The sequence below is a fragment of the Mobula birostris genome, chromosome 30, assembly GCF_030028105.1.
Source record: "Mobula birostris isolate sMobBir1 chromosome 30, sMobBir1.hap1, whole genome shotgun sequence".
Lineage (NCBI taxonomy): Eukaryota > Metazoa > Chordata > Chondrichthyes > Myliobatiformes > Myliobatidae > Mobula > Mobula birostris.
Window position 1 is genome coordinate 16,826,675 of NC_092399.1, and position 72,089 is coordinate 16,898,763.

A 72,089-nucleotide genomic window follows, 5' to 3' on the forward strand; every position below is an offset into this window, starting at 1 on the left:
AGCGCTGCGTTTTGTTTAACGCTATTACAGTGCCAACGGTCAGCATGCGGGTTTTAGTTTCTGCCTCTCTCCGTAAGGATCCTGCAAGTTCTCCCCACGACTGCGTTGGGTTCCTCTGGATGCTTTCGTTTCCTCCCACACTCCGAAGACGTGTGCATAGGTTTAGTGAGTTGTGGGCATTCTATGTTGGTGCCGGAAGCGTGGTGAGACTTGCGGGCTGCCCAGCACAATCCTCGCAGATTGGATTTGATGCAAGCGATGCGTTTCACTGTGCGTTTCAATGTACATGTGACAAAGCCAACCTGTAAATTTCACAAATTACACCATAACCTTGCGGCATCCAGACTATTCAGTAAATTTTGCTCTCCTCAAAGAGAGGTGGTAGAGGAGCTATTCCATTTGGCTCTTATTTGGTTTATTTGATTTTCCATTTTCTCTATTCTTCAACTTAGAGTCCCTGCTGAAAGCTCCCTCTTTCAAAGCCTCAGCCGATATCCAATGTTTAAGTACATCGTGCAATTTCTCCATCCAAAAGCCCAGCGTTGCTTGTGGGTGCATGATGCAAGCTAAGGTGCTCGGCTCCTTGCTGTTACTGTGACATCCCGTCTTACTGGTGTGAGCAACGCTACGAGGGGAATCAGCAACTTAAAAAACTTTCTCAAAAAGGCAGTGAAAGCATTGATGACCATACGATGAAACACATAAGCGGCTGAGAAAAACAAACCAAGCGGCTTTCCCAAGTGCAAGGAGCTTTGTATTTTCTTTCTGCATTGCCCTGCCGGTTTTTTAAAAAATTTGGGAACGAGGGAGGTGAACAATGGTGGCATTGTCAAGAGGTATTCTCCTTCCTGATTGGTCCAGATCAGAGGGGCAATAAACAGTCAACCACATTGATAGAATTGGAGACACACATAAGGAAGGCCTGCTTCCTTCCCTGAAGATCAATAATGAACTATAATCAATATCAGTTTTCTTAAAATTCCAACCTGTAGATTGTGGAGTTATATAGCATGGAAACAGCTTTTCAGCCCAACTTGCCCAGGGTGACCAAGATGCCAATTGACACGAATCCCTTATAAACAGTAGAAGATCTGCAGATGCACATATCAAGTGCCGGAGGAACTCAACAGGCCTGGCAGCATCCATGGACGTGAATGGTCGCCATTTTGTGCCGAGACCCTTCTTCAGGACTGAGAAAGAAGAAGAAAGGTGCCAGGATAAAAAGGTGGAGGGAGGGGAAAGAGGCTAGATGGCAGGTGATAGGTGAAGCCAGGTGGGCAGGAATGTTCGAGGACTGGAGAAGGAATCTGATAGGAGAGGAGAGTGGACAATAGGAGAATGGGAAAGAGGATGGAACCCAGGGGAAATCATAGACAGGTGAGAAGAGATAAAAGATCAGAATGGAGAATAGTGGAAGGGGGAGGGAAATTTGTAGACCGGAAGGAGAACTTTATATTCATACCATCAGATTAGAGGCTAATATTTTTATAACCCTTTCCTGTCCATATATCTGTCCTAATATCTTTTAAACCTTGTAATTTTAATCTAGCTGAATTTAAATTCTCTAACTTGCCATAGTGGGATTTGAACTCATGTCTTTGAATCAATTGATGTGTGCTGGTCCAGTAATTTCATTGCTTTGTTGCTGCCTGTCTTTACTTCAGCAGTCGTGCTACTACAGGTCATTGCTAAGTTTGCACTACATGAGGGGGTGAACGTGATTAAAAGGGACCTGCATGACGGGGACAAGAAAACAGCTGTGCAAAATGAACCAAGTAGCCCCATGCACCTTCCATTCATTAACGGAGTCTAAGAGCAATAATTTATTCCATTACCTTCTGCTTCCATTCCTATAAATTCCATTAAACTCATGCATCACAACGGATTTACGCGTGTTGAACATCTGCATGAACCATTGCTGGGACTTCACCCCACCATTCAAGGAAATGCAAAAAAAACCCAAATGAGAGCCATTGATTATCCTTAAACATGCGAATGGTTTTCAAAGGTAAGATAGTGTTTCTGTGTACCAAAGAGAAGCAAATATTAAATACCAAAAATTAATAAGTCAGAATGAAAGCTGAAGAGCCCTTGCTATCATAAAGAGTGCCTGTCCATTTTTGAATTATACTTTAACAGCCCAACCCATATGGCCGGTTGGTGGTGTAGTGGCATTTGCGATGGACTTTGAGGCAAGTGGTCCTGGGTTCGAATCCAGCTGGCTCCTTGTACAATTCCCATCTGTGCTAGGTTGAGCGCTTGGCCTAGTTAGAAAACAGACAAGTGCTAAGGAAGTGGAAAGGTTGCCGATAGAGAGGAACCATAACAACACTCCCGACCTATAAGGACTAACCTACCTACAGCTCCAACCCTCAGGTTCAAATAAACATGGAAATGTACCTCAATAATTCTACATTCAAACAAATCTGAAAAGATGCACACTGAATTGATTTTGGTTATTGAGTGTGGAACATGTCCCTGGAAAATAAGATGTGTTTTTTTTTTCTGAATACTGTTCTGTTTGTGCTTTTGAATATGCTTCTGTATGCATGCATGAAAATAATACTGAGCTATGAATATATGTGAATACAATATTCCACTGCTAGCAAACACAACACTGCCGTGTGAATGAGAGATTAGAATGCCATTCCATTTACGTTATCAGTGACTAATTTCTTATGCTTCTTTGAATTTGTTCTTAACTCATATCATTTAAAAATGATTTAGAAACTTTGGGTTGATGACAATTATTGGATGCAACATCTACCATCATTTCAATTGCCTTAGCTTGCAGTACCCAAAATGAGTTGCATTTTTTTTCTCCGCACGCCTTCATCTGAAGCATTTCTCACTGCACTGTATTATCAGGACTGCTATTTTTTTCAATCACTTGGTGATAAGCACACTGTGAAAGCTGAGTAGATCTTTGACTGACACTGTAAATGGTGCATTGCTAGTCGCCCTGCCAATCAATCTGCTTGCAAATCAGCTTTATTAATTCTGAAATTGAGTACTCTTTGTACATTTCTTTAGCTGCCAGCCTTCAGGAAATGTCAACGATTCTCCCTGATGTGCTGCTACCTGCCTTCACCCTACATGTCTGTACATTTATCATGCCGGCACAGAAGGAGAGAGAGTGATGGATATAGCAGAAGAACTGGAGAAGAATCAGAGATCAGGTTTAGGCGGCGCAGGCTTCCTGTTCAGCAGGTAGCTTTAAGCATTGGAATAAGGTCAGATTCTGGAGCTGCTGGTCAGGACGGAAGAAGGGATGAAGATTTGTTAAGCCAGATTCTGGCTTACATGTATTCTTTTCTTATTTTCTACTGTGGCACGTGCAGGAAGTGTCTGCTCAGCAAAGCGGGGTAATGCACGAGTGATTACACAAATTACAGTGCTATTACATCTACTCCAGTCCTTCCTGTTACATTAGTCTCTCTCACCCTCAATCCATGGAACCTCGCCGTGGCTGCCAACTCTGGAAGATGTTAAGGAAAACCTGGATGTGCTGTACTGTGCAAACGTTTTAGGCAAACATATCTAGCTAGGGTGCTTAAGATTTTTGCATGGCACTGAATTTGTCAACGGGGAGTGGAGAGCGAGTTTGTAAATCTGGCAGGAGCAAAGGATGTTGGGGATGGTGAGGGTGGAGCACCATGGGATGTCTTGACACAAGTGGCAGAGAAGAAGTGCCAAGGGCGGTGAGGGGCGGGGACTGGCAAGGGTACAGACACATCCAGCCCTGAGACACCAGGCAAGGTCAATTGATTCCAAACAATTGGTTTATTGATCATTATAGAATGTCTCTCTGTGCTTCCTGCACCCTTCCCTTTTTCTCAACCATAATTCCCCTCTCCTTGGCCCCTTCCCACTCTCAGTCCACAATAGATAGATAGATACTTTATTGATCACAAAGAAAATTACAGCGTTACAGTTATAAGTGCAGAGATATAAAAATTAGAAAAGAAGTAAGAAAGAGTAAAACATAAGTTACTTTAAACAGCCTAATGGGATGGGGTCATCACTTCCCCAGCTGTAGGGTAATGCATTATAGACCCTAATGGTGAAGGGTTAGAATTACTTCATATAGCACTCTTTGGACTAGCTCAGTTGTCTTAGTCTATTATGTGAAGGAGAGGCCCACATACTCGAAAAGACCTCAGTCTCCTCGGAAGTAGAGGCAACTCTGGCCCTTCTTGTGCACAGCCTCTGTGTTGGCGCTCCACTCAAGTCTGTCATCCAGGTGCGCCCCCAGGAACTTGTAGGTCCTCACCATATCCACCGTCTCACCATCTACGTCCATAGAGACCCATGTCAGAATTAGGTTTATAATCATGCACATACAGTATGTAGGGAAATGTGTTTTTTCTGTGGCAGCAGTACAGTGCAATGTATAAAATTACTGCAGTTCTGTGCAAAAGTCATAGTCACTCCAAATATACACATACATATATATATAGTCTAAAACTTTTGCTCAGTACTGTACGTTTAAAGAACCCTGACGCAATATTGTAATATCATTATATTTAATTTTGTAGGTTTGCTTTTATTGTAAAAGGAAGATTTGCATTTATTTAGCCACGCTCACGTGCCTTTCAGGGCTATTTGTAGCCATTGGCATATTGCCACTGTTGTGTTGGAAATGAGCAGCTAACTTGAACAAGAAGTTGGGATAGTAACCAATTAATCTGCCTTTTTGATTTGAATTGATGGATAAAACTCACCAGGTCACCGAGAGAAGCCTGAGAGAATAGACAGCATGTTGGTGTGTAAGATTTCATCTGACGCGCATGTCTTGTCTGCTGTGCATTGAAACAGAACCACGTTTTTTTTTTTGCGCTCGAGTTCCGGGAACAGAGCAAGCGATCAAAAAGTTCGAAGTGCCAACAGCAGGGGCATGGCTTAAAGCTGAAAATATCTTCACCACTGACCCTCGTGTGTGTCGCGACGAAGGGGCTGGTTTCATTCGGAATCCCCTGCAACCTTACTTCTTTTTCAGGGGAAGGAGAAGCAGTGAAGAGGGGCCAGAATGGGTGACGAGCTCGAACACAGAACATAGAACAGGACAGGAACAGGCCATTTTGCCCACAATGTTGTGCCGACCCAGCAAAAAGTAAATCAACCCCCCCCCGCAAAAAAAACTAATCCCTCCTGGACGGGTCATATTCTGCATGGAGGTCGGTGAGCAGTGGCGTGCCTTGGATCTGTTTTGGGACTCTTACTCTTTGTGATTTTTATAAGTGACCTGGATGAGGAAGTGGAGGGATGGGTTAGTAAGTTTGCTGATGACACAAAGGTTGGGGGTGTTGTGGATACTGTGGAGGGCTGTCAGAGGTTACAGCGGGACATTGATAGGATGCAAAACTGGGCTGAGAAGTGGCAGATGGAGTTGAACCCAGGTAGGTGTGAAGTGGTTCATTTTGGTAGGTCAAATATGATGGCAGAATATAGTATTAATGGTAAGACTCTCGGCAGTGTGGAGGATCAGAGGGATCTTAGGATCTGAGTCCACAGGACGCTGAAAGCAGCTGCGCAGGTTGACTCTGTGGTTAAGAAGGCATACGGTGTATTGGCCTTTATCAATCGTGGAATTGAATTTCGGAGCTGAGCGGTAATGTTGCATCTATGTAGGATCCTGGTCAGACCCTACTTGGAGTACTGTGTTCATTTCTGGTCGCCTCACTACAGGAAGGATGTGGAAACCATAGTAAGGATGCAGAGGAGATTTACAAGGAAGTTGCCTGGATTGGGGAGCATGCCTTATGAGAATAGGTTGAGTGAACTCAGCCCTTTCTCCTTAGAGGTGACCTGATAGAGGTGTATAAGATGATGAGAGGCATTGATCATGTGGATAATCAGAGGCTTTTTCCTAGGGCTGTAATGGTTGCCACAAGAGGACACACGTTTAAGGTAAACAACAGGAATTCTGCAGATGTTGGAAATTCAAGCAACCCACATAAAAGTTGCTGGTGAACGCAGCAGGCCAGGCAGCATCTCTAGGAAGAGGTGCAGTCGACGTTTCAGGCCGAGACCGTTCGTCAGGACTAACTGAAGGAAGAATGAGTAAGGGATTTGAAAGTTGGAGGGGGAGGGGGAGATCCAAACTGATAGGAGAAGACAGGAGGGGGAGGGATAGATCCAAGAGCTGGACAGGTGATAGGTAAAAGGGATACGAGAGGATCATGGGACAGGAGGTCCGGGAAGAAAGACAAGTGGAGGGGGGAACCCAGAGGATGGGCAAGGGGTATATTCAGAGGGACAGAGGGAGAAAAAGGAGAGTGAGAGAAAGAACGTGTGTATAAAAATAAGTAACAGATGGGGTACGAGGGGGAGGTGGGGCCTTAGCGGAAGTTTGAGAAGTCGATGTTCATGCCATCAGGTTGGAGGCTACCCAGACGGAATATAAGGTGTTGTTCCTCCAACCTGAGTGTGGCTTCATCTTTACAGTAGAGGAGGCCGTGGATAGACATGTCAGAATGGGAATGGGATGTGGAATTAAAATGTGTGGCCACTGGGAGATCCTGCTTTCTCTGGCGGACAGAGCGTAGATGTTCAGCAAAGCGGTCTCCCAGTCTGTGTCGGGTCTCGCCAATATATAAAAGGCCACATCGGGAGCACTGGACGCAGTATATCACCCCAGTCGACTCACAGGTGAAGTGTTGCCTCACCTGGAAGGACTGTTTGGGGCCCTGAATGGTGGTAAGGGAGGAAGTGTAAGGGCATGTGTAGCACTTGTTCCGCTTACACGGATAAGTGCCAGGATGGAGATCAGTGGGGAGGGATGGGGAGGGATGGGGGGGACAAATGGACAAGGGAGTTGCGTAGGGAGCGATCCCTGCGGAATGCAGAGGGGGGGGAGGGAAAGATGTGCTTAGTGGTGGGATCCCGTTGGAGGTGGCGGAAGTTACGGAGAATAATATGTTGGACCCGGAGGCGGTGGGGTGGTAGGTGAGGACCAGGGGAACCCTATTCCCAGTGGGGTGGCGGGAGGATGGAGTGAGAGCAGATGTATGTGAAATGGGGGAGATGCGTTTAAGTGCAGAGTTGATAGTGGAGGAAGGGAAGCCCCTTTCTTTAAAAAAGGAAGACATCTCTCTCGTCCTAGAATGAAAAGCCTCATCCTGAGAGCAGATGCAGCGGAGACGGAGGAATTGCGAGAAGGGGATGGCGTTTTTGCAAGAGACAGGGTGAGAAGAGGAATAGTCCAGATAGCTGTGAGAGTCAGTAGGCTTATAGTAGACATCAGTGGATAAGCTGTCTCCAGAGACAGAGACAGAAAGATCTAGAAAGGGGAGGGAGGTTTAAGGTGCTGGGGAGTAGGTACAGAGGAGATGTCTGGGGTAAGTTTTTTACTCAGAGAGTGGTGAGTGCATGGGATGGGCTGCCAGCAACGGTGGTGGAGGCGGATACGATAGGGTCTTTTAAGAGACTTGATAGGTACATGGAGCTCAGAAAAATAGAGGGCTATGGGTAAGCCTAATAATTTTTAAGGTAGGGACATGTTCGGCACAACCTTGTGGGCCGAAGGGCCTGTATTGTGCAGTAGGTTTTCTATGTTTCTATGTTTCTACTTGCACTATGTCCATATCCCTCCATCTTCCTCATATTCATGTGTATTTCTAAACATCTCTTAAAAGCCTCTACTGTATTTGCCTCTACCACCATACCAGGCAGCACATCCAGACATCCAATACTCCCTGAGTTAAAAACCTTACCCTTCACATCCCCTATGCACCTACTCCCTCTCACCTTCAGTGCATGCTCTGGGAAAAAATACTCCCTGTTTACTCTGTCTACGCCTCTCATAATCTTGTAAACCTCTATCAGATCTCCCCTCCGGCCCTGCCGCTCGGGAGGAGACAACACAAGTTTGTCCAGCCTCTCATGAAGCACATGCTCTCTAAACCAGGCGTTTGGTTTTGCAATGCTGGAGGCATTTCTTACTCATTGTGTATCAAACTATCCAAATTCAAGGTTCCTACCTTGAATGGATATTTGAATGCAGACTTCATCATACAAAAGCAAGTATGATAATATAACCTCACCTCAGCTCCATCATAGTCTCCTGTTCGACCATAACACGAGCAGTCACAATATCACCAGCTTTCAGATTTTCAGGTCATTCTAAGCCAGGGGCTCCCTACTTGGGAGTCCTCATGCAGGATACCCCTAAGGTTAACCTCCAGGTTGAGTCGGTGGTGAAGAAGGCGAATGCAATGTTGGCATTCATTTCTAGAGGAATAGAGTATAGGTGCAGGGATGTGATGTTGAGGGTCTATAAGGCACTGGTAAGACCTTACTTGGAGTACTGTGTGCAGTTTTGGGCTCCCTATTTAAGAAAGAATGTGTTGATGTTGGAGAGGGTTCAGAGAAGATTCACTAGAATGATTCTGGGAATGAGAGGGTTAACATATGAGGAATGTTTGTCTGCTCTTGGACTGTATTCCTTGGAGTTTATAAGAATGAGGGGGGACCTCATAGAAACATTTAGAATATTGAAAGGCATGGACAGAGTGGTTGTGGCAAAATTGTTTCCCATGGTGGGGGAGTCTAGTACAAGAGGGCATGAATTAAGGATTGAAGGGCGCTCTTTCAGATCAGAGATGCGAAGAAATTTTTTTAGCCAGAGGGTGGTGAATCTATGGAATTTGTTGCCACGGGCAGCAGTGGAGGCCAAGTCATTGGGAGTATTTAAGGTAGAGATTGATAGGTATCTGAGTAGCCAGGGCATCAAAGGTTATGGTGAGAAGGCGGGGGAGTGGGACTAAATGAGAGAATGGATCAGCTCATGATAAAATGGCGGAGCAGACTCGATGGGCCGAATTGCCGACTTCTGCTCCTTTGTCTTATGGTCTTATGGTCTTTTTAATACCATGGACCTCTCCCATTAATCGAGGGGTTGGTGGACCCCAGATTAGGAACCCCTGTTCTAGTCGCAAGGGTCACTAGTAACATGAGACAATTGCCCGTACATAGATGTATAGTCATTTTATTTAAACCACATACCAAACAGTGGTAGCACAATGAAGTGATGAAACTTCAATGGCCAAGTGTAAGTACCATATCTGTATTGATTAGCTATAAGGAATTTGAGAGCCACATCAGGAAACACCAGACGAAATAGTCCAAAGGTAAGCATCAGAGACAAGTGTCATCTCACCTCAGTTAACATCCATTGATCACATTCTCTCAGGGGTGGATAACTGGCGGGGTGGGGGGTGACAATGTAACAAATGTTTTACATTCTTAATTTAGGGCAATCATGGTGAGACCTCAGCAAAGACCAGAAGTGGAAGAAAATCAAAAAACTTCAGATACTGAAAATCTAACATAAAAACAGAAGATCTGCTGGGAACATTCAGCAGGTCAGAAATCATCCTGCGTTCAAAGAAATGGGGATGATACTGCAGGTTTAAGTGCCTATTATCAGAAATGGAGCCTGGGGTCAATGTATTTTTCACTTCAGCTGGGAAACCCTCAGTTGATATGCAGAAATATGAGATCACCCAGCGTGCCTCCAAATTGGCAGCTGAATTGCACTGTGCATTACATGGAGATGGGTCAGAGCACCCTATTGGTTAGACTATGATTTTTGGGCCACACACACAGCAAAAGCTGCCTGTGCAAGGACCACGGTCTCCTCACACACCATTTATAACAATCTCAGGTAATGCTTGTTCAGTTCATACACCCTGCATCTCCCTTTCTGTGCGTGGAATTTGCGACAAGAGGCTTCCCACAGCTGTGAAATTCATCCATTTACAATTGGGCTGAACTTGGCACAATAAAACGTTGATGTTGAATGACTGGATCTTGCACAGGTCAATTCTTGGTAAAAAGGAGTATAGATTAAGGGTCTTCATCAAAGGTAGAAGCAAGAATTAGGATATTTTCTCACATCAGCGATGATAGTACACAAGATGTCTATAGGAATAGTGATGGACACAAAATCTGTTCCATCTTTTAAAATGCATAAATATTACTGGACTAGTATCCAGAGACCTGGACTATTGATCCACAGATATGATTTAAAAATCTTCCACTGCAGCCAGGGAATTTTAATACACACTATATATAAAACAATGATATCACTCATAGATCTGCCATGTTGCTCAGTAGACCAATTGTGTTCATCAATTGTGGAAAGAATTCTGCCATCTTACTCAATCTGGCCCACATATGACTCCTGCCCCACCAAGGTGTTTGATTGTTGACTGTTCTCCAAAATGGCCAAGCCACCCGCCAAAGGTTAGTCTAATCTGAAGCCTTTATGTGAATATTTTTAGTTTGGGGTCTTCCCTTACTGGATTCTCAGAGACCGGATCATATGTATTAACCTCTCAAACATATGCCTGATTAAACGGTGGGGAATTAGAAATATGATGTCTGGTTGATTTTGAGTAGAATATTGTAAGTGAATCTCATGATGTTCCAGATGCAGTGAATTACAACAAGGGAATTTTCCAATTATTATAATTGTACATTTTCTGAATAAATTGTACCTTTTGAAAAGAAATAACTGTCAGCTTTGCCATTGATGTTCTGAACTGGTGGAGAAATTAAAAGAACTTAAAGGGATCTGGAACCGTGGGTTGATATTAAGTGGATGACACTCCAATATGCACAATATTGTTCAATGGCTTGCACTTATGTTGTTAAATTTTATGATTCAGAGGCATTTTAATTACTGAAAAGAAATATTAATGAGTTCTAAATGCAGGGTGAACGTCCAGCCTTTGTGGAGACAAGGTTAACAATGGTGAGGTGGTGATTAAGAATCTACCCTATTGCTGGAGTCTGTGATTGCTCCGCTCAAAGTACTAACACAGTCAGCAGGAATCCAGCAAGGAAACCCTTTCTTAAATTAATTCAGAAAATGCTGGGAACTCTTAGCAGGTCAGTCGTCATCAATGGAAATCTTTTATTTAGGATGCGTAACACACACAAAATGCTGGAGGAACCCAGCAGGTCAGATGGCTTCTGTGGTGTGGAATAAAGAGCCGATGTTTTGGGCTGAGACCCTTTGTCAGGACTGAATCTTTCAAGGAAAGGGAAGGGGAAGAAGCTGGAATGAGGAGTTGGGGGAGGGAAAGGAGTTCAAGCTGGAAAGTGAGAGGGAAGGAGAGATGAACTGAGAAGCAGGGAGATGATAGGTGGAAATTGCAAAGAGCTGAAGAAGGAATCTAATTGTAGAGGAGAAGCTTAGGACAACTTGTTAGTGACTTATTTCTGTGATAGAAAACGATGATAGGTCAAATCCCCAGTTCCCCTGTCTCTGGTGAATTGAACTTCCCTCTTATCCTTGCTCTTCTAGTTCTCATTGTTAGTTACTTGTCCTGGTAGTTGCTTATCAGTTAACTTTGAGCACAGGATTCAGTGAAAGGAAAAGTAAAACGTGGGGGTCAAATTAAGCAAGCAGTGAAGAGAGTTTAAAGAGTTACAAAATGGTCTGATCAGTGGATAATCGGTGATTCATCTTGTCGCAGGATCCTCACGACAGAACGGATGCAAGCCGTTTGAAGTCCTTCACCCACACAGCACCAAGAATAACACACATTCACAGGTGAATTGATTTGCTTTATGCATGAATTTAGTTTGCCGGATGATAAATTCTTCAGCCAGAGAGTGATGAATCTGTGGAATTCTTTGCCACAAGCAGCTGTGGATGCAAAGTCTTTATGTATATTTAAGATAGAGGTTGATAGATTCTTAATTGGCCAGGGATATGGGGAGAAGGAAGGAGATCGGGGCTGAGAGGAAAATTGGATCAGCCATGATGAAATGGTGGAGCAGACTCAATGGGCCAAATGGCCTAATTCTGCTCCTATATCTTTGGCCTTATAACTAGGGAAACACTTCAATAAAAGTTATTTTCATGTAAAATATATCGTTGGGTGACAAATATTCTTCAGCAGTGTATGCTGGGGGATGTGAACTTCAGCTGTAAGTAGCGACATTGTGTCAGTTACATCACGTATGAATTAAAATAAAAAAAAAGAACTCCTATCATCTGGAACCATGGTCAAAGTAAGCGAAGGGGAAAGAGATGGCTGAGTAGGATAATGGTGCATTAAATATGATTATTCTGATAGACCTTCATCTTGTACATCTTACCATATCTAGTAATTTGCCTGTCTCAGGTCAATTTTTGGAGGGGAAGAAATCATTGAATCTTTCAAGTCCCTACAATGTTGGTCTTGGCACATGCTTATTAAGTGCATAGCCGTCTGAAATCACACAGTAATTTCGAGCTTAAATAACACTCCATAAAAGTTGAAAAATGCAAGGTGCCACTGCATGTCTCTGAGGGACGGACTATCAACATGGATATTAGGGATGAGTGACCAGACTCGCTGATTGCACATCACATTATCAAAAAGAAAATTGCTGTGAGGTGGTAATCAATTATAGATTTACTATTAGTCTCATTCCTGATGATGTATGGATTAGAAACTGTTTTCATGTGTCAGAAGCCAATACTGAGGCATACCTAGCTCACTGCCAAGATTACAACTGCCTGGTAAATCAAATCTGCTGAGATTTAAGTTGAACAATTTTTAGAACCCAGAGTGGAAACTTGAAATGGAATTAATATTGCTACACAAGGTTTAATCATTAAATTAGATTTGTTATGAAATCTCTTGTATTGCCCTAAGGCAAATCGTTCTCTATACTCACTTAACCCCTTTGAAAGAAAGTGGAACTAATTATGTAATATGGATTTTTAGGTTACTCAGCCAACACTTTATTACCAATTTAAACCCTTTGACATTACTAATTCACAATAACAGTAGTGAACAATAACTTTGTAGATCTTGGAAGTTCCAAGTTTGTCTAATTAGCACATTCAAATCAGTTATAAACACATTTGGGCAGTAATCGATGAAGTTGCTTTAGCAGCTCAGAAATAATCTCGAGAGCCAAGATCACAAACATAATAAATTTCAGTGATGATATAATATACCATCTACCCAACAGCAATATTAAACACATTGAAAATGTGTTTTGCATATGTGTGGTGTACAAATATACATTCCACCTACTGCAGTACAGTTCCAAATTTTTCATCCTTCTGAAATGTAGTGCATTATTAAAGCAATATTTATAACTGTACTTAAAAGATAACATGGGATCTGCATGGCAGTTGGTGGATCTGAAATACTAAAGCTCCTGTTTGGAGTGGAGATACAAGAGACCACATGGGCTGAGATCTGGAACAATATTCTGCTGGAGGTACTTAGTAGAGTTTCAACCTGAAACATCAATGGTTTCTTCCCAACACCAACTGATGTTTAACCCACTGAATTTCTCCAGCAGACTGTTTGTAGCTCCTGCATAGAAAGGTGATTTAGCTTTGACTGTACACAGGAAACGCTCAGCCTCAAAATGAGTGTGGAAAGCTCTTGAAGTTCTGTGGGGAGCATTCTAACTGATTGCATCACCATCTGGTGTGGAAGAGCCACTACACAGGATTGGAAAAGTACTGCAGAGAGTTGCAAACACAGCCAGCTCCATCATAGGCACTAGCCTCCACAGCAATGAGGACATCTTCAAAGGTGATGCCTCAAAAAGACAGCATCCATCATTAAGGATCCCCACCACCCAGGACATGCTCCCTGACGTGAAAGAAATTTCACGACATACGCTGGTGATATTAATTCTGGTTCTGATTCTTCGTATTACTAGCATCAAGGATGAGGTACCGGAGTCTTATGATGTTTTTAAGAACAGCTTTTTCCCCTGCAGCATCAGATTTCTGAATGAAGAATGAACAAACCCACGGACACTACCTCACTATTTTCACTCTCTTTTTGCACTATTTATTTCAAAGATTCAAAGTAAATTTTATTATCAAAGTACATACGTCACCATATACCAATCCTGAGATTCATTTTTCTGTGGGCGTACTCAGTAAATCTATAGAATAGTTAATTTATACACTTATTTAATGTATATATTTTATGTATTGCACTGTACAACTGCCACAAGACAACAAATTTCACAACATATGTCAGTGATATTAAACTTAATTCTGATTCTGACCCTGAAATGGCTTGGTTGACACCTGTAGGTATCTGGTTAGTTCTCACACTTCTAGGCTCTTCACTTTGGAAAACCTGTTCAACCCTCTCTGAGTTTAGTGGGAATTTATCAGGATACCGGTGACCCCTGTTTCCATCCAGGGGGTCAGTGTGGACATGGTGGAGGATTACAAATACCTGGGGATACGAATTGACAATAAACTGGACTAGTCAAAGAACACTGAGGCTGTCTACAAGAAGGGTCAGAGCCGTCTCTATTTCCTGAGGAGACTGAGGTCCTTTAACATCTGCCAGACGATGCTGAGGATGTTCTATGAGTCTGTGGTAGCCAGTGCTATCATGTTTGCTGTTGTGTGCTGGGGCAGCAGGCTGAGGGTAGCAGGCACCAACAGAATCAACAAACTCATTCGTAAGGCCAGTGATGTTGTGGGGATAGAACTGGACTCTCTGACGGTGGTGTCTGAAAATAGGATGCTGTCCAAGTTGCATGCCATCTTGGACAACGTCTCCCATCCACTACATAATGTACTGGGTGGGCACAGGAGTACATTCAGCCAGAGACTCATTCCACTGAGATGCAACACAGAGCGTCATAGGAAGTCATTCCTGCCTGTGGCCATCAAACTTTACAACTCCTCCCTTGGAGGGTCAGACACCCTGAGCCAATAAGCTGGTCCTGGACTTATTTCCTGGCATAATTTACATATTACTATTTAACTATTTATGGTTTTATTACTATTTAATTATTTATTGTGCGACTGTAACAAAAACCAATTTTCCCCGGGATCAATAAAGTATGACTATGACTATGACTATATATTACTGAGGTGAATAGGTTTGGTCTTAGAGAGAAATTGGAGAAAATTCTGGTGGAGGAAGCTAAAGGGAAGTGTAGAAAAGATATTAAATACTACAAAGGATTTTGAGGAATCAGTTGCCGCAAGTCTAAGGTCCAAGAACTATAAGGGAATAAGGAGAGATTATAAAGAGGGGTAATAAAGAAGTAAGTTCATGACAAACACCAATTTGTAATGGAAAGTTCTTTGAAAGAGTGTCTATTGGCAATGTGATGAGTTGAAAAGCCTCCTTCTTTACCATAAGTAGCTATCATTCCATGAAAATAAATGTGGCACTGAACGTTACCGCTGTGTGATGTTGCTAATGCATTGACCATCCCTACTTGGCAGATTATTAATTTTAATTGAGCCTGAAACTTCGTTAACCATAAAAGACAATGTTTTCTCCTTGAAGACTGGGCCAGTGCATCCTTTAGATAAATATCATCTCTACCGATCTCAGAGTGTGCAACCATGTGTTGAAATATACAATTCTACAAAATTCAGGCAACTGTATCAGACTGAACAAATCTGCATGGGAGATATGCAGACGGATGTACATTATGGAGCATTCTTTGAGCACAGTATATCATTATCTGACAATCATAGCTCTCAGCTCAAAATTGAGAGTATTACTTTGGTTCTAATATGTATATCCACAAACAGTAAAAGGGATTTTACCCTACAGCATCACTGATGGAATTCTTTCCTGGACTTTGATTATTTTTTTTGGTAATGATAACTGATGAGGAAGTTATTCGGGATACCTTCTCGCTCTATCAAGCAGTCTTTTGGAATACCTCTGAACAACTGATTATTCAGTGGAGTGATCAAGGCTTCCACAGGTGCTGTAGAGTAACCTTGATCACAAACCCAGAATGCACGACAAAAAGCATCAATTCCAGAAAACAAGAAACCGTAACGGATTCATTAATGATAGCAAAAGGAAGTGTTTTATGGAATTTTGTAAAATCTCTACTGTGATTATCACTCAATAGTACTAAATCCAGGTAACATTTCTATACAGGAAAAGAAAATTCATACTGTATGTTGTATGATAATCATGCACAGGACTGTTCATTTAAAGAAAAAGTATATGTATCTTTTGTGCTAAAAATTAACATAAAACCCTTTAAAATATAGGAAAATAAACTGAGGCAAGTAAAACAAAACTTAAGATGCATTATAATAGCATTTTTAATGGCTGCACACAATTCGGTATTTTATCATTGGTAAGAACAGACCTTGTTTTTTTCATAGCCATCAACTTTGATTGAATCTAATGAATAAGCTGTCCTACGTCAGTTTAGTCCTTGTATCCATTAAGAATAATTACAACTGAACAATTTTTGATGCCTGTAACCTTCGTGAGTGTTGCTAATGGCGTTATAAATTGCTCCATGTCCAATGACTGCATGGTTGAAGCTTAATTCAAAAGCACTCTGTCAGTAGGCTGATTTGTATGGTTAATGACTGCATTTTAAACAGCCTCTGCTCATACATCCTAATGTCAATAAGCAAATTGGGTTCAATAAATAGGTTAGTCCCTAATAATTAGCAGCAATCAGTGCTAAGGTTTAAATTTATTAGAGAACATATAGCTCAAGTTATCAGCAACAGCAATAATAAACCATGTTATGGAACAAGCTGAGAGTCCACAGGTTAATTCTTAAATATAAAATTACAAAACAGTTAATAATAGCTCATAGTATAAAAATCAAACAAAAATATAACATGGTCTTTTAAGAACTCATTTCACATAAATTACTTCCGAAGCACTGCTGGTGATGTCACGAAAATATATTTGTTCCTGAGGTTTATTGGAATTATATTCACACATGCCTTTATCTTAAGCTTCCTGAGACAGATTAGTTCTAAATCATGAAAAAGATTTAAGTAGATTGCACTACCTTTCAAAGCAGGCAAGATTCAGGCTGGCCTCTTTAAGCAGGTTCCTGCCTGGGATCTGTGCAAAGTAATAGAGTATTTTCCTGGATAGAGGAGAACCCATGTAGTTTGCTACTAAATTCAAATTCTAAATAGTAGTGATTGTTCTGGTCCAGTTGTTCTTAAACACTACTTCAGATGACTACAACATCATCTTAAAGCATATGAAATTGTCTCAGACAATTTATTTCTCGGGTATCATAATCAAACAAAAACCTTAATTGGTAACTAATTTCACTTGTTTCTTTTTTGTAATTCTGCTGCATAGAAATTTATTGCCACAATTATACAAAGGATCGAAATTTGAGGACCCAAAGTCATTTATTGGTTGCGATTTGATTTACAAAATATTATGAAAGACACCTGCTTATGAATTTCACCATTTCGGAGAGACTGCCACATTGTTATTTGGCAGGGGAGTGGAATATTCAGGGGATTGAACTCTACCTATGTGTCAGAAAGCCACACATCACAATGATGTATATCATAAGCATGTCCTGAAGTTGTGTTGATAATGCAAGCTGGCACTTCAATACATTAGTTTGCAATATTGCCTGGGTGGAGTTATTGCTTTACATGTGATTTTCAGACAATGTCCTATTTGCTACTCTATTAGCTTTACACAATACTCAAAACTGAATATATGCTAGACCAGGGGTTTCCATCCTTTTTTATACCATACACCAATACCTTTAAGCAAGGGGTCTATGGAACACCTACCTTAGACTATTCCTTTCTCAGCTACCATTAGCACTGTACTTTAATTGGTAGCCCACTTTTCAATTACTCTTCTATAATCCAACTGTTTGGAAATTTGTTACTACATTTTCTATTAAAAACAACACTGTAGATCAAAAGCAAGTTACTAGTTGGGGAGAAGGTGTGCATGATCTTATTTAAGAGAGCTTCTGGCTTACTTCCCTTGTCATCCTTTGATATTTCATTGGAGATGGTTTGGTAATTTTGCCTGTTCATTTGAAATGCCCCCCAGTTGGTAAATGTCAGATTTAGCTTAGATTATCTTTGTATACACGATTATACATTAGCTTGCTTAAATGCCAATATACATCCTGATAACGTGATTCATTATTTGGGGGCTGATGTTCTTGCTCTGTTCCATGGGGAGGATGTGGCGGGGTTTGATGATTCTGTTTCCGTTCTTCTTTTTTCTCAGTTTCATGGCCATCTGGAGAATAAGAATCTCAGGGTTATATACCTTGATAATAAATAAACCTTTGAAACTTTGAACCCATCAATGGTTCAATAGTTTAATTTAATATCCGAAAATTCTTCAGTATACAACCTGAAATTCTTACTCTTTGCAGACATCCATGAAACAAAAAAAACCCCAAAGAATGAATGACAGAAATGTCAGAACCCCACTCCCCCTCCCACGAACAATCAGCAGCAAAGGCATTAACCCTGACCCCCATTTGCATCAGCAAAAGCGCCAACACCCCCACCTCCACCCCTCATTGCAGGCAACAGCAAAGCCCCCAAAAATGACTATGATCTAGGCCTCATGTATTAGCTACATGGTTCTTCCACGATAATAAATGATATTAAGAATTTTAGATTGAGCAGTAGTATTTCTCTTCAGCATCCAGTAAATGGTATATTCCTTCCACATGAAATCAGCTTCTTGGAATTTGAGCTTTTCAAGCCATATTTTGCTTTTATTTTCTTTTTCTAGATAGTATTTATTGATATCGAGCCCTAGAATCATTATGATGCAGAAAGGAGGCCATTTGGTCTTTCAGTTTCAAGCTAGCCTTCAACAGGCAATATTTTCAATCCTATTCTCTCCTCTTTCCCCATAGTCTTCTAATAATTTTCCATGAAGTTTGTTTCCAATTGTATCGCCCTTGGAGGCAGTCAACTTCATGACCAACCTCATGAGAAAAGATATACCTTGCATTCTCTCGTACTAACTGACTCACTTCACTTCAAGGCAACGTTGTGTGGTTCTTGAGCCATTATTGGGAATACTTATCGCTGATAATTATATTATTATCAAAACCTGGCATGACTATGTACATGGGAAACAAATATTCTCCCAATCTTTTTTGTTGCAAGGAAAGCAATCCTTGCTTCTCCAGTCTAACCTTGCCATTCTCGTTGTTGGAATCATTGCAGCAAATTCTCCTCCACCCTATCTAATATACTGATCCAATAGACATCTAATCTTCACTTTGTCGTCCTTCTGCAACTGGATCCTCAACTTCCTAACCATATGACCATAACTTGTGTGGATCGAAAATAGTATCTCCACCTCGCTGACAATCAACACTGGTGCACCACAGGGATGTGTGCTTTGCCCACAGCTTTCTTTTCTCTACACCCATGACTGTATGGCCAGGCACAGTTCAAGTGCCATCTATAAATTTTCTGATGATACAACCACTGTTGGCAGAATCTCAGACGGTGGTGAAAGGGTGTACAAGAGTGAGATATACCAGTTATTTGAGTGGTGTCACAGCAACACCCTTTCCCTCAGCATCATCAAGACTAAAGAGCTGATTGTGGACCTCAGAAAGGGTAAGACGAGGGACACACAAACCAACCTTCATGGAGGGATCTGAGCAATTTCAAGTTTCTCGGTGTCGAGATCACTGAGGACCTAACCTAGTCCAAACAATGTTTCTCACCCTCTGCATGTCACCTTGGGTCATGCTATAGCCAGGGGAGGTGATGACACCCTCCTGCTAGACTGTTGAAGGTAACTTATTTTTTATGCTTTCTTACCTCTCTTCTAATGTTTGCACATTTGTATATCCGTGCGCTTATAATGCTACTGTGACACTGTAGTTTCCTCTGGGATCGATAAAGTATCTATCTATCTACCTACCTTTCTATATTGATGCAGCTTTACGGAAGGCAAGACAATGGTTATATTTCATTAAGAGTTTGAGGATATTTGGCTTGTCAACTAAAGCACTTGATTCTACAAATATACCATGGAGGGTATTCTGACTGGCTGCATCACTGTTTGGTATGGGGGACTACCGCTCAGGATCAAAGTAAGTTGTAGAACCTTGTAAAATGAGTCAGCTCCATCATGAGTACCAGCCTGTGTAGTATCCAAGACATCTTCAAGGAGTGGTACCTAAGAAAGGTGGTGCCATCATTAAAGCCCCCCCCCCATCACCCAGGACATGCCCTCCTCTCATTGTTACCATCAGGAAGGAGGTACAGAAACATAGAGAAATAGGTGCAGGAGTAGGCCATTTGGCCCTTCGAGCCTGCACTGCCATTCAGTACGATCATGGCTGATCATCCAACTCAGAACCCTGTACCTGCCTTCTCTCCATACCCCCGATCCCTTTAGCCACAAGGGCCATATCTAACTTCCTCTTAAGTATAGCCAATGAACTGGCCTCAACTGTTTCCTGTGGCAGAGAACTCCACAGATTCACCACTCTCTGTGTGAAGAAGTTTTTCCTCATCTCGGTCCTAAAAGGCTTCCCCTTTATCCTCAAACTGTGACCCCTCGTTCTGGACTTCCCCAACATCGGGAACAATCTTCCTGCATCTAGCCTGTCCAATCTCTTTAGAATTTTATACCTTTCAATAAGATCCCCCCCTCAATCTTCTAAATTCCAGTGAGTCACATAATGGTCACATTAGAATGAACTCCTTGGCCTCTGCATTGTCTTGGACAACATCTAATGAGTTGTGCCACATGTCCAAAACTGCTGCTCAACACTGCGCTCAGAACATCACCACAGGTGCCTCCAGGCCATTTCCATCATCCACCGCATATCCTGTTTTATTTTATTTCAGAATTCCGGCTTCTGCAGTATTTTTTAAAATTTTCATTTACTTCTCCCCCACCGCCATCTCAGTTAGCTGGTGGAAGGCTGCTCTGTTGAAGCAGGCGAGTTTGCAAGTGGCTGGGAAGAAGGACCTGTGGAAATGCAGCCCAGATTCAAGTAACACTGGCTCATCTTGAATGGTTGCAGTATGGACTTACTGTTGTAAGGGGATTTTATCTCTTATGTTACTGCCTAGGCTAATTAAAATGACTTCGTTGTTATGTTATACTTGGGAATTCTTCTTTGTTATGTTAAATGCTGAGAAAGCCCTCCCGCTAGCAGTTTGTTGAATCACGTTACTGATAAGAAGGTGTTATGAGCCAATTGGGATAGTTGTTATGTTTTTGGTGTATCTGTAAGATATTGTATGCGCGGGGTTTGGAAGCAGAAGGCAGGAGAGCGAGACAGAGGATGAACGAGGTGCTGTAAGTCCGCTGACGGGGTCGGACCCCGAGCGGGGCATTCGGCGAGGAGGGGAGACGGAGACGGACTCGTGTGGAGCGTCTGGTCGACCACCATTGTTGGTCCTAGTCGATCCGGTCTTTCATCATATGAAAGTCCTGCCATCCCTGGAATCAATCTGGTGAGCCTTCTCTGTACTCCCTCTATGGCAAGAATGTCTGAAGGCACACACTCAGCGATTCAGAAGCAGCTTCTTCCCCTCTGCCATGTGACTTCTAAATGGACATCGAACCCATGAACACTACCTCACTGCTTTTTTTATCTCTGATTTTATTTGCACTATTTATTTTAACTAAACTATTTAATGGACATCTATATACTTAATGTAATTCAGTTTTTTCTCTATATTTAATTATCATGTATTTTATTGTACTGCTACATACAGTTAACAAATTTCATGACATATGCTGGTGATGTTAAACTTGATTCTGATCCTGATTCATTAGTGATCAGAGGTGGAGACGGTCAACGACTTTAAGTTCCTTGGTATTATCATTTCAGAGTATCTCTTTCTGGAACCAACATTACAAAGAAGGCTTGGCAGCCTCTGCTGACCTTTACTTTCTCAGAAGCTTGTGTAGATTTGGCATGTCATCTAAAACTTTGACAAACATCGATAGATGCACTGTGGATAGTATTTTGACTGGTCACATCATGGCCAAGTAAGGAAACTTCAACGCCAAGAAAGGAAACACTGACAAAAAGTAGTGGATACAGCCCAGCCCATCACAGGAAAAGCCCTCCCCACCATTGAGCATATTTACAAGGAGCATGCCGCAAATAAGTATCTTCCATCATCAGAATCAGGTTTAATATCATTGGCATATATCATGAAGGTTGTTGTCTTTGCAGCAGCAGTACAATGCAATAAATAAATGGATGGTTTTCATTGGAGATGCTTGCATGAATCGCCTTCTTGATAGTGCTCAGGAAGTAGGTAAAGAGGCCTGCGGGCAACTTCTCCCAGCTCCATCAGCGAAGCAGTTAAATCCTTCTTATTCTAATGTCTCTATGCTCCTTTTCGGGGTCCTTTCAGGATCTTTGGTTTAGAGTGACACTCAAAAGCTGCTGTTCTGCACGATGTCACGTCCCCGTTCTTGGAGCTCGCTGATCGGCCGCATTTCGGCACGTCCAGGTTCGACGTGAAGTTGGGCAACTTCGGGGCCTGCGCGACCTTGTGGACATGAATTCTTGCTGGCATCGCGTATTGAAGCACGGCAGGAGCCGGATCATCGAAGACAGCACGAGTGACTGTTAGAGGGTGTACACTCGGTAATCAATTTGCCAGTTCTCGAGCTGGAGAACTCGAAATAAAAAGAAATGTTTCAGAGTGATGGTTGTCTCCCCTGTCGCTGTAGAAGAAGGGATATCTGTCTCTCCCTTGTTAGTGAGAGAGAGAGAGCCTGAGGCGCATCGAAGTGTTGGAGTGAACAGTTAGTTTTTGATGGTCAGTAGACCATGGTCTCTCTTTGGCGGCTTTGCTGTTGCTGGCATGGTGGGTGGTGGGAATGCTGATGCTTTATGCTAGAATAAGTGGGGGGAGGTTTTACGTTGCTTGCTGCTTCTTGTGCATGGGAGGGGGCAGGGGTCTTTAGGGTTCTTGCATCTTTTTTCTGTCATTCGTTCTTTGGGTTCTTTTTCTTCTGTTTCGAGGATGTCTGTGGAGAGTAGGAATTTCAGATCGTATATTGTATACATTCTCTGAAATTAAATGGAACTATTGAACTATAGCACCAAGTTCAGGAACAGTTATTACCCTACAACGATTGGGTTCCTGAACCGGCATGTATAACTTCACTTACCGCAGCACTGAAATGATTCCTCAACCTATGGAGTCACCTTCAAGGCAGTTCTGTCACATTGGCCTTCATAAATCAGAGTACAGGGCTTGGGATGTTATGCTGAAGTTGTACAAGACAGTGGTGAGGCGTAACTTGGAATATTGTGCACAGTTTTCATCACCTACCTACAGGGAAGATGTCAATAAGACCGAAAGAGTGCACGGAAAACTTACAAGGATGTTGCCAGGACTTGAGGACCTGAGTTATAGGGAAAGGTTGATTAGGTTGGGACTGCATTTCCTAGACCATAGAAGAATGAGAAGAGATCTGATAGTGGTATACAAAATTATGAGGGGTATACATAGGGCAAATGCAAACAGGTTTTTTTTTCCACTGAGGTTGGATGAGACTAGAACTAGAGGTCATAGGTTAAGGGTGAGAGGTGAAATATTTAAGGGGAACATGAGGGGAACTTCTTCACTCAGGGGATGATGAGAGTGTGGAACAGGCCATCAGTGGAAGTGAAATTTGGTTTGAAGAGAAATTTGGATAGGTGAATGGATGGGAGGTGTATGGAGGGCTAAGGTCCTGATATAGGTCGATGGGCTAGGCAGATTAATAGGTTGGGATGGATTAGATGGGCTGAATGGTCTGTTTCTGTGCTGTAGTGTTCTATTACTCCATGAATCATGTCCTCAGTATTATTTCTTCATGATTATTTTTGTTTATTTTGTAATTGCACAGTTTCATCATCTTTTGCACATTGGTTGCTTGTTAGTCTTGTTTGTGTATAGTTTCTCATTGGTTCTATTGTATTCCTTTGTTCTACTGTGAATGCCTGCTATCAATGAATCTCAGGATAGTATATGGTGACATATGCGTACTTCCATTCTATAACTTATCTCGAACTTTGAAATTAGGATTTTGAACTTGGCTGTGTGTTAACTTTGAAGCAGGTGTAAAGAGAGCATTTGGTTCCCCCAAAGAACTAATGATGACCTAGAATTGCAATTCATTGTTATTGGTCAAATATATCTGGGTGGAATGGGTAAGGAAAAGCTTCAGCCAACTAATTTGCTGAATTAAGCTTGGAAGGAAATAAAACAAACCAGTAGAAAGGAAACAATAGATATTTGTCAGTATTGGATACTCATTTGACCTTCTTAGAAAGACATACACTTCCCGCTTAATGTCTTCTAGAAGGCTCGTCTGTATGTTGGATAAATACAAAGCACCACATTGTGCACCAGTTCCCATGCAGAAACATTCAGTGTTGGAATATTTGTTACTGAGCATTAGAATGCAACAGGAAACGCAAAGGATCACTTTTCTGGTTAAGCGGACAAATCCATTCTGGGATGGAAAGAGTAATTGGAATCTTTCATCCTCATTTATCATAGAAGTCATTCATCTTAACCTTAACAGAATTCTCCAACAGTCCTCTCACATCTACGGGACTTAACAATGCACAGACTGGGGAGAAGGATAAAACAATGAGAATAATAGTGAATTTTTGAGTAGACAAAAATTATAAATCTGTAGTCCTCTGGCAACTTTGCATTGACAACTATGTAAGAGTGCAATACTAATGGGAACAATCACCTTGCAGCCTTTTGTGATCCTGTAGCACAGCTTGTCGAAGGGAACTGGGAGTTTGCTGTATTTTATTAGAATTTTATTAAGAACTTTATTAGAATGAGATACCCATTTTGTTTCATCTCCTTATCTTCTGAAGAATGAAAGAAAATTACAGGTATAACTTAAATCCCATTGTTCAAATCTACAAAAAATAAATCTCCCTGCCTTTTTAATTCTCAAATGAAATTTGCATGTAGAGAGCTCAAGGTGTTTACTACCAACCTTAGGAGACTACCCTTTATGCCAAATGTTTCTGATCAATAAACAAACAAAAATTTGACAGCTAATAAATCACAAGCTACAATCTTTAATGCTACATTCATAACGAAATAAGATTAAAAGAGCAAAGTAAAAGAAAACTTTGCGGCACAGACTTTCCTTTTTATTACCTGCATTCCTCATCTTTGAAATATTGTTTTTTTTTAATCTGGAGGACTGATTTTATTTTAATTTCTGATAAAACAAAATTTTTGAGTTTAGAAGAATGAGGGGAGACCTCATAGAAACATTTCGAATGTTGAAAGGCATGGACAGAGTGGATGTGGCAAAGTTGTTTCCCATGATGGGGGGAGTCTAGTACGAGAGGGCATGACTTAAGGATTGAAGGGCGCCCATTCAGAACAGAGATGTAAAGAAATCTTTTTTAGCCAGAGGGTGGTAAATCTATGGGATTTGTTGCCACGGGCAGTAGTGGAGGCCAAGCCATTGGGTATATTTAAGGCAGAGATTGATAGGTATCTGAGTAGCCAGGGCATTAAAGGTTATGGTGAGAAGGCGGGGCAGTGGGACTAAATGGGAGAATGGATCAGCTCATGATAAAATGGCGGAGCAGACTCGATGGGCCGAATGGCCGACTTCTGCTCCTTTGACTTATGTTCTTATGGTCTAAATCAAATTTCCACAGTAGTTAATAGTTTGGTAGCATAATAGTCATTCTACTACACTACTCATCCCAGCTTCTTCTCTAGTTTTTCTCTTCTGGGAGAAAAATGTCACTGGGACATTTTTCAGCACAGACTAGAAGGGCTGAATGGCTTGTTTTCTGTGCTGTATTGTTCTATGGTTCTATGGTTCTATGGGAGTGAACAATTACACAATTCTTTCTACAAATGGAAGTATCACCATGATTTTAAATTTAGTAATTTCTCCATCTCTTACAAACAAAACCACAAACACACGTACGCGCATGCTGACGTTCACACACATAGGGGTGGCACAGTAGTGTAGTGGTTAGCACAACGCTTTACAGTACCAATGACAAAGGTTCAATGCCCGCTGCTGCCTGTAAGAAGCTTACATGTTCTCCCCATTACTGCGTGGGTTTCCTCCGGGTAGTCTGGTTTACACCCACCGTTCAAAGATGTACCGGTTCGTAGGTTAATTGGTCATTGTAATTTGTCCTGTGATTCGTCTAGGGTTAAATTTGGGGGTTTGCTAGGTGGCATGACTCGAAGGGCTGGAAGGGCTTATTTTGCGTTGTACCTCAATAGATTTTTTAAAAATTCATAAAATCTGATTAAATTAATTAAGTAATAGTAAGGTACTTCAGGTTGAAAATGGTACAGCCAAACTAAATATTACACATGACATACAATTATGTTTATACTTTTATTGATCAAATTATCCACATCCTGCTTATTCATTCAGTTCTCATTTTCAGCCATTAACGTAGTTTCAAGAATTATGAATTTTAATTTAAAACATTAAACATCAGTCAAAACAGTGCTGGCTGTGCATTGAAACCCTCCTGTTTGACAATATCTTTTATTACCCAATGTGCTAATTGACAATAAAAATAATCATGACTTTAAATGGAAACTGAAAGCACATTAAGTCTAGAATCAGTTGCATGAAATTATTACAATTTTATGCGTTTCAAAGAAACTAAAATGTGTTTGTCCTGAGTTTGACTCATTTGAAATAACTTAAAGAGAAACATTATAATTGTAGATGAGACGGGCCTACATAACTACCAGGCCTTCTACTCCCACAGTTGTATTTTGTTTTTAAGCTGACCTCTTTCTCTCCGGAATGGTGCAAAAGCAACTTAACAAAAGTGCTTCGTTAATTATTTTTAATTTCATGAGCCTTCAAAGTTTAGTTCTTTGAATTATTCATTTTTCAGCTTTCTGCTAAAAATGACAAGAGCCCAAAAACTAATCGATCTTTCTCGCAGCAAACTCCCAGTTCCCTTCAACAAGCTATGCCACTGATGACTGAGGGTTGGTTCAATGTGTCAGATCAATCCATCGACCTGACCAACAGGACTGAAGGAGCTTTGAGTGATTTCAGAATTTATGCCACATATTTTGTTCCAGTTTTCTGGTGAGAGTTTTTCTTTAACAATAATTGTAGTTGAACTAAAACTAATGATTCAGATTATTTTCTAATTTTGCTATAATACGAACTTTTTAATGATTTTCCTTATTTCCATGATTACTCACTATAAAGGGAACTGTGGATATAAATGTAACCCTCAGGTATGGCTGGTGGTGTTAGTCTAGGGAAGACAGTCTCTGGCCCCGCCAAACGTGTGAAATCTGAGGTGCAAAACCTCTTGTTTGTGTGATGCCTTGTGATGTGTTCCCCTGTTACAAATCAGTACCACAAAACAACAGACAGTACATCATATGCAATTAAACAATTTAGCTTTATAACTCTTAACTTGACTAGAGCGTTAGTAAAGAAAACAAAAAGAAAAGGGCCCATTTTAATGAAACAGTCTAATGCACATGTTGGGGCTCACGGTTTCCCGTCCATTAGTCCTCCATCGATTTCTCCTGGGCGGCGTCGACTCCTGACCCCTTCCCAAGTCCACTCCTTCCTGCAGTCTGCGACCTCTCCGTTCTGGCACAGTCTCTCTCCATCTTCCACCGAACAAAAGACGGCAAATACCTCGCCCTTAGGCACACAAAAGAGAAAAAAAAACACTCCCCTCACTGGACGGCGCACATTCCAAAGCCCCCGTTATCTCTAATCATAACCCAAACACTGCTGCTACAGAGAAGCCATTACTTTAGCAGTGAAACCTTTCCCAGGGCATTATGTAAACTTAGATAATAAAGAATACTGTGGTTGTAACAGATCAGTTTACTGAAGCCAATTACGCTTTTGAACAGGTTTCAGATCGGCTCGTCAGGGAGCAAAACATTGAAGCTTTAAAAGGACCCAGGGAAACAGAGCTGGTTTATGATTGGATGGGAGACCACCTCGATGGCTGGATTCAGTAAGAAAACCAATAAACTTCAATCAATAAGTAGCCCTGAGTCCTGCATATGGGGTGTGTAGCTCACCCAAGTTGTGGCCATATAGTCCAAGCAGAAATTCTGTGAAGGCCACATGAGATGCTGCACTGTCCAAGATGCTCTCTCTTGGTGTACTGCTGATTTGCTGACTGCCTGTTTTGCTAGTCCAGGTGCATGTTAAACATTTCATAGCGTTACTCCAATAAAGAAAGTATTCCAGCCTACAATCTTCCAGCAAACAGCAATGCTATAATCAGATTCAGTGGCCATCAACACCTTAGCAGTTAGTAGGCTCTTGCTACGTATGTCTAAACATTTGTACTCTAACAAATAGCGAGTTTAATATTCGACGGTTGAGTATCAAAGGAGCTAATTTTCCAGAAGGCACTTTTCTGAAAATGGTTGTAAAGCATTGTAAAGTGTAAGTGTATGAATTCCTTTGTTCTCCAGTTTACGTTATCGTATAGTAATTTCAGGTGCCCATCTACAGGAGCTGGCAGGTTGGTGATTTCAATACTGAGTGCACAGAACCATCAATTCAGCATAAGTCTTCATGCTGAGTGTAAAAAGAGTTATAAATCCATGATCATTTCAGCAGGGAGATTTGCTGAAGGATTCTTGCAATATACGTACAGGTTAACCCTCTCTAATTTCGGAGAATGTAAAAGCAAAGCTTTAAAAACAGACTTTCTGATAATGTAATTGCATATATGTGCATCCACATACAAACTATTCCCTTTGCTCTATGTGCTGAAGGTCAAACCTGTTGGCGGCATTTAAAACCACAGTTTGATAGAGATAGCAGAGTTGTGATTTGAGCTCTTTTCTCAAGCCAAGTTGAGTTTGTCATACGTACAAGTACGTAGTACAGTATAATGAATGCCTAGCTTGCAGCAGCATCACGGGCACGTATATTCAGAAAAACAAAGAACATAAATTATACAAGATGCAGGAAGAAAGCACTGATCCAGACTGACCAAGCTTGTCCCATTTTTCACCATTTGGCCCATAACCGCCTAAACCTTTATAATCCATGTACCTGACCAAATTTATTTAAAAGTTTTTATTGTATCTGCCTCAGCCACTTCCTGTGGGAGTTCAAAATCAACACTGAAAAAGAAAAATGCCCTTCAAGTTCTTACTAGGTCCTTCCTCCCTCACCTAAATGTGATATTCAAATGCTTCAAGGCATTTCGCAGGAGCATGATGAAGTGAAATATGACTGAAAGCTGTAAAAAGAAGTATTAGGACAACAGACCAAAACTTGGCCAAAGAAGAAGACCAAAAAGAGGAGATGTGGGACAGAGAGATGTGGACTTTAAGGACATCTTGTGCAGCTGAACACTATGTAGGAGCAGAAACAACCTGGGATGTGCAGAAGGAGCATCAGTGGAACCCGCAGAAATCTCAGAGGCCTGTGGTACCGCAATGAGTAGCAGGGACAGGACTTGGAGACCCATAAAACAAAGTCATTTTGTCCGCTCTCATCCCAGAGAACTAATGGAGTACTACTTTATACTTTTATACTTTATACTTTATTGTCGCCAAACAATTGATTCTAGAACGTACAATCATCACAGCGATATTTGATTCTGTGCTTCCCGATCCCTGGATTACATATCGATAGTAAGTATTAAAAATTTAAATTGTAAATCATAAATTGAAAATAGAAAAATGGAAAGTAAGGTAGTGCAAAAAAACTGAGAGGCAGGTCCGGATATTTGGAGGGTACGGCCCAGATCCGGGTCAGGATCCGTTCAGCAGTCTTATCACAGTTGGAAAGAAGCTGTTCCCAAATCTGGCCGTACGAGTCTTCAAGCTCCCGAGCCTTCTCCCGGAGGGAAGAGGCATGAAAAGTGTGTTGGCTGGGTGGGTCATGTCCTTGATTATCCTGGCAGCACTGCTCCGACAGCGTGCGGTGTAAAGTGAGTCCAAGGACAGAAGATTGGTTTGTGTGATGTGCTGCGCCGTGTTCACGACCTTCTGCAGCTTCTTCCGGTCTTGGACAGGACAACTTCCATACCAGGTTGTGATGCACCCTAGAAGAATGCTTTCTACGGTGCATCTATAAAAATGAACCTACGATTCATTGGTCAAGAAGGGCAGCTGATTAAAAAAAAAATCACCTAGCAGCTCCATTTTTGATCACTATCCAGCAATCCCTCTGGCGAATATACGTGACATAGCTAGAAATCATCTTCCTACCACTGATTTCTACCCTTTACTCCCTGTGACCACATGGGATTCCTCCAGGTGCTCCAGCCCCCTCAAACATTCCAAAGACATACGGATTAGGGTTAATAAGCTATGCTGGCACCAGAAGTATGATAACACTTACACGACCCTCAATACAATCCTTGCCGATTTGATTTGACACAAAGTGATGAATTTCATTGTACTTTTCAATATACATGTGACACAAAGCTAATCATATTCACTGGTAGAGGTCTAATGTGTCTAACAGCTCTTTAAATGGAATTAAGAATACAAAGTGTCCATGAAATTATTATCTAACATGAACTCAGTACCTCAAGCAAACAGAGAAAGGACAGAAAAATCAGGAATATTCAAAGATTCAAAGGTCCAATTTAATATCAGAGAAATGTATACAATATACATCCTGAAATGCTTTTTCTTCACAAACAGCCACGAAGACAGATAAGTCCCCCAAAGAACGAACGACAGTTAAATGTAAGAACCCCAAAGACCCCCCCAGCTCCCCCCACTCCTGCACGGAAGAGGCAGTGAGCAACAATACCCCCTCCCCTCACTGGCAAAATAAAAGCATTGGTACCATCACCAAGCACTCAGGCGTGAGCAGTTACCCCAAAGACTTCGCGTTACACCCGGCATTTAACATACCCCAGACTCTCTCTCTCCCTAATAAGGGAGAAAAAGGTGTCTCCATTTTCCCAGCGAGCGGGGGAACATAACATACAACTTGCTGGTTTATAATGTTAAAAAGTCCGTTACGCCACTTTTTTTCAAGCTCTGTGCCCAAAGAATGCAAAGATCCCGGGTCTTCAGGCCCACAGCAGATATCCTGACTCCCCCAATATTTCATACAGTGTATGTGTGCATTTCTAAAATATTTCATTCACAGAGGTCGATTTCATTATTTCATTGATCAGTATCAGTATTTACCATTGCACCATCAAATTGTGGCTTTGACCACAGTGATCTGCATGGTAAAGATCCAATAATGATAAGTTTATTGTTTACAGAAAATAGGTAAATGGTTGGTTACAATTACATGAAGACTTGGAAACTTTTACACACTGACCAACATTGTGTAGCTTGCTGAGGAATGGAAGAATCCCCAGGAATGATATCTTCTGTTTGGCGTGTTGGTAGAAAAACTGCCTGAACATCTAATAGGAAGAGGTGCAGTCGATGTTTCAGTCCTGACGAAGGGTCTTGGCCTGAAACGTCGACTGCACCTCTTCCTAGAGATGCTGCCTGGCCTGCTGCGTTCACCAGCAACTTTTATGTGTGTTGCTTGAATTTCCAGCATCTGCAGAATTCCTGTTGTTTGAACATCTAATATTGTACTAATCTGAAATTTAAATTAGAATACAGATAGCTGGATAGAAAGGACTAACTTGCATATTTATTCAAAGTCTTCCTTCCAGGAAAATGAATTCATTGAGTTAAGGAGAGATTCAGTATGGAAAGAGTCTCTTTGGCCCATCAGAATTGTACTGACCAACATCCTTCCATTTACCTGAACATCCTACTTTAATCCTATCATTCCTGCACTCTTTATAATCCCCCCATTCATCTGCACACTGGGAGAAATTTGCACTGACCAAATAACCTACCACACAGATATGGGAGTTTGGGATGAACCGGAATGCCTGAAGGAAAGGCACACAGTCACAGGGAGAGAGGACAGACTCCACCCAGACAGCATCTGAGACCAGGACTCTGTCACCCGGTGCGGACATGACCCAAGTGCGGAGTGAGAGACACTGAAGCAGGTCGATAGTTCACAGATTTTAATGCGAACAATGTTAAAAGGAAAAGAAGACTATAAACGCTAGGCCAAACAGGGCCGTTAACTAAAACTCTCAAATGGAAAACAAGGCCTACACTGCGGCTGAGAAGGACAACTAAGAATAAAATGAATACTGCTCGTCTTCAGAGTCAGTTGACTCGACAGTCCAATTTCTCAGGCAGGGCAGAATGCAGGCAACGAAGTGATGCTGCGTCCAAGTACTACGATGGAAGTAATGGAGTTAGAAACCATCACAATGAAACATTAATTAGCTGACACGTGCATATTCACGAGCACAATTGCTGTACTTACTGCGCTGCCGAATCCGTGGTTGCGCCAGACTCAGGCTGAGTCCCTGGTGCTGTGAAGCAATGTCTCCACTAGTTGTGCCACTGTTCCATATTTGTGATTAACCTTCAGTATAGAACCCTTGGTATGATATTACCTGTTCACCTGCTCATTTACATGCATTGCCTGCAGGAAGTGGAATAACGCCAATCAAATAGGACGATGCACAGCATTAGAAACTTGTGATTCTCACTGAACAGCAGCACAACACAGTTAATATAACATTCAACATTTCAACAAAAAGCTACAACTGAAGTGTTCACACTTACCATCATAACTAGCAGGAGGGACAATTGGTTTCTTCAAAGACCCCTTAGCACAAGGGATATAATTGAGGCGGTGACTACTGGAGCTTCCTGACCTCCAAGATAAAGCGAATCTGTATTTTCCGAACAACAGGAATTCTGCAGATGCTGGAAATTCAAGCAACACACATCAAAGTTGCTGGTGAACGCAGCAGGCCAGGCAGCATCTCTAGGAAGAGGTACAGTCGACGTTTCAGGCCGAGACCCTTCGTCAGGACTAACTGAAAGAAGAGATAGTAAGGGATTTGAAAGTTGGAGGGGGAGGGGGAGATCCAAAATGATAGGAGAAGACAGGAGGGGGAGGGATAGAGCCAAGAGCTGGACAGGTGATAGGCAAAAGGGATACGAGAGGATCATGGGACAGGAGGTCCGGGAAGAAAGACAAGGAGGGGGGGGGACCCAGAGGATGGGCAAGAGGTATATTCAGAGGGACAGAGGGAGAAAAAGGAGAGTGAGAGAAAGAATGTGTGCATAAAAATAAGTAACAGATGGGGTACGAGGGGGAGGTGGGGCCTAGCGGAAGTTAGAGAAGTCGATGTTCATGCCATCAGGTTGGAGGCTACCCAGATGGAATATAAGGTGTTGTTCCTCCAACCTGAGTGTGGCTTCATCTTTACAGTAGAGGAGGCCGTGGATAGACATGTCAGAATGGGAATGGGATGTGGAATTAAAATGTGTGGCCACTGGGAGATCCTGCTTTCTCTGGCGGACAGAGCGTAGATGTTCAGCAAAGCGGTCTCCCAGTCTGCGTCGGGTCTCACCAATATATAAGAAGCACCGGACGCAGTATATCACCCCAGTCGACTCACAGGTGAAGTGTTGCCTCACCTGGAAGGACTGTTTGGGGCCCTGAATGGTGGTAAGGGAGGAAGTGTAAGGGCATGTGTAGCACTTGTTCCGCTTACACGGATAAGTGCCAGGAGGGAGATCAGTGGAGAGGGATGGGGGGGACGAATGGACAAGGGAGGTGCGTAGGGAGCGATCCCTGCGGAATGCAGGGGGGGGGGAGGGAAAGATGTGCTTAGTGGAGGGATCCCGTTGGAGGTGGTGGAAGTTACGGAGAATAATATGTTGGACCCGGAGGCTGGTGGGGTGGTAGGTGAGGACCAGGGGAACCCTATTCCTAGTGGGGTGGCGGGAGGATGGAGTGAGAGCAGATGTACGTGAAATGGGGGAGATGCGTTTAAGAGCAGAGTTGATAGTGGAGGAAGGGAAGCCCCTTTCTTTAAAAAAGGAAGACATCTCCCTCGTCCTAGAATGAAAAGCTTCATCCTGAGAGCAGATGCGGCGGAGACGGAGGAATTGCGAGAAGGGGATGGCGTTTTTGCAAGAGACAGGGTGAGAAGAGGAATAGTCCAGATAGCTGTGAGAGTCAGTAGGCTTATAGTAGACATCAGTGGATAAGCTGTCTCCAGAGACAGAGACAGAAAGATCTAGGAAGGGGAGGGAGGTGTCGGAAATGGACCAGGTAAACTTGAGGGCAGGGTGAAAGTTGGAGGCAAAGTTAATAAAGTCAACGAGTTCTGCATGCGTGCAGGAAGCAGCGCCAATGCAGTCGTCGATGTAGCGAAGGAAAAGTGGGGGACAGATACCAGAATAGGCATGGAACATAGATTGTTCCACAAAGCCAACAAAAAGGCAGGCATAGCTAGGACCCATATGGGTGCCCATAGCTACACCTTTAGTTTGGAGGAAGTGGGAGGAGCCAAAGGAGAAATTATTAAGAGTAAGGACTAATTCCGCTAGACGGAGCAGAGTGGTGGTAGAGGGGAACTGATTAAGTCTGGAATCCAAAAAGAAGCGTAGAGCTTTGAGACCTTCCTGATGGGGGATGGAAGTACATAGGGACTGGACATCCATGGTGAAAATAAAGCGGTGGGGGCCAGGGAACTTAAAATCATCGAAAAGTTTAAGAGCGTGAGAAGTGTCACGAACATAGGTCGGAAGGGATTGAACAAGGGGTGATAAAACCGTGTCGAGGTATGCCGAAACGAGTTCGGTGGGGCAGGAGCAAGCTGAGACAATAGGTCGGCCAGGACAGGCAGGTTTGTGGATCTTGGGTAGGAGGTAGAAACGGGAAGTGCGGGGTGTGGAAATAATAAAGTTGGTAGCAGTGGATGGGAGATCCCCTGAGCGGATAAAGTCGGTGATGGTGTGGGAGACAATGGCCTGGTGCTCCTTAGTGGGGTCACGATCGAGGGGTAAATAAGAGGAGGTATCCGCGAGTTGTCGCTGTGCCTCGGCAGGGTAGAGGTCAGTACGCCAGACTACAACAGTACCCTCCTTATCGGCGCCAGACTACAACAGCACCCCCCTTACAGCACCCCCCTTACAGCACCTTCTCGACTTCACCGCACCTTGTCCCCATTCCAACCTCACTCCTTCGGAACGCTCTGCTCTCCACTCCCTCTGCACTAATCCTAACCTTATTATTAAACCCGCCGATAAGTCATCCAGGGCCTAACTGCCAATTCTCATGGAGTTTACTTCAGTTAAATAGTTTTAACTGATATATCATTGTAGCCTGTGGAAAAATACACACGCAGGACAACAAATACTTTTTCAGGTCTTAAATTTCTTTATCTGTTTCAGATGTTTTATTGCATAGAGAGGATATCAGAACGAAAACGACAAAATAAATTTTAAGAAACAGTTCCCGCTGTACAATCGCAGTTTAACTTTGGACCACACTCTTGTAATGTATGCAGTATGAAAATATCTAAAACAAAATTTCCAATATCAATACGGTAGTGGCTATTCTAAACAAAAACAATACAAACAATATTAGAATCCCACCAACCCTGTACCTATACACAACATCGAAAATGTGAATTATTACGTCTCATCTTAACTAAGAGATATACTCACAATTGGCACAAGTGCTTAACTTCCAAACATGTATAGATCTTGAAATGAGTTCCCCTGGCTCACATTAGTAGGATGATTAAAGAACTTCGCAATCACGCTATTCTAGCATCAATGAATTTTACTCGCGAAAATCTTTCCTCACCAGATCTGGGAAAAGCATTGTAATGTCGTCCTTTCTAGAACATGGCAACTTTTCGTTCTACTCCACCCATGCAAAATGACATCACCATTTTCTCTTAAAGGCACAGGCAGCTGTTTTAGCATTACCAAGATGAACACATAAGTGCACTTTAACAATATAAAATTATATTCAGTGGTCACCTGGTTACATAATGTTCTCATATCACTGCTCTAATAATAAACATCAGGTTTATTAATTCCTCTCGCCATGAACATACCATTAATGATCTTTGATTTCTTTTAGCCCATAGACAAGTAATGCAAAGTTTCTATTGTCCAGTCTAAAACTGTTGTTTCACTCAAAAAGCTTCTGGTACATATCTGTTTTAAAATATAATTAAATATTCTTAATTTATTGGCGATTGGAAGCTCTACCTTGTGAAAGGGCCAAGGAGTATGTATCGGCTGATTTAGGGATACTAAGCAATTTATGGTCCTGTGTAAGGTCTATTAATCAAGTTTTCACTTGCATATAAGACATATTAAATGAACGGTGCTATATATTTGAGTAGGCATTACATTTCCTCAGGTATGGTGCAACATTGGTTGCAATCACATCATACCAGAGGTACTTCACATGACTATATAGATGTACTTCGCATGAAATGATTGCTGACCATAAAGTTAATGGGTCACCATATGTAGGTTATTAAGATGCTCACTACTGATATCAGAAAATAGCCACAATGTGCTCATCCCTCACAGTCAACATGGAAAAGGAAAGAGCGGTTGGTGGATGAAAAGAAATAATCCTTTGTACTACCCTGTTCCTGACTCCAGTTTGCGGCCCATGCATTGGAGGACCCTATGAGGAACACTATGCCTTCTTTGTAATCTGGTAGATAAGATATGAAGCCTGCTTGAAGTTCCTTGTGCAAATCTTTGTACTCATGTGGGCTCAACCCTTTCCATCAGTAAAATCTTGGATGGCACTGGTGCAAGAGGAAGGGGGAAGCTCTGGGCTTACGTTTTCTGCACCTTAGAAGAATGAGGGGAGGGTCTCACGGAAACTTAATGAATACTGAGAGGCCTAGATAGAGTGGAGGTAAAGAGGATGTTTCTAATAATGGGGGAATTTATGATCAGAAGGCATAGCCCCAGAATAGATGTTTATCCCTTTGGAATGGAGATGAGGAAGAATTTCTTTAGTCAGATGGTAGTGGATCTGTGGAATTCATTGCCACAGATGGCTGTGGAGGCCAGGTCATTGGGTATGTTTAAAGTGGAGGTTGACAGGCTCTTGATTAGTAAAGGTGTTGAAGGATATGTGGAGAAGGCAGGAGAATGGGATTGAGAGGGATAATAAATCAGCTACAATGAGATGGTGGAGTAGACTCGATGGGCTGAAGGGCCTATGACTTATGTTCTTATGGAGTGGCAATAGGAAGAAGGAAGGAAGGTGGCAATCTTCTTCGCTGTGCATCTCACTTTCCCCAACTTTAAAAGGGTCTGTCTTGACCCATTATGACTGACCAAGAGAATCCACTTGATCACAGTGCAAAAATAAAACTAAGCACAAAATTAACTTATCAATTCAAACCTGCACATCAAGTGAAACCAAACCTCATAACCATCAACTAATCACACTGCTGCTGCCTGTGCTCGTGTCTGTCTTCCACTTACCTTCGCCTGCCCCGTGGTTCTATCAATATTAGCCCAAAGGCTGTAGCATGGGTCGTTGTCAGCATGTGGAGGGCAACCTTCATCTGTTCCTTGCTCCATATTCAAGGCTTTCAACTGTACCCACTCTCCATGAGCGGTTTTGAAATGAAGCTGGTGATCACTTGCATACCAGAAAGGATGGTAATTGGTAATTGATTTATTATTGTCAAGTACACTGGGATAGAGTGAAAACCTTTCTTTGCATGTCACCCAGATAGATCATGCCTTATATTGTGGTAGTGCCAACGGAAAAGCAGTAGCACAATGCATAATCTATGGAGATGAATAACAGTCCACGTTTTGGGCCAGGACCCTTTACCAGGACTGGAAAGAAAGGGGACAGAAGCCAGCTCCTCTTTCTTATTTTGACTTCCAGCCCACTCTTTTTCAGTCTGCTGAAGGACTGTTTATTCTCTTCCAGCTCTGCTGCCTGACTTTTGTGCTTTGCTCAAGACTTCAGGCAACTGCAGAATCCCTTGTGAGCTTAATGCATAATATAGTGTGCAATCATAGAGAAACTTCAGTGCAGGTGGACAAATAAGGTGCGAGGCCCACAATGAGGTACCTGGAGAGATGAAGAGTTCATCTTTATTGTACAAAAGGTGCAATCAAGGGTCATACAAAAGTGGGATACATGTTGTCCCTGAGTCTGGTGGTGCTTGTTTTCAAGCTTTTGTATCTTCTGCAAAAGGTAGCGCATCCTGCCCAGTATGTCACGGGAAAAGCCCTCCCAACCATTGAGCACGTCTATCGTACATGGAACGCTGTCATGGGAAAGCAGCCTCCGTCATCAGAGATCCCCACTGCCCAGGCCATGCTCCCTTCTTTCTGCTGCCATCAGGTAGAAGGTAGAAGAGCCTCAGGACTCCCAACCACCAGGTTCAGGAATAGTTACTATCACTCAACCATCAGGCTCTTGAATGAAAGGGGATAACTACACTCCTTTGCTCCATCATTGAAATGTTCCCACAACCAATGATCTCACTTTAAGAACTCTTTATCTCATGTTCTTGATACTTCTTGCTATTTATTTATATTTGCATTTGCACAGTTTGTTGTATTCTGCACTCTATGATCTTTCATTGATCCTTTTATAGTTACTATTCCATAGATTTGCTGAATATGCCCACAGGAAAATGAATTTCAGGTTTGTATATGGTGACATATATGCACTTTGATAACAAAATTTACTTCGAACTTTTCTGCCTGATGAAAGGGGGGAAGGACAGAACATGACTGGGTGGGTGGAGACTTTCAGTATGTTGACTGCTTTCCTGAGGTTGTGGGAGATGTACGCAGAGTCAATAGAGGGGAGGCTGATTTCATGGTAGACTCTCTGCATCTGCGTTTCTTGCGACCTTCGGCAGAGCAGATGCCGTTATGAAGATATAATCCATCAGGACAGGATGTTTGGATTGCATGCCTGGTGTTTAATCCGACTCTTCTTTCTTCAATGAAAGACCCCTTGACCCTGTCAATAGAGGGTAAGTTTATCCTTTTCCAATTTGCCTACTGAGGCCTTTAGCACTCAGTCATAAAATCAGGGTCTCCTCTATTGTCCTATCAATAGACAATAGACAATAGGTGCAGGAGTAGGCCATTCAGCCCTTCGAGCCAGCACCAACATTCACTGTGACCAAGGCTGATCATCCACAATCAGTACCCTTTTCCTGCCTTCTCCCTATATCCCTTCACTCCACTATCTTTAAGAGCTCTATCTAACTCTTTCTTGAAAGAATCCAGAGAATTGGCCTCCACTGCCTTCTGAGGCAGAGCATTCCACAGAGCCACAACCCTCTGTGTGAAAAAGGTTTTCCTCAACTCCGTTCTAAATGGCCTACCCCTTATTCTTAAACTGTGGCCTCTGCTCCTAGACTCCCCCAACATCGGGAACATGTTTCCTGCCTCTAGCGTGTCCAATCCCTTAATCACTTGTCACTTCCAGAATGAATACCCTGCTTTTGGTTGTTAAAGTAACACCAATTGGGTGAAAGAAGCCTGAGGTTCGGAGCAGGAGTGTGGAGGAAGCCTTTTTTAATTTTTTCGTTTTTTTTTTCATCGGAGTCGATAAAGTCAGGACTGTGCAGGCATGTGATGTCTTGGAGGGAAACAAGGAAGATTTAAAAGGAACACAGCCTTATACAGTTTCAGTATGCTGGATGAACTCAGCAGGTCGGGCAGCATCAGTTAGAAACGATGAGTCGACGTTTCGGGCCGGAACCCTTCGTCAGGACTGAAGAATGAAAGATAGGGAAGGATTTGAAGAATGCTTGTAGCTTCAGTTGAAAGACCAGTAATTTGAAAGACAAAGGGGTGGGGGAGGAGAAGCATTAATGTCATAGCCCTGAAAACAATGGGTGGTAGAAGAAGGAGGTGGAATCATGAGGGAGCTGGGGAGGGGTTGAGTGACATACGGATAGAGGAAGGGAGGTGGAGGGAATTACCGGAAGTTGGAGAATTCTATGCTCATACCAAGGGGCTGGAGACTACCTAGACGGTATATGAGGTGTTGCTCCTCCAACCTGAGTTTAGCCTCATCGTGGCAGTAGAGGAGGCCATGTATGGACATATCTGAATGGGAATGGGAAGCAGAGTTGAAGTAGGTGACTACCGGGAGATCCTGTCTGTTGTAGTGGACGGAGTAATTGCCATGATGAGGCTAAACTCAGGTTGGAGGAGCAACACCTCATATACCGTCTAGGTAGTTATTGCTGGCTGGATGCTGTAATTGATATTATAAGCCAACAGTACAAATTTTGTGTGTGGTTTGCACAACAGGTTAAACGTGCATTGTGATCACTGTGTCACTCCTCCTGGGATACGATCCACCGCCATCAATGCTTTGAGAAAGATCTACTGTGCGTTGCTCTTTCCTCTACACATCCTTGTCTAGCAGAAATTAAAGAACACAAGACCACATCCCAGATGAACTCAATTCTACCCTGAATTTCAAATTGCTTTAAATATAAAGGAAAGATTGAATCCTACTTGGACTGAATCGTATTCATGCTAAGCAATTAATGAGTTGAATGTGATTGTTAATATGCTGAGGAAACAAAAAAAAAGAACAAAATGGTGGAATCCTCTTTAGTCATCCTTCTGTCCAAATAGTCATTCTTCATTATCAACCCATCCACATTCTTAATTGCCTCTACGATGTCTCTCATTGCAAACCACTTCTCTTTTTAATGCATTTCAATTCTTCTTTTCTTCTTTGCCTGACACTCCTTTTGCAAAGCAAGTCAACTGGTTGCCAATTGAGGAAAGTATTATAGTAATGTAAAACCATAACAGTTATAAAAAAAACTTTCATTAATAAGCTAAAATACAATGTTTCTGTAGGATGATTCTGACAGGAAAGACCTTACCCAGAACAAGATGTACTGAGGTAGCTATAGAATTTCTGATTCTGTGCAGTTTTACTCAACAATGTGGTGGCTTTTTGGGATTCTGATTTAGAATCATGGAACTGCAGAAAATTATAGCACACCACGAGGCCGGTTTGCTGATCTAATCCATTCCGGTCAAGAATAGATTTCAGGTAAGTCCTATTTCCTAGTTCTTGGTTGACAGCCTTGCAGATTATGGATTATCATTCAGTCACTTTTAAAATGAAATGTGAGTTTAAGAATACACACTTATCCATAAGGTCTTACACAAATGGAAAAAAAAACATTTTCAACATTACAAAGTTCCATGAGTCAAGATTTTAGCCTACAGTATATTGGATGGTTCCTACAGATAAGTTCTTTCCTTTTAAGGTAGCACATTTCTGTCTCTGCTGTGAGGGGTGGCTGGATTTATCCTCAAGGATTTTGACGGCTTGGTTGTGGAGATGATGTTTCCGTAGTGTTGTTGAGTTGAAATATTGGCTCTTCCTGTGAGACCCTGTTCTGACTCCCTTTGCTGATTTCCAAACTCCTCTCCTTCTAGCCACCCAGCTGTGCTGTCTCTGATTTCAATCAGCGACACAATTGGATTGAAATCTACAATTGAGTGGACAAGTTGCCATTCAAATGGCACATTGCCAGAGAAGCGTGCTCCTCTTCTTAGGCTGTCATTCAGGGTCAGTGATGACTTATACTTTGCAACACACACAAAATGCTGGAGAACTCAACAGGTCAGGCAGCATCTGTAGAAATGAATAAACTGTCGACATTTCAGGCCAAGACCCTTCTCCCGGACCTGCGTCCTGGGGTCTTGAAGAAGTGCCTCACCCCAAAATGCCAACTGTTCATTCATTTCCATAGATGCTGCCTGACCTCCTGAGTTCCTTCAGCATTTTGTGTGTGCTTTTCTGGATTTCCAGCATCTGCAGAATCTCTTGAGTTTATTGTTGTGTATTTAATACTTCAATAATGAATAATCTTCTCTATCTATTGGTTGATTGAATGTTCTTGTTCATTTAAACAATTAATTATGGATTATATGTAAAACAGTCATCACACTACCACATAATACATGAATGCCTCACTTAAAATAAGTTCGAAGTTACACCCACATTTTGGACTCCAGGGCCACCTTTGAATTAATTTAATGTTTTGAAGTTACAAAACATAATATTTATGACTTGTACTTTGGTTCTATTGGGCTCTCAAGGAGATGATGAGCTCAGAGAGCGAGCTGGAACATAGACAGGGGAAAGGTAGCAGCATGGAATTGGTATGTCAAGTGATCCACGGAGAATTTGCAACACTTGGTATAAAAACCTTTGGAATATTGCAACTCCAGTGGTGTAACTAGTCGGACTGCTGCTTCACTGCTCCGTCAACCCAGGTTCAATCCTAACCTCTGGTGCTGTCTTTGTGGAGTTTGCAAGTTCTTCCTGTGACCACATGGGTTTTACCCCACATCTCGAAAGCTTGCAAGTTGGTAAGTTAATTGGCCACTGCAAGTTCCTCCTAGTGTGTAAATTTTGGTAGAAAATGTAGGCGAGAGTTGAAATGAATGAGGGGAGAATAATATGGCTTTGAGTAAGCTTAGTGTAAAAGTAGATGTTTGATGGTTGGGGGCACTCAGTGAGTCAGGGAGCCTGACTGTGTTTCCTTATTGTATCTCTCTGTCACTCGATGACATGGAAGTTTCTGATTTAAATTTGTCTATATTTGCTTTTAAAAGTGTCAACCAGAGCTCAAGCAGTAATCATTTGCAAACTGCCTGAAGCTCAGCTCCAAGCCATCATTGCTTTCTGAAGCAACACACGCAAAATGCAGGAGGAACTCAGCAGGCCAGGCAGCATTTATAGAAATGAATAAGCAGTCGATGTTTCAGGCTGAGACCCTTCTTCAGGACTGAGAAGGAAGGGGGAAGATGCCAGAATAAAAAGGTGGGAGGAGGGGAAGGAGGATAGCTAGAAAGTGACAGATGGGTAGAAAAGATAAAGGGCTGGAGAAGGAGGAATCTGATAGGAGAAGAAAGTGGACCTTAGGAGAAAGGGAAGGAGGAGGGGCTCAGGGGGAGGTGATAGGCAGGTGAGAAGAGGTTGAGAACATCTGTGTTAAGGCCAGACGGAGTGGTACCACCTCACAGACCACCCACCTGTCTACTCTGCCGATCAAATTTGGTGAAATAGTCAGAGTTCCAACATCGGCCTCATCAGTCGCCACAGAAACATCAAAACCAGAAAGGAAGCAAGCCATCATCCGTACCAAGGAAGTACGAAGGAGTCATTTTGCTTCTAAGCTCGATGGTACTGAATTCAGCTTTAATTTTGGAGCACTGACTGGAAAACTCTGGGCTGGTGGTGAGCACGGATATCATGTGCTGAAGGCTCTGTTCCTGTGTGATACTGTTCCATGACTATGCAATGTGGTACTGAGGCTGGGCCATGCAGTTTGAAATGCTATCTTTCAGATCGAATGTTAAACTGAAATCTCCATATTCGTTTGGTGTTATCTGAAGACCATCAGCAGAGCTATTCATATTTTTTTGCAGCTATGTTGACCAATGTATTTATCCCTCACCCAACAGTGGCAATCTAACTGTTACCCATTACTGTGTATGGGAACTTGCTGCATTTCAAGTCAAGTTGATTGTCATTTGACTATACACATGTGTACCACCAAATGAGACAACGTTTCTCCGGACCAGGGTGTAAAGCACCTTAGTACATAAAACACACAATAACTTAGGAAAGTAAGAATTAAAGCTACATATAAATTACTCATAGATAAACAAAGTAAAGTGCATAAATTAAATATTGTAGGATGACACATTGAATGTGATGCGGCAGGGAGTTCAGAAGCATACTGGCCTGAGGGAAGAAGCTGATTCCCATCCTAACCATGCTTGTCTCTATACATCGGAGTCTCCTGCCTGATGGTAGAAAGTCAAAGAGGATGCTGGATGGATGAGAGGGAATCTTGATAATGCAGCACACCTGATAGATGGTAAGGAGACCATTATGATCCTCTTGGCCATTCTCACAGTCCTTTTTAGGGACTTCCGGTTTGATGCCCTTTCTTTAGAAAGATGAAGGGTATCTCATTGAAACCTTTCGAATGTTGAAAGGCCGAGACAAAGTAGATGTAGAAAGGATGTTTCCCATGGTAGCGGAGTCTAGGACAAGAGGGTGCAGCCTCAGGACAGAGGGCTGACCATTTAAAACAGAGATGCGAAGAAATTTCTTTAGCCAGAGGGTGGTGAATTTGTGGAATTTATTACAACAGGCAGCTATAGAGGGCAGGTTGTTGGGTATATTTAAGGCAGAGCTTGATAGGTTTCTGTGTGGACATGGCATCAAATGTTACGGGGAGAAGGCCAGGGAATGGGGCTGAGGAGGGGAAAATCATCAGCCATGATTGAATGGTGGAGCAGGCTTGATGGGCCAAGTGGCCTAATTCTGCTCCCATAACCAGATGGAGATGCAGCTTGTCAGGATGCTCTCAATGGTGCTCCTGTAACAATGATGACTACATTACCATTTCCCTCATCACCATGATGACCACTTCAAATAGAATTCAAAGGTTGTGCTAAATAGAATGCGGAATATTCTACAAAAGTAGAGGCCTTACTTAGCCTTTTTGAAGATGGCAGGATTAAACAAATGAAATGTTTAGCAAGTGTCCATTATTTATTTATTTATTGAGATACAGCGTGGAGTAGGCTCTTTGAGCTGTGTCGCCCAGTATTCCCCCAATTTAATCCTAGCCTAATCAAGGGACAATTTTCAGTGACCAATTGACTGGCTAACCGGAACGTCTTTGGACTGTGGGAGGAAACCAGAGCACCCGGAGAAAACCCATGTAGTCACAGGAAGAACGTACAAACCACTTACAGGCAGCGGCGGGAATTGAACCCGGGTTGTTGATACTGTAAGGAGTGGTGCTAACCACTACGGTACCATGCTGTCCCACTCTACTGACTTAGGGGTGCAAAAAGAAGGTGATTTATAGCTGCAAAAAGAAGGCAAGTAAAGCTCTTTCAGATCAGACATCAGAATAAGTTTGAGTGATATTTTGTCATTGTACGAGGGGTAATTGATGAGTTCGTCGCCTAAGTAAAGGAGATGAGGTATTAACTTCAAACTTTCTGCATTTTCACTCAAGGAGTTGAACTGCACGTGCATGTAACGAGAGCTGTATAACTCAACTCCTTTTACCTTAGGCCACAAACTTATCAATCACCCCTGCTGTGGACCAGCTGGAGGTCCAAGACGCTCTCGTTCCATGCACGTGCAGTTCAACTCTTTGAGTGAAAATGCAGAAATTTGAAGTTAATAACTCATCTCCTCCTACCTTAGACCATAAACTTATCAGTCACCCCTGCTGGGGACCACTTCTACAAAGAAGGGATCCGTATGCTTCGCGACCGCTGGACTAAGTGTGTACATGTAGGAGGGGACTACGTTGAAAAATAAATGTACTAGGTTTTCTAAAATTGACTCCTTCTACCTTAGGCCATGAACTTATCAATCACCCCTTGTATTTAATTATAAATGGTAGATTTGAATTGGAATCCAATCATTTTCAAAATAAATGGTGAACAACTCTGTTAATAAAATCAAGCTGCAATTTTGGATTTTGCAACTCACTTATGGTAGAGTCTTCATGGTACACACACACACACACACACACACACACACACACACACACACACACACACACACACACATTTCAGAAAGATCTTGATAAAAATCTGATCCCTTACAAGTTATTTAGAAAAGCAAGTACTACTTATTCTTGCTTCATTGCTTTCGTGACTGAACATTCCTTCTAAGCCTGATCCAACCTGGAAGTCAGCAATCAATGTTTTAATCCACAAACTATGGAAATTTAACTTCTGATACAGCTAGGTCTACTTGTCCACCCTAAGGGATGTAGATCTTAGAATTCCTAATGAGGTAACGAAAAAGGGTGGTATTCGAAATTTGACTTTAAGCTCTTTTCCTTGCCAGGAAAAATTTGTGCCCTGAGGGAATGAGCTTAGTTACTGTGCTGAGATTCTGCTAAGGATGCAAAGTCTGAAACTCTTGCTTCCACGAACAGGAAAGCTAATTTAGCTCAACACCCTGAAGGGAGGAAGGTAGTCTGAACAGGAGATAGACATGTCAATGTTGCTTATACTGTCATGTTTGAGACAAGCTGGAGAACTCAAAATGAGGTATGCACCAGCTGGTTAGAACAGTCTACTGGGCTGATGGCATTGGAAAGCAATGATTTCGGACAACATTCGGAGTACTAATACTAGGGAGTGTTATTTGCCCATGCAGATGAGTCTACTTATCTTGTACACTAGATTCCAGTAGTTTGTCTCTGATCATAAATTAACTAGCTTATGATCAGAAATGGCTACTGTTGTAGTGTGGATGAAATCACTGGAGAGACAGAGTCACTGGTAGATACAAAGCAGCTTCTTTATTTGACACAACAAGGTACAGCAGGCATCATACGGACAGAGACGCTTTCGGTAGAAAGGTCTGCTAGCCCAGTGTGGGCTCGATATTTATATGCTAAACGCAAAGGCAATCGATACTTAAAAAGTTATAGACAATGCTTCCTTTTGAAGCTACCTATAAACGTCACACATTCTGACTTCATCCTTTCCCTCCGACGCCAACATGTCTGGGTTGGTACTCACAGCCTTTAGGAATGCAAGTTAAATCCACAATACATTTATTTGGCATTTTACGTGCTAACATAGAAGACAATTAATATTTATAAAGTATAGATAATACTGTCTTCGAAACTACAGCATCTGATCAAACTACGGCGCCAGAAGCATCTGGTATTCACACCTTTGTGGAAGCGCATTGTTGTGGTCTCAATCCACAGTACTTTGTCAAATAGAAGTCTGGTGGCCAAAGTCATTTAAGTGTAAACGAATCATCTACCCAAAAAAAACTCACTCTAACAGCTACCTATCATTCAGGACTGAGGAAGAATGTTGAGAGAGACAAAGAGAAAAAGAATGCAGTTCTTGTCAAAACTAATGTTGTAGGGGAAAAGATTCTGATCCTGAAAAGCAGTTCTGGAACTGGAAATAATCTTTCGATTCGCAGTCTCTGGGTTTGTCGTGTTCTGTATATCAAGAGGAAGAAGGAAAGTTAGACTGATACGTTGGAAGAAATGGCCTAAACTCTTGGGGCATTTAATACTAGAAATCTGCCACCCCTATCTACCTGCCAGCCTAGTCATCATATGGGAGCCCAAGCACGGGAGGATGAACCCTGGGCGCCCTCCCAAGACTATGGTCAACACGCTCCTAGAAGACAGCGGCATGGCTAATGTAGATGAACTGAACACACTGATGAGGGAGAGGGAGAAGTGGAGAGTCCGTCATCGTGCCCGACGCTGGCCCCCTAGGCCTGAGTCGACGTAGTAGTAGTAGTGTATTGACAGGGATAATCTTAACCTGAAGAAATCTGGGGCCAACATGTTTATTTATTTATTTGTCCATTTGAGATACTGCCCTTCGAGCTACACAGTCCAGCAACCCCTGATTTAACCTGAGCCTAATCATTGGACAATTTACAATGACCAATTAACCGGCCAACCGGTATGTCATTTTGGACTGTGGGAGGAAACCGGAGCACCCGGAGGAAACCCACGCAGTCACATACAAACTCCTTTCAGACAGCGACGGGAATTGAAAGCGGGTCGCCTGTACTGTAAAGCATTGTGCCAACCACTACGCCACCATGTTGCCCATGGGGAGTTGCTATGTCGTCACTCCAACAAACATTATTCCACAAAGTGACAGGAATGAATTGGCTTCAAACGATAGGGCAAATTCAGCTTTAATTTAAACTACCAAGCACTTGGAAAACCTTCCGATGTAACATTGTGTCATCAGCAAATTCAGCAACCCCATCTTTGATGTGATCATCCAGGTCACTTATATGGACTGTAAAAAGTTTATTAGACTTACATGTATTAAAGATAGAAAGCATACACAGGATGATCTTCTTGAACTGCTGGTAGTGCTAAATGCGGAGTGTATAACCTCATCAGCACATTGTAGTCTGTTTCAGCAAATTATTCCATTGAAATCAATGAAGATTAATTTCGTAGGCAGACTATATCATATTGACACACCCGCACCATGTGTTCAGTATTGTTGTCTGGGGATGAATTTAGGATGAATTTTTCTGATAATTCTATATATTCGTCATTGATTTGAATCTGGAGTGTGAGTAACAATATTCAAATTTGATTATTGCATTTAATCTTACTAAATTATGATGAAACCAGTGCAAAAACTGTGAAGTAGTACATTTATGCAAGCAAGTGGTCGAGTCGAGTGAGGTGTTCTCCTAAGGGGTTGTCAACTGTTGGGTCCTCAGGAGGCTGTCGAGGCTGATCCAGGACCCACATATTCTGAGCTAATGTGGGAATGAGTAAACGTGGATTTTTTTTTGGTTGTTCAGTCTCTCCTTTCACAGCTGCTGCTTGTTCTCTTTGGCACTTCGCCACTCTCATGTAGCGCAGCTCTCTGTCGAGCAGATTTTCTCCAAGTGATCTGTGGATCCCAGAATCAGAATCAGGTTCAAGTTCACTGGCATATGTCGTGAAATTTGATGTTTTGAGGCAGCGGTACATTGCAATAGAACCATAGAACCATAGAAACTACAGCACAGAATCAGGCCTTTTGGCCCTTCTTGGCTGTGCCGAACCATTTTCTGCCTAGTCCCACTGACCTGCACATGGACCATATCCCTCCATACACCTCCCATCCATGTATCTGTCCAATTTATTCTTAAATGTTAAAACAGAACCTGCATTTACCACGTCGTCTGGCAGCTCATTCCACACACCCACCACTCTCTGTGTGAAGAAGCCCCCCCTAATGTTCCCTTTAAACTTTCCCCCCCTCATCCTTAACCTACGTCCTCTGGTTTTTTTCTCCCTTTGCCTCAGTGGAAAAAGCCTGCTTGCATTCACTCTATCTATACCCATCATAATTTTATATACCTCTATCAAATCTCCCCTCATTCTTCTACGCTCCAGGGAATAAATAATACATAATAATAAAAACTATTAATCACAATAAGAAGTACTGCATATTCAAAAAACTAAATTAAATCAGAGGTGCAATAAGAGAGGGAAAATAGTGAAGTGGTATTCATGGGTTCATTGTCCATTCCAGAATCTGATGGCAGAGGGGAAGAAGCCATTCCTGAAATGTTGAATGTGTGTCTTCGGGCTCCTATACCTCATCCTTAATGGTAGCAACTGGAAGAGGGCATGGCCTGGGTGATGGAGGTCCTCAAAGATGGATGCTGCCTTTTTGAAGGTCTTCTCAATGCTGAGGAGGCTAGTGCCCATGATGGGTTAGGCTGAGTGTACAATTTTCTGCAGGTTTTTCCGATCCTGTGCGGTGGCCCCCTTCATACAAGATGGTGATGCAAATGCTTTCCGCGGTACATCCGTAGAAACTTGTGAGTGCCCTTGGTGACACACTGACTCTACTTCAACGCCTGTGAAATATAGGCACTGTAATGCCTTCTTTGTTGGGCTCAGGATACGTTCCTGAGACGCTGACACCCAGGAACTGGAAACTGCTCAGCCTTTTCACTTCTGATCTCTCAAAGAGGACAGGTGTGAGTAGCCTCGACGTCCTTCTCCTGAAGTCCACAATTAGTTCCTTGGTCTTACTGATGTTGGTTGCAACATTACAGAGTGACACATCTCAACTAGCTGATTTATCTCGATCCAGTATTTAGATGTTCAATTTCTTCAGACTGATTGTGATGTTATAGAGTAATTGAAAAGTACTGCACAGAAACAGGCTCTTTGGCCCAGCTAGTCCATGCCAAAACATTTAAACTGCCAACTCACGTCAACCTGAACTGGGACCATAGCCCTCCATATCCCGACCATCCATGTATGTACCTTTCCAAACTTCTCTTAAACGTTGAAATTGAGCTCACTCGCATCACTGGCAGCTTGTTCCACACTCTCACGACCCTCTGAGCAAAGAAGATTCCCCTCAAACTTTTCACCTTTCACCCCTATCCCATGACCCCTAGTTGTAGTCCCAGCCAACCTCAGAGGAAAATGCCTGTTTGCATGTTATCTTTGCTCACTGACCTCCCTTCAATGGGGAATAAAGGATCTGCTTGGGGAGACACGAGCTAGGCGTCTGATGCCCATCTCACATACGTAAGCAAGCAAGAGAAAATATCAGAATATATAATTCCTTAACAGAAGAGAAGAAAGCTTAACTGCAGATGTTCTGGGTACATAAGATGTATTTCACACGGATATCGCTAGAACAAGGCAAATTCAATCCACATAGAAGCACAGAATACTAAGCAAGGCTGAATTTGTGTATGACTGCAGTTTGATCATGTTTGGAGTATGGTGTACAGTTCCCTGACCAATTTCCCACGTAATGTTGCTTGATACCATGCAATGGTTATGAGATAGCAGGGTGCCTTGATCATTATTTAACAATTAAGAAATGATTGGAATAAAATTTTCACTGTTACTGGAATGGCAACCAGGGCAAAAATATATTAGTTTACTGAAATGAATAGATTTTTAAGTTTTTTGCTCAAACTTTCTTGCAGTGTCAACATTTCCATGAGGTAGTGGAATTGGGCAGCAGTTTAGAAAATACGTTTTGCTTCAAACTGATTGGCGGACTTTAATTTCTATACAGCCTAATCAAAGAAACATGAAAGTTCTAACTTAAATCTTATGCAGTGCAGAATTAGCTGGTAACAAGCTAGATGATAGTAAGGAAGGAAAAATATTTAAGACAGAGTTGCCCATCATTCTGGCTTCTGATTGATAATCAGGAATCCCTGCTGGTTGGTGGACATTGGCTTGACCAGTTTGGTTGTAGCCTTGTCAAATAGTCAATGTCATTCAATAGGTAGGCTCATGTGTGAAGAACGACAGCCTTGTAAAAATATCAACCAAAAGACAGAGGATACTTCATGGAGAGAAGGGAGTGAGAATAAAGGTAAATTAGCCATTCTCCATTCCCCTCAAATAATGAAAATAAAACTGCTGAATTTTCATCTGATTAAGCTGTAATGTTGGCAGAGCAGCTAGTTTAAGGAATGTTTTACAGAGGAATGCTCTGCTCAAAAGTGGTGAATTGCAGAAGTAAAGGTAATATTCAAAGAGAAGTTGTAAAAACACTCAAAAAGGGAAAAATGAAGATCTTTGGTGCAAGGGCAACAAACGGGAACTAACTGCATTGTTCTTTTAATTTTTTTTCAAGCAGTACGAGCTTAATAATTTATTTCTCAACTGTAAGATTATTTGATCAATATGTGCAGAGAAAGAAATTCTAACATACCTATTAATTTTATACAACTGAAAAATTTCAGTGAACCTGAATTTCAGTCCAATTAGAGCTCATTCTCAATGTCAATCATCAAGTTTGTTTTTTTAGCAAATTGAAGGTTAACTGGGTCAATATCAGGTAATGACATCCTCAAAACCAGATTGAAATTGTCGGTTATTCTGTAGATTGTACATCTATCCCCCTGATGAAGACAGAGAATTAATATCTGGCACAGAACGCCGTAGGCACAATGTGCCGATATTAAGTCCAGGTCATTCGCAGTGGGAATATAGCTCAGAATGCCAATACTAATCTGCGATTATGATCAATGGGAATATAACCGAGTATGCCAATATTAAGCTTAGGTCACTTCTAGTGGGAATACAGCAAATATCCCATTGTTAAGCTGAATTCACACTCAAAGAAAACAGAGTGAAAGATTGAAATATTAACATAAAATTGTACCCAATAAGTACACTATTAATGGACTGCCATTAATCTAGTAATGTTCCTCTGGATTATTACAGAAGTTCCCAAGGTCAATTCAGTTTCACTATTATTCTGACGAAGAGTACAATCAATGATTAGTACAACTAACAATAGGAAGGTAAAAATAACAGAGTAGGTATACATCACTTTTCCAATATATTGTACATTTTTGTTTTAACAGTTCTCCCTTTATTGTTATGTGAACTGTATGTAAACAACCTATCTAGAGAGACCAAGGACACAAAAGGACACCCCAGGATCAACACGGATACAAGTCGTTGGCAAACAAGGGAGAATGAAGTTTAATAAATGGCCTTTTAAATGGAGATGGTTATTACAACTAATTGTTAGTTGCGATAAACCCAGATTGATTTAATTGGAATTATCTTCTCCGAATGCAGTAATCTCAAACAACTATATAGCATGTTTAGCACCATAAAGTGGAAATGAATTTTTCAGCTGTTAATAGACACATTATTTTTACATTGTTCATTTTAATGGGGAAATTCAATATTATATAGTATGCTTTAATACAGTCATTCCATTTTGTGTCCATTATTTCTTTATAAAGATATTGGATGAATGCTTGGAGATTCCTGTAGCATGATTTTTTTTCTCTTACTAATTCCTTCTCTACATCCCCTGAGGGTTACTTTCATTTCTGCACATCCAACCCATGATTGAGGGTGCTGGCAGCTAATTCCATTGAGAGGCCTCATTACGACACACCTCATTGTCATTGGATAACAGTCAATAGTGGGAAAACTGGATGTGTTTCCTCCAGTCTGTCTCACTGTAGCCATGCATGTTAATTCCATAAGCACAATGGCTGAAATCAGCATATACTACATGGATATGGGATTATGACCAGGACATTCCTGCTAACAGTGTAGTTATTAATAATTTAGGGTGGTGTCAATAGAAGGTTTTGTAGTACATATGACAGCCATAGGCTACACACTAGTTTAATGTAAGTAATTTGTGTGTTCTCCCCATGACCACATGGGTTTCCTCCAGGTGCTCCAGTTTCCTCCCACATTCCAAAGACATAATGGTTAGAATTAATTAGCAGTTGGCATGCTATGTTGGTGCCACATGCGTACAACATTTGTGGGTTTCCTCAAGCACAAGCCTCCCACTATGTTGACCGTTGTTTCGAAACAAAGCATTTAATTGTGTGTTTCGATGTTTCAATGTATGTACATCAAATAAAACTACCTATGAGTTACTTATGACATAAACAGGTTATATTTGACTGAAAATGCTGGAAAAACTCAATGAATTATACAGCATCTGTGGAAAGAAGCAATTCAAAGTTTCAGTTCGAAAACTCTTCATTGGGGTCTTCCATTTCTTTTTTTTTTGTCAGCACAGTACAGGCCCTTCGGCCCTCGATGTTGTGCCGACCCATATACGCCTTAAAAAAACGTACTAAACCCACACTACCCCGTAACCCTCTATTTTTCTTTCATCCATCTGCCTGTCCAAGAGGCTTTTAAATACCCCTAATGTTTTAGCCTCCACCACCATCCCTGGCAAGTCATTCCAGGCACCCACAACCCCCTGTGTAAAAAACTTACCCCTGATGTCTCCCCTAAACTTCTCTCCCTTAACTTTGTACATATGCCCTCTGGTGTTTGCTATTCGTGCCCTGGGAAACAGGTACTGGCTATCCACCCTGTCTATGCCTCTCATAATCTTGTAGACCTCTATCAAGTCCGCTCTCATCCTTCTACGCTCCAAAGAGAAAAGGCCCAGCTCTGCTAACCTTGCCTCATAAGACTTGTTTTCCAATCCAGGCAACATTCTGGTAAATCTCCTCTGCACCCTCTCCATAACTTCCACATCCTTCCTATAATGAGGTGACCAGAATTGAACACAATACTCTAAGTGTGGTCTCACCAGAGATTTGTAGAGTTGCAACATGACCTCTCTACTCTTGAACTCAATTGCCCTATTAATGAAGCCTAGCATCCCATAGGCCTTCTTAACTATCCTATCAACCCATGCAGTGACCTTGAGGGATGTACGGATTTGAACCCCAAGGTCCCTCTGTTCATCCCCTCTCTTAAGTAACCGACCATTAACCCTGTACTCAGCCTTCTGGTTTGTCCTCCCAAAATGCATCACCTCACACTTATCCGGATTGAACTCCATCTGCCACTTTTCTGCCCAATTCTGCATCCTGTCTATATCCTCTTGTAACCTTCGACAACCTACAGCTCCATCCACAACTCCTCCAATCTTCGTGCCATCCGCAAACTTACTCACTCATCCTTCCGGCTTTTCATCCAGGTCATTTATAAAAATCACAAAGAGCAGGGGTCCCAGGACAGATCCTTGCAGCACTCCACTAGTCACCAACCTCCAGGCAGAATACTTTCCTTCCACTACTACCCTCTGCTTTCTTCCTGTAAGTCAATTTTTTATCCAAACCGCCAAGGTTCCACTGATCCTATGCCTCATGACTTTCTGGAGGCCTTGTCAAGTGCCTTGCTAAAATCCATGTAGATCACATCTACCACCCTACCCTCATCAATTTCTTTTGTTACCTCTTCAAAAAAACTCAATTAGGCTCGTGAGGCATGACCTTCCCTTCACAAAGCCATGTTGACCATCCTTGAGTAGACTGTACTTCTCCAAGTGCTCGTAGATCCTATTCTTAAGAATCCTTTCCAATAGTTTACAGACCACCGACGTAAGACTCACCGGTCTATAGTTCCCAGGATTCTCCCTATTACTTTTTTAAACAAGGGAACTACATTTGCCATTCTCCAATCTTCCGGCACCTCCCCTGCAGCCAAAGAGGATTCAAAGATCATAGCTACTGCTCCAGCGATCTCTCCTCTCAATTCCCACAGCAACCTGGGGTATATTACTTCTGTGCTTTAATTCTTGAACATCTGTTTCCAATTTACTCTCGCTAGTTCCTGCCTCATCCCTTCATAGTTAGCCCTTCCCCCATTAAGCACTTTCCCCTTTTGTTTGTTTTTATCCTTTTCCATGGCTATGCTGAAGCTAAGGGAGTTGTGGTCACTCTCATCAAAATGCCCCCCCACCAAGAGGTCTGCCACCTGACCAGGTTCATTACCCAGAACTAGATCCAGTATGGCCTCTCCTCTCATCGGCCAGTCCACATACTGTGTCAGGAATCCCTCTTGAACACATCTGACAAATTCAGCCCCATCTGTCCCCCTTGCAGTCAGGAGGTGCCAGTCAATATGAGGGAAGTTGAAATCACCCATAACTACAACCCTGTATTTCCTGCACCATTCTAAAATCTGCCTGCTTATCTGCTCCTCGGTGTCCCAAGGGCTATTTGGGGGCCTATAGACTACTCCCAGCACAGTGATTGATCCCTTCCTATTTCTGACTTCCACCCACACCGACTCAGTGGACACACCCTCTGCAGCGTCCTCCCTTTCTATAGCCGTGATACTATCCCTGACCAGTAATGCTACTCCCCCCATCTTTTCTACCCCCCATCCTATTCCTTTTAAAACACCTAAACCCAGGCACCTGCATCAGCCAATCCTGCCCTTCCTCCAGCCAAGTTTCAGTAACGGCCACAACATCATAGTTCCATGTTCTAAGTTCACCCCCTTTATTCCTAATACTCCTAGCGTTGAAATAGACACATTTCAACCCCTCTAACTGGCTACATTGATGTTTTGTCCCCTGCCTGTCCTTCCTCAGCAACTCAGAACACATAGCATCATGCCCTTGTCCTTCTACCCTCATCTCTGCACTCACATTCTGATTCCCACCCCCTGACAAACTAGTTTAAACCCTCCCCAACAGCTCCAGCAAACCTGCCCGCCAGGATATTGGTCCATTTCCAGTTCAGGTGCAGCCCGTCCTTTTTGTACAGGTCAGACCTTCCCCAGAAGAGATCCCAATGATTCAGAAATCTGAACCCCTGCCCCCTGCACCAACTCTTCAGCCACGTATTCATCTGCCATAACTTCCTGTTCCTACCCTCTCTGTCTCGTGGCACAGGCAGCAATCCTGAGATTACCACCGTTGAGGTCCTGCTTTTTACCTTCTTTCCTAACTCCCTATATTCCTTCCTCAGGACCTCATACCTACTCCTATCTACATCATTGGACCCCACGTGGACCACGACATCTGGCTGCACACCCTCTCGCCTGAGAATACCGAGAACTCGATCCGAGATATTGCCGAGATTTCAAATGTTAACCATTTCTCTTTCTATGATACAGTCCAATCTGCTGAGTGTTTGCAGCATTTTTTGTATTTATTTCAGATTTTCAGCATCTGCAGTTGATTTTCTGATTTTCAGGTTATATTTAGGGCTGAGTTGGCTCCCACATAAAGCAGGGGATGGAAAATCATTGACAATTGCAATTAAATAAGAGAGAAAATGATTATACTGTAGAAGTTGTCTGGCAGTGACACCATAAACTTTAGCATGTTGATTAGCCAATTTGAGGGATTATCACAGATGGATTTCAGTTAATCCTACCAGTCTTTTAAAAATTAACTTAAATGAGAACAAACCAGATGGAAAACAATATTTTTCAAAATAGAAGTAACAGCACATACAGTATAAGGAAAGAATGCTGTTACAGCACATTAGACTATCTGATGTTTTGCTATCTAAATAATTAATTGTTGAAAGAACAAAAGGTGATAATGAAGCCTGTTTTATTGTACTTTTGCTGCATGCTGGTCATAAAATAACAAGCTCAATCCCCTTCAGTTTCAGTAAGATCTGAAAGGACTCATTACTGCTCCGCACTGCGTCTGTGTCTCATCAACAGACACTACTACCAGATGCAGTCCCTCATCTACATTCATTTAAAGTGTTAACATGAAAACAAGAAGTTAAGGCCAGCTTTCAAATTAGCAATCAAAATAAACCTTTATGTGTTTGATCTTTTACCGGTGCAGGTTTCCTGAACGAGAACCAAATAAAATCTGGAGGGGAGTTTTATGGCATTGTTACCGTGGCAACCGTGTTGCAACAACAAATAACCCATGACCTTACCAGCTTAGCATCAGGGATGCAAATTGGCACAAATTGGTTATAAAATCCATGCAACTCCTGAAAGCCATATAGAGCCACAAGGGAGGATCGTGTGATCGCCATTTTCAGTTTGGAGTGCAATCTACATAAACTGTGAATTACTTAAGATCAGAGTGACTCTAATATTGCCATGTGTTTTCAGTGTAACAGTTATGGCTGCACGATCCCAGTGGCTGCATATTCTTCATTTGCCTCAAGTATTTGGGAAATTAGCACTCAAAGGAATACTGCAAGTTAGATTCCCTCTCCATGACATACAGTTATTACATTACCATAAAATAGGCTGGAATGAGCACCCTATTAATATTTATGAGCACTGTTAGGTGAATTTGTTCTCTCTAGGATAGTTTACTATTGTAGATGTAGCGGATTTTAATTTTTAGAAAAAAGTTACAATAAGAGAACTTCATTTGCATAGTGCAAACACATCATTTGAATCACCGTTTGAATTTTTTGATCCAAATCTTCTTAAAAAACTATTTTATCAAATGCAATTACTGTCAATGTCTTTATATTAAAGTTACTTTTAAAAATAAATTAGAGATTCCCAATATGGAAGTTTCACAAGTGTTTCCTGGCCTTCATCTATTAATTACAGCATCAATTCAGCTTATAAACTTTGGCTGCCTTCTCCGTGACTGGGTCAAATTGCCTTGAAGCAGTAAAACGAATGGTGATTTCCGGAATGGTGGGTTTGTCAATCAAGGAGAAATTAAGTATGCTGGGCCTAAACTTTTTCCAGATTTTTGAAGCATACAAAATTATTAAGAAGACTGACAAGGTAAATGTGGAGTTGATGCTATCCCTGGCTGGCCCTTCTGGAACCAGGGGTCAGAATCTCAAATGGTTAGCTGTCAGAACAGAGATCTTTTGAGTGCTCTGCTGAAGAGGGCTATCGAGAATGATTTGCTGAGTACAATTAAGGCAAGGATTAATTAATTTTTGGATATTAAGGAGAAAAGGGGAATCAAGGAATATGGGGTTAATCCAGGAATGTGGCACTGAGAGTTATGATCTTGTTGAAAAGCAAAGCAGGAACTAGGAGCCAGATGGTCTAGTCAATAGGTTTCAGTAGGTACATTTAGTGTCAGAGAAATGTATACAATATATATCCTAAAACCCTTTTTCTTCGCAAACATCCATGAAAACAGAGGAGTGCCCCAAAAATGAATGACAGCTAAAAGTTAGACCGCAAAGCCCCCCCAGCTCCCCCTCCCATGCACAAGCAGCAGCAAAGCAATGAGGCCCCCCTCCCCCACCAGCAAAAAAGCACCAAGCACTCAAGCGTGCAGCAAAGCATCAATAAAGACACAGACTTGCAGTACCCCGAAGACTACTCATTCACCCGGTAATTTGACGTACCACAGGCTCTCTCTCTAGTCCTGCTTTTATTTGTAATACCCTTTTCATATCTGATCAAAGCTACCTGACTCTGGTGTGCTCTCTTCACAGCTGCCAAAGGAATTCATTCCAGCTGAGGATATGTCAATGGTCTTGTGGGGGTCTTATGGGGATAACGTTTTAATTAACCCTATCTGAGGGCATCAAGATAGCAGTAGGTGGCACAAAGCGCCAGTGCCAGCAGTTCCTGTGCTTTCGTTCGTTCAGTTGCATGTTAGCATTATACTTTATACTTTATTACCGCCAAACAATTGGTACTACAACGTACAATCATCACAGCGATAATTGATTCTGCGCTTCCCACTCCCTGGATTACAAATATTAAATATTAAAAATATTAAAAATAGTAAAAATGAGTAAACATTAAAAATTTAAATTGCAAATCATAAATAGAAAATAGAAAAATAGAAAGTAAGGTAGTGAAAAAAAACCGAGAGGCAGGTCCGGATATTTGGAGGGTACGGCCCAGATCCGGGTCAGGATCCGTTCAGCAGTCTTATCACAGTTGGAAAGAAGCTGTTCCCAAATCTGGCCGTACGAGTCTTCAAGCTCCTGAGCCTTCTCGCGGAGGGAAGAGGGATGAAAAGTGTGTTGGCTGGGTGGGTCGTGTCCTTGATTATCCTGACAGCACTGCTCCGACAGCGTGAGGTGTAAAGTGAGTCCACGGATGGAAGATTGGTTTGTGTGATGTGCTGCGCCATGTTCACGATCTTCTGCAGCTTCTTTCGGTCTTGGACAGGACAACTTCCATACCAGGTTGTGATGCACCCTAGAAGAATGCTTTCTACGGTGCATCTATAAAAATTAGTGTGGGTTTTAGGGGATAGGCCAAATTTCTTTAGTTTTCTCAGGAAGTAAAGGGGCTGGTGGGCCTTCAGCAGTGAACTCTGCTTGGTTGGACCAAGTCAGGTCATTAGACAATGAATATGAGGTTTATGAGCCACCCAAGAGTCCAAAAGAAGCAGTGAATGTTTTCTAAGTGGGCCGCATCAACAATAAACTGGAATGGGGATGCAGAGAGTTTGGGCAAGTGATAGAAGTTCAGACACTCAGCGAGATGTGAGGAATGAGGGTTCAAATGAGATATGACTAAGCACATAATGTAAAGGTATCCTGCCTGAAGTAAATTCCCAATATCAGCCTCGACGGGCTGAAACCTATGTAGTCAAATCCTCTTTTGGTAACTTTGAAAGAGACCGTAGTAATGTGAAGCAACAACCTTCTGCAGGAATTTAGAGGGTTGGGCAGCACCTGATGTTGCGGTTTTGGGCTGAAAGTCCCCTTCAGGATTCAGTCATCTACCACAATCCTGATGCAGGATTTTGACCTGAAATATCAACAGTTCTTTCCACACCACCCCCTTCCCCTCAGATGTTGCTTGATGTACTGAGTTTCTCCAGCAGATAGTTCGCTGTTTCAGATTCTAGCACCTGCACTCTTTCGTGTCTCCATAGTTTAGTGAGCCACTGGTTAGGCATCCTGAGCCCCTAGTTAGCATGAGCCAATGGCTTTGCACTCATGAGCAGGTTATCATGTTGATGCCTGGAAATAAATTATTGAATCGTGCAAAACCATCCAGTGGCGCTACACAATCCAATCTTCAGGCTTTCTGTTTTCTCTTTCAGGCTTTCTCTTTACGAATAAGGATAAAAATTGGAATACCAAAGTGAACAAGTGAGGCATCATCTGAATACGATCTTCACTTTTCAACCTCCCAGAACAGGAAAGATATTTTGGAACTAGAGAGATTCTGAATAGATTTTCCAGGTTGCAGCTAAAGATTAAACAATAGGTTTATGTGGACTAGTTGCATATTGCGAAGAAGTTGTGAAGAATTGTTTATTCAAAAATGTATACAATGATGTGTTTCATTGAGGTAGATATATAGATCCGGGGAGGGCGGGTGGAGATATTTCATCACCAAGTGCTGGTTATGCAACCACTGGCGCCAGGTAGGCAATCTTCGAACCAAACTGATGATGGCTGAGGTCACCCGCCTTGTGAAGACACTGCCCCAAAGAAGGCAGTGGCAAACCACTCCTGTAGAAAACTTTGCCAAAAACAGTCATGTTCTTGGAAAGACCGTGATCGCCCATGTCAGATAGCACGGCATATAATGATGGAGCTAGACAGATAGTGGAAGGAGCAGTGAAATTCCAGATCCAGAGAACGCTGTGAAAATGATCGCCAAAGTGGGAAAAATATTCTCACATAATGGTGAGGGAAATTCTGCCAACCCTTCTCCAGAAAAAGCCTTAACAATGAACAAATCGAAATACTCAAGACAATTGTTGATAAGCTTAGCGATCGGATGGCATAACAACCATAATTTATGCGGAGAGAAGCCCAGATTTGGCTTCACTCAGAGTAAATTCTGCAGACAATCATTTCTGGGTGAAATTGTGTCAGTTATGAAATTGGATCTGGCATTTGCACGTGCTATTTACTTTGGGCCCACTTGATCTCTTTCCAGCGCCAAGTGCACACATCGTGACGTTTTTTGCATAACAAAGGTTTCTATCTGTAGCATCATTGTTGTGTCTGTGCAAGACTACATATCAATTAAATAAAAGCACGCATGCAGGTGATGGCTTTAACGGGTGCATTTACATTGCAGAGAAAGAGAACAATGCGCACGCACAGCAGTGCATGTGCAGACAACAGATCTATATGTAGTGCTAGGGGGAGGGGGTGTTATTGCTCTAAAAGAAGTAGATCCCCATGCATTACAATCATATGTTGGATGTTATATTCATGCTCTATGCTATATTAATTGCAGGGCCGTCTCAATATAAATAGGAGCACGTCATCCTTACAGTCATAGAGCAATAGCACAGAAATGGGCTCTTTAGCCAAACTTGTCCATGTCAACTAATCCCATTATCTTATTTAGGTTCACATCCCTCCACATCTTTCCTATCCAAGTATCTGCTTGCTTATTGAAGTGAGATGCACTGGTGTGAAAGCACTGGCAGAATTTCTTTACTGATGGCCGTTCGGGATGAATTTGAGACTTTGGGACATGAGGGAAGGATGCGTCCATCAGGGTAGTTCCTTCTTCCAGAGAGATCACATGCTGGAGCTCTCTGAAGAACAATGTATTTGTTAGCTTAGGTTTTCTAAGGGTTTGTCATCATGATATGGTATGTAATGTTCTGTAGAAAGACTTACAGCTTGCTCTGGTTTCTGGACTACTCTCTCCTTGGAGGTAAAGACCACACTAACATTCAATTTCCTCACACCCAGACCTTTTGAGGCAGCCAAGTAGATCTCTGCCATGTCCCTGAGGTTTCTCCATTACCACTCTATTTGCAAAAAACTATTTTTCACCGACTTTCATTTCACCAGCTGATGGTGCAGTGGCATCCACAATGGACTTCGAAGTGAGTTGTCCTGGGTTCAAATCTGGCTGCCTCCTTACAAGCTTTCCATCCGTGCTGCGTAGAGCGTCGAGCTAGCAACTCAGCCTGGTAAAAATACAGACAGAGATGCTAAAGAAACGGCAAGGTTGCCACCCGATGTGCCACAAGGCATGGAGAGGAAAAACAGCAACAACAATTTTCATTTCAGTGAGGAGCAGGAATCACCTCAGGCACAATGGGTATGTGTAGGGGTTCATTGACTACAACGGAACCAGAGGAGCTTCCTTTAATAATCTGCACCTTTTATCAACAAGAAAGCTGTTTCATAGAAACATAGAAACATAGAAAATAGGTGCAGGAGTAGGCCATTCGGCCCTTCGAGCCTGCACCGCCATTCAGTATGATCATGGCTGATCATCCAACTCAGAACCCTGCACCAGCCTTCCCTCCATACCCCCTGATCTCTGTAGCCACAAGGGCCATATCTAACTCCCTCTTAAATATAGCCAATGAACTGGCCTCAACTGTTTCCTGTGGCAGAGAATTCCACAGATTCACCACTCTCTGTGTGAAGAAGTTTATTCTAATCTCGGTCCTAAAAGGCTTCCCCTTTATCCTCAAACTGTGACCCCTTGTTCTGGACTTCCCCAACATCGAGAACAATCTTCCTGCATCTAGCCTGTCCAATCCCTTTAGGATTTTATACATTTCAATCAGATCCCCCCTCAATCTTCTAAATTCCAACGAGTATAAGCCTAGTTCATCCAGTCTTTCATCATATGAAAGTCCTGCCATCCCAGGAATCAAACTATGAGAAGATTTTCCTCAGGGTGCAAGCCATTGTTTATAGGAAAGTTTGATTTCTCTTTCCTGAGGGAGTCCCTGTAGCCGGGCATCAACCTGGCTAAGGGATCCAAGGTAAGCCTTTCTTCTTCCTTTGTTGCTCAAATCAATGTTTTCTCCAACTAGAAACCTACTGCATATTGAGAGGCCGAGATAGAGCCAAGGTGGAGAAGATGTTTTTTTCTTGTAATTTATTTTTTATTGAAATTTAGCATCATACAAACATTTCCATAAGATGTATTTCAGATATTGGATGTATATATCATATATTCATGTTTGCCGCAAATCTCCACATAATATTTATCTGAGGTATACACTTATAGAAAAGAAAGAAAAGAAAGAACAAACAAAAGGAAAACTATGTGCAAATAGGCAGTGATCTTTTTTTTACAACATAATCATTGATCTGTGAGAATAAAATCAGGCCTATAGGGTGTTATGTAGTTAAACCATTTTTCCCGGTATGAATCAAATTGTTCCAATTTATGATTGACAGATGCCGTTATCTTCTCCATTTTGTAAAGGTCCATGTAATTTCCATCCATGCGTTTAAAGTTGGGCTCTCCTGTGATAACCATTTCCTGGTAAGAGTCTTTTTACCAGCCACCAGCAGTATATTCATTAAATATTTATCTCTTTTCAACCGTTTTTGAGGTATATACCCAAAATATATGGTCTGACTTTCTCAGTGTATTTTACATTTAAAAATGTCTTGTAGGGCATTGTGTATCCCACTCCAATAGTTTTTGATAATGGGGCAATCATAGAAAATATGGTAATGGTTTGCATTTTGATTTCCACAATTTCTCCAGCAAACGGGGGGTTACTATCATAACAGGATTTCTGAGAGGGTGCAATAAAATATCTTATCAGGTTTTTCCACCCAAACTCCCTCCATTTCTGTGAACTGGTACACTTCCATTGATACCTCCATATTGTTGTCCATTCTTCCTCAGATATAGTTATCCCTCCTTCTTTCTCCTATTTTGTTTTAGTGTATAAAGTCGAGTGTGTTTTAAGATTTGACAGACCCTTATACATGCTTGAAATAATTCTACCACCATTATCTGAATCATATGCTTTTCTGAACAGTTCTATCAAACACGTACTTGCCTTGGTTACATTTTTCACCCTCCTATTAACATAATGTTGCATCTGCAAATACCGATAAAAATCTTGTTTTTCTAATAAGTGTTTCTCTTTAAGCATTTCAAATGTGAACAGTGTTCCTTCTTTCATTATATTGCATAGAACTGTTATTCCTTTAGCTGTCCAGTCCTTAAATCTAGCATCCAATTTACGGCGTAAAATCTGAGTCATATGCACACCATTTAAGAATTACAATATCTCCCATCTAGTTTATATTCTTTTATAATAGTTTTCCATATTTTAAGAGTCCATTTCACCCATGGGTTATCAATAGTATTTATATAACTTTGTAGGTTGTTATCAGCCAAAATTGCCTGTATGGGGATGGAAGGTATCTTCTCATCAATGTTTTTCCATTGAGCGTCATATGATGGGTTGCACCAGCATATCACGGCTCTCAACTGTGCTGCAAAATAATAATCTCGAAGAGAAGGTAGGCCCCATCCCCCCTTTTCCTTGGCCAATTGCAAAGTTTTGAGACGAACTTTTGGTCTTTTACCTTGATAACATTTTGTACCATTCATTGAACCGATTTTGGTTAATCTCTATTGGTAGGGTCTGAAAGAGATATAATAGTTTGGGCAATATATTCATTTTAATGGATTCAATCCTTGAACTGAGACTAAAGAAAGGAATTAGATTCCATTTTGTTATGTCTTCCTTAATTTTTTTATATATAGGCAAATAATTGCATTTTGATAATTTTGCCAAATATTTTGGTATGATGATGCCCAAGTATTTGAAAGACTCTATTTGCCATGCAAGGGATATCTACTTTCAATTTCTCTTGGTGGGCTATAGTTATATGAAAGTAATTGGGTTTTATCTATGTTGATTTTGTATCCTGATAATTGACCATATTGTTCAAAGGATTACATCAACTTAGGTAAAGAGTATGTTGGTTGCCCTCGATAGATCAAAATGTCATTCACGTAACAGGCCAGTTTAGTCCCTTTAATAGTAATTCCCCTGATATCTTCATTTTGTCTGATGTATTGAGCTAATGGTTCCAGATATAATGTGAAGAGTAGCGTTGACCATGCACAACCCTGTCTCGAGCCCCTTTCTAGGGTAAAACTATTTGATAAATATCCATTGATTTTAATCCTAGCAGTGGGATTGTCATATAGTGCCTGTATAGTTTTAATAATTGTGTCATGAAAAACAAATCCATGTAAAACTCTGTAAAGAAAATTCCAGTTAACCGAATCAAATGCCCTTTCAGCGTCCATGCTTATCACTATTGCTTTAATTTTATTTTTTTGTATATGATCCATAATGTGAAGTGTCCTTCGTATATTGTCTTGTGTTTGGCGTTGTTGTATAAAATCTGTCTGATCATTATGTATCAGTGTGGGTAGAAACTCTTCTAATATTTTGGCCATGATGGAGGTAAATAATCTATAATCTACATTGAGAACAGATATTGGTCTAAATGACCCACATTCCATTTTATCCTTGCCTTCTTTCAGTGTAGCTGAGATTATCGCCTCCTTCCAGCTGGGTGGCATTTCCACCTTTTTTTAGAGCCCAGTTCAGTGTGGGGAGTAAAACAGGAAATAACTCATGTTTAAATTCTTTATACCACTCTGCCGTATAACCATCTGATCCTGATGACTTACTTAATTTAAGCCTGCTAATTGCAGTTTTTAGTTCAGCTCCAGCTATGTCAGCAGTCATTGTTCTATATTGTTCTTCGTTTAAAGTGGGTAACTCTAGAGAATTCAAGTAGGTATCAATTTGGGTTATGCTTCCCCCTGGAACTTGAGAATATAGAGTTTCGTAAAACACTTCAAAAGCTTCCTGAATTTCACTTAGCTTATTTTTTATCACTTTTGTTCTTGGATCTCTAATTCTAAGAATTGTATTTTCTGCTATCTTTTTTTCAGTTTCCACGCCAGTATTTTCATAGATTTAGATCCACCTTCATAGTGTCTCTGTTTCAAAAAACATTAGATTTTTCCTGATTTCTTGTGTAGCCAAACTATTAATTTCGTTCCTAATTTTTTAAGTTTCCTCTCATGTATCCTGCGCCAAACTTAATTTGTGTTTTTTTTCTAGTTCCTTCAGCTTGTTTTGTAATTCCTCTAATGTTTTATTCCTTATTTAGATTATGAGAACACTCAGTCCTCTTTTTTAGATTATTTTTTTCTTATATGAAGATATTGCTATAATTTTCCCTCTTAAGACAGCCTTCAGAGTATCCCATAGAATGGGAGGTGAAACCTCTCCATTATCGTTGAATTCTAAGTAAAGACCAGTTTCTTTTTTAATTTGTTCCTTAAAATAGGGATCCTTGAGTAGATTGAATTTAGTTTCCATATAGAATTCTTTGGTTGCAGGTCAAAATCAACAGATAAATATATAGGTGCATGGTCACTTAGATCTATTATCCCAATTCCACAGATGTTTATTTTGTCTTTATCTTCTCCAAATATTATGAAATAGTCTATTCTTGTGTATAAAGAATGGGAGGCAGAATAGTGAGTGTAATCCTTTCTATCGGGGAAAAGGTCTCCATATATCAATTAGACCAACATCCTCAAAAAGTGTGATAGCTTTCTTATGTAATGACTTTGTTTCATGGGTTTTTCTACTGAAAGAGTCTAACTTTGGTTGTAATTGTAAATTTAAAGGAGAAGATGTTCTCAATAGTGGGATAGCCTAGGACCAGAGGTCACAGCCTCCGAATGCAAGGACGTCCCATTAGAACAGAGATGAGGTAGAATTTCGATAGATGGACGGTGGTGAATCTGTGAAATTCATTGCCACAGATGACTGTGAAGGGTCATTGGGTATTTTTAATACCGAGGTTGATAGGTTCTTGATTAGTAAATGCATCAGTGTTTATGGGGAGAAAGGAGAGTGGGTTGAAAGGAAAAATGTTTGAATGCTGGAACAGACTTGATGGGCTGAATGGCCTTTATGCTCTGTATTCCAGCATCTGTTGTGATTCTAGAATTCAGATCTTTGAGCAGAGGGATTCTACTACATCAATATATTTTCTGATGAGTAACACCTCACTCAGTTCTCTAAATAACTTTAATTTACTGTCCCTCTACAGGTGTGACCAATTGTGGCCGGATCACTGAGACTTATCCTGTAAGAATGTGAAATCTTCTCAGCATTCATCTGTTGTGCAGTGATTGTCACTTCAGTAGAAGGCAATTCTGATCACTCCCTGCCGGGCTTACCTTCTGTTGTGCCTGCTGGATCGCTGACTTTCTCTGGCACGCAACACTTCTCTCTTCTGGTATATCTCTTTGAAGGTATTTTCACATCCCTTTGAATGTTGGTGGGAGCTGTATCCCGAGGTCACGGCGACAAGTTATAATGACTGAAGTCCTTCTTCAGCTGCTGCGTTGTAAAATGTCTGCAAAACTGTGGCACTTGTTTTCATATATCAATCACCCAAATCCATTTCCGAACCTCATTTTGGCCAGTTTCGTGATTTTACTCAACTAGTGCTGAGTGCAACCAGTCAGATGGCTTTTTAGGACTGGTTTCACTTTTTGGACGTACTTGGATGTTACAGCCTTCCCTGTGTCCTCATCGTAGCTTCCATGCACCTGCAGGATCCCCACTTATATGGATTTGGATTTTTCAATTACACTTATACATATCAGGGGAGTTCTTAATAACATGGAGAACAACAAAATGTAGGTAGGTATAGACAAAGTAAAGAAATTAACCAGAAAACGACAAATAAAATGCAATTATTCAGAGGGTAAGGGGATTGGCTTTGTTAATAAAAAGCAATATACCTCTTCCTGATACTAAATAGGATACAAGAACAGGCAAAGTTGTTTCAAGCTGCAACCTACATGGTCACAAGCAGCACAAACATGGAACTGGGGTTCTATTCTAGCAGAATTGAATAAAGGACAGGGAACTCTAAGTGCATGAATTATTATTGATTGAGACCTTACTGGAGTAGACTGGATTTTATTCTTAGCTGGACTTTAGCAAGTTACTCAAGGGTATGCAACAAAAGTATTCAACAAGGCATTAGGTTCAGCACGGACATCTCAAGGTTCAAAGTTCGAAGTAAATTTATTATCAGAGTACATATATGTCACTGTACACAAGCCTGAAATGTGTTTTCTTGTGAGCATTCACAATAAATACAAAGAAATAAAAAAACAAGCAAAAACAAGCAAACATAAATAAATAAATAAATAATCAATAAATATTGAGAACATGAGATGAAGAATCCTTGAAAGTGAGTCTATAGGTTGTGGGAACAGTTCAGTGATGGGGTGAAGTTATCCCATCTGGTTCAAGAGCCTGATAGTTGAGGGGTAAGAACTGTTGCTGAACCTGGTGGTGTGGGTACTGAGGATCCTTCACCCCCTTCCTCATGGCAGCAATGAAAAGGAAGCTTGGCATGGATGGTGGGGGTCTTTGATGATGGATGCTGCTTTCTTGAGACAGCATTCTATGTAAATGTGCTAAATGGGAGGGAGGGCTTTACCTCTGCAGGACTAGGCTGTATCGTCAACTTTTTGTAGGCTGTTCCATTCAAGAGCATTGGTGTTTCTGCATCAGGCTGTGATGCAACCAGTTAATATACTCTCCACTGCACATCTATAGAGGTTCGTCAAAGTTTTAGAAGCCATGCTGAATCATCACAAACTTCTAAGGAAGTAGAGGTACTGCTGTGCTTTCTTTGTAATGACACTTTCATGCTGAACCCAGGACAGAGCCTTTGAAATAATACCAAGGAATTTTAAGTTGCTGACTCTCTACACCTCTGATCCCTTGATGAGAGCTGACTCACAGCCCTCTGATCTCCTCCTTCTCAAGTCAATAATCAGCTCGTTGGTTTTGCTGACGTCGAGTGAGAGTTTGTTGTTGGTGCACCACTCAGCCAGATTTTCAATCTTCCTCCGTTATGTTGATTGTCACCACCTTTGATTCAGCCAATGACAGCAGTGTTGTCAACAAACTTAAATACGGCAGTGAAACTGTGCTTAGCCTCACAGTCGTAAGTTTGAAACGAGTGGAGCAGGGAGCTCAGCACAGAACCTCCTGGTACATTTGTGCTGATGGAGATTGTGGAAGAGATGTTGTTGCCAATCTGAACTGACTGGGGTCTACAAGTAAGGAAATCAGATACCCAGTACTTCAAACTATCGAAGCGAGAGGTCAAAGAGATCAGTGAACACTCCAGCCAGATGATCCAGCACAGGCCTTCAGTACTTTGCCAGGTACCCCATCTGGGCTGAATGCTTTCTGTGGGTTCACCTTCCTGGATGATGCTGTCATGTCGGCTTCAAGAGACTGAAATCACAGGGTCATCGGAGGCTGTGGGAGTTCATGAAGCTGCCTCCGTGCTTTGACATCAAAGTGAGCATAAAAGGCATTGATTTCATCTGGGAGTTAAACCTTGTTGTCACTTAGTTTCACTTTGTAGGAGGTGATAGCATTCAAGCCCTGTCACAGCTGTCGAGCTTTCTTCAGTGATTCAAGTTTGGACCAGAATTGGCACTTCGCATGTGAGATGGCATTCTGGGTGTCGTACCTAGACCTCTTGTATTTTACTTGATCTCCAAACCTGAATGCCACTGATCTAGCTCTCAGCAGATTGCAGGTACCTTGGTTCACCCAGGACCTCTGGTTGGTAAAGACTCTGAATGATTTTGTGGCGACACAGTCATCTATGATTGTTTTTATAAAGTCCATGACAACCATGGCGTATTCGTTCTGATCCTCTGATGCGTCCTTGAACATGGCCCAGTCCACCAACTTGAAGCTCCTCTTCTGTCTTCCCCACCCACTTCTTTATTGCCTTTGCCTCTGCCTGTATGCAGGTGGAAGGAGGATAACCAGGTGGTCAGATTTCCCAAAATGTGGTCTAGGGATGGAATGGCAGACTTCCCTAATCGTTGCATAACAATGTGTATGTCGGGACCTCTAGTGCTGCAGGTGATATGTTGATGATAATTGAGGGAAGATTTCTTCCAAAAGGTGATTTGAAAGGCATTGGGGTAGCTCCCAAACTTTCCCAATACTGCTCCCAAACTCCTCTGCACTTAGTCCCCGAGATCCGTCTGCACATCAATACTGTTGAGGGTCTTGCCATTAACAGTATATTCCCTCTTTATATTTGATCTTGCAAAGCACAGGAGGAGGTATTTGGCTGGGTTGAACTCTATCTGCCAATTCTCCACCAATATCTACAACTGATCTATATCCTTTTGTATCCTTTGCCAGTCTTCTACACTATCCGCAACATCACCAAACTTTGTATCATCTGCAAACTCACTAATCCATGCAAAATGCTGGAGAAACTCAACATCTATAGCTGAGACTGTTTATTCCCTTCCCTAGGTGCTACCTGATCCCATGAGCTCTCCCGGCATTTTAGTTTCCGAAACATTACAAACATTTATTTTTTTCTGCTTGTGTAAATTCACTGCTTCTCTCTACATCCAAGGTCCCACATTATCTTACCATCCTTGGCTTTCTTCTGACTGGAATATACCTGTCCTGCACTCTGTGCAATTGGTCTTTATATACCCACCACATGCCAGATGTGGACTTGCCCAAAAACAGCTCTTCCTAGTTCCTGTATAATACTCTCATAATTTGCCCTGCTTCACTTTAATACTCTCCTGCAAGGTTCATATTTATCCTTATCTCTAACTATCTTAAAGCGTTGTTTCCAAACTGTCTTCATACTGAAACCTTAAATTGCTTGGTGCTATCATTTCAGAGGATTTGTCCCGGGTCCAGCCTGTAAATTCCATTACGAAGAAAGTACGGTGCTTCCTCTACTTTCTTAGAGTTTTGCAAAATCCATCACAGATAAAGGTCTCCCCACCATTAAAAATTTAAAGTTCAAAGCAAATTTATTATCAAAGTATGTCATCATATACAAGTCTGTGATTCATTTTCTTGTGGGCATACTTAATAAATCTATAGAATAATAACTGTAATAGAATCAATGAAAGACTGCCCAACTGGGCATTCAAAGAGAGTGCAGAAGACAAGCTGTGCAAATACAAAAAAAGGAGAAATAATAATAAATAAATAAGCAAAAAATATCGAGAACATGAGATGAAGAGTCCTTAAAAGCAAGTCCATGGGTTGTGGGAACATTTCAGTGATGGGGCAAGTGAAGTTGAGTGAAGTTATCCCCTTTGGTTCAAGAGCCTGATTGTTGAGGGGTAATAACTGTTCCTGAACTGGTGGTCTGAGTCCAAAGGCTCCTGTACCTTCTTTCCGACATCAGCAGCGAGAAGAGAGCATGCCCTAAATGGTGGGGGTCTCTGATGATGGATGCTACTTTCCTGCGACAGGGTTTCATGTAGATGTGCTCAATGGTGGGAAGGGCTTTACCCCGAAGAAGTAAGCCATATCCACTACTTTTTGTAGGAATTTCCATTCAAGGGCATTGGTGTGTCCATACCAGGCTGTGATGCAGCCAGTCAATATACTCTCCACTACACATCGATGGAGATTTGTCAAACTTTTATAGACATCATGCCGAATCTCCACCAACTCCTAAGGAAGTAGAGGTGCTGCCATGCTTTCCTCGTAATTGTACTTAACTGCTGGGACTAGGACAGGTCCTCCAAAGTAATATCATCCCGGAATTTAAAGTTGCTAACCCTCTCCACCTCTGATCTTCCGATGAGGACTGGCTCATGGACCTCTGGTTTCCTTCTACTGAAGTCAATAACCATCTCCTTGGTCTTGCTGACAATGAGTAAGAGGTTGTTGTTATGAGTCCACTCTGTTAGATTTTCAATCTCTCTCCTATATGGTGATTCATCAGCATTTTCGATTTGGCCAAAAACAGTACTCTCGTCAGCAAATTTGAATATGCCATTGGAGCTTTGCTTAACTGAACAGTCATCACTGTAAAGTTTGTAGAGCACTGTCACTGTTACGGATCTCTATCACGGGAAGGCAGCATCCATCATCAAGAACCCCCACCATCCATGTCATGTCCTCTTCTCACCTCAGGACCTCTACCACCAATTTAAGGAGCAATTATTACCCCTCAACTATCAGGCTCTTCAACCAGAGGGGTTAACTTCACCCAACCTCATTTGCCCTATCACTGAACTGTTCCCATGACCTTTGAGGATTCTTTATCACATGATCACAATATTTATTGTTTATTTGTTTATTATTGTTATTTTTTTTGCATATCAATTGTTGTCCGTACTGTTGGGCGTGGTCTTTCATTGATCCAGTTGTGTATTTTGCATTCACTGTGATTACCTGCAAGCAAATGAATCTCAGGATTACATATGGTGGCATACAGGATATGTATTTTGATAATATATTTACTTTGAACTTTCATTCCTTCAGAGTGACTGAACTTTTCTTATTTTTGAGTTGTACCCATATAGACTTTCTTGATCTATCATCACTGGTTGTTGCTCAGTTTGTATTAATTTTATATTGAAACTCATTAAGGTCGAATCCGGAGAATTATTTTGAAAGGATTTTGAAAGACTAAAGAAATTTTGCAGAAGATTTACCAAAACAGAACATCAGCAGAACTGAAACTTCTGAAAAAGCTTGATCAGACTGTGGTGCTAATTCCCTGAAGAGATCTGCCTGGAGGGGGTTCTTTAAAATTATGGTGGATGTGAAAAAATGGTTTCTAGATCTAAAGGTATAAATATGAGAAAGCTATTAACAGACACATGAAGTATTCAGGAGGAAATCCCTTACTCAGAGTACTGTAAGAATGTGAAGTTCACTAACAGATAGAGTGTTGAAGATAGATGCTTAATGCAATATATCAAAGCAAAAGATATATTATTGAGACAGTAACATCATCTTCAGTGCTGCTTCACATGTTGCAAATATATACAACTATACTTTAAAATGAGAGGTTATATCTAAGATGTTAACTTGCTTTGTTTCAGAAACTGACAGATTATTTTCATCATACTTTATGCCTTCT